This window comes from Zalophus californianus, chromosome 4 (assembly GCF_009762305.2).
Source record: "Zalophus californianus isolate mZalCal1 chromosome 4, mZalCal1.pri.v2, whole genome shotgun sequence".
NCBI classification, from domain to species: domain Eukaryota; kingdom Metazoa; phylum Chordata; class Mammalia; order Carnivora; family Otariidae; genus Zalophus; species Zalophus californianus.
In genome coordinates this window covers 86,269,468-86,341,556 of record NC_045598.1, presented here as the reverse complement: position 1 = coordinate 86,341,556, position 72,089 = coordinate 86,269,468, and positions in this window count along the sequence as shown.

Sequence of the window (72,089 nt, the reverse complement as noted above, 5' to 3'; positions counted from 1 at the left end):
GAAAGGGGGAGTGAAGTTACACTTTTTGACTACTACATAAAAATAAAGGCACAAGATACATTATACTTAATTCTCACAATAACCATGAGAAGTTGGTATAATTATTTATAGCTAATAGAATTGAAAACATGATTTAATTATAGATCTTTATTTTAAATTATTCTTTTTCTATCATTCCATGATTACCAGTAACTGAACCACTTTTATTACAGCGTATTGTCTCCTTTTAAGTGGCCTTTGTAACAGGCACTGAAAATGTCAGTTTTGTGGAAGTATATATTCAACCCCCCACTACTACTTCTTCTCTTCCTCCTCCTCCTCCTCCTTTTTCTTTTTTAGGAATATAAACCCATGTTTAATTTTTTAAAAACAGTAAAAAGATTATTTGAGAAAAAATCTTTCTCTTAATCTCTTGTGAAAGAAAGGAATTATGAAGAGGGCAGAAATTATTAGTGACATTCTCCCCATGTAATTCACCTTCAGGATTGAAAAATCTTCCTGTTCCCATTCATTTTAGACCAAGTGAGATCCTGAAGACTTTTATGTCAGCTTTGAAAGGACTGGTCAATCTCTCCATGAAGTGACCACTGGTAGTTTTAACACTGTGAACAAAATGTCACTAATAGTGACATCAAACTCAGCTGTCAGTTTTAATGGCTTCTTCAATACCATTTGGTTTTGTGAATGCTTCTCGAGGTCAGAGGACACTGTTCTTCATTTCTCTCCTGCCGGAGAGATAAAGACACCCCGAAAGATGCAATGCTCTGCTTCTAACCAAAAAACATGGGGATTTTCCTCTCTGGCTGCAGAACAATCCTGTTGTCCATCCACAGGACTGAGCTTTTCCACCCAGGTTCTAATCGCCTTTCATGAAGCTGAAGGGAAAGGAAAAGCTACCTCAGATGCTTCCTGTGTCTTCCTAGAGTTTGTTTAAAATATGGATCACATAAAGCTCTCTATGTCTGATGGCCGTTTTGGAATTTTAAAATTCAGTGGCTCAGTTGGTTAAGTGACAGACTCTTGATGTCGGTTCAGGTCATGACCTCAGGGTTCTGAGGTTAAGTCTTGTGAGGGGCTCGTGCAGCACAGTCGGCTTGAGATTCTCTCCCTTTCCCTCTGCCCCTCCCCCTCCACCCCTAAAATAAGTGAAGAAATCTTTTAAAAAATTGTCTTAACATAAAAATATTTCTTTTCCAAAAATACCCCAGGCTTTTTCTAAGTGTTTATTTTTCTCCTGTAAAAAGACCCCCTGCCCTGCCTTCTTACATAAAGCACTGATTATGTGCTTAAAAGTGCCCTTGAGACCTAAGACCTGAAGGAACTATGAGAAAGGGACAGATAGAGAGTGGGCAAGAGGTGATGGGGGAGAGGAAGAGGAAGGCAGTAGGGAAGAGAGAGGGGCAAGAAAGCTGTCCATCAAAGATTTTGTCACGGTGTCCATGAGACTGCATCTTCTGAGGGTGTACGGCAAATCAAGACCACACCAAAAGAAGGAGAAAGGTGGAGGGGGCAGACAATGGGAAAGAAGCAACAAACCAAAAACAGTTTCCATCTCAGACTGTGGGTCCCAGGACAACAGGATTCCAGTCAATAGAAAAAACACTGACAAAGAAGCTTCTAGAGAATAGCAAGTGTTGGGATTACAAAGTTCCGCATTTCATCTGTACAAACTGGTCTTTGAACACCCTTTGTGAGAGCAACTATAGTGATCACATTGTTAAGGGAGAAAACAAACCCATCACATGGAGAAGAGTCCCCTCCCTTCTTTGGTTTATCATAGGATTTTTTTTTCTTTTTTTTCTTTTTTCACACAGGTTCCCCCCACCCACCCACCCCCGCCTTTTGTTTTGTTTTGTTTCCCTTCTTTTCTCTTCTCAGCCATCAGAGTCTGTCCTGGATGGAAACCAAACCATGCACCATCTAGCTGGTGGCTTCATGCTTCCCAGTCTGAATGTTCTGGATGGAAACCATTCTTTCCCCCTTTGATATGACTGTGTGTTTGACCTTCAGGCTCATATCAAAGAGTCAAATACCATAAAGTGGAGTCCCACCAGGCCAGCGACCAGCAACCCAAATTCCAACATCATGCTAGCAAGTGCTTCCTTTGATTCTACAGTTGACTGTGAGTTGTGAAGCAAGGCGTTTGCATCCACATGCTAACCAGACATCAGGAACTTGTCTACAGCATTGCTTTTAACCCCAATTGGAGATATTTGGCCAGTGGCTCCTTTGACAAGTGCGTGCATATCTGGAATACTCAAGAGTGGAAGTCTCATCCACACCTACCGAAGCACTGGCAGCAGCTTCGAGGTATGCTGGAATGTCCAAGGGGACAAAGTGGGTATCAGTGCATCCAATGACTCTGTGTGTGTTTTAGATCTTGGAAAGTAAACACAAAATTATAGGAAAGAACTCTAATAGACCAGCAGAGAATGTCTGGAGTTGCAGCACTGGTCAGACACAGTTCTATACACTCCAAAACTTGCATTAGAGTGTACTTGGAAATCAAGTCATCCCTGGCCACAGGAAGTCTCATTTTTTTTTTTGTAATCTTGAACCCCCTACTTCTTACTATTTGGAAGGAAAAATGTGCAGGCTATTCTGCATGTCCATTACTCACACACGCAGTTATGAAGCAGCTTTTCTATTTCATGAATATCATTATAATTAGATTCTCTCTCAAATTATGAGAAAATATTGGACCTTTCACTAATTGTCCCAGTTTATTCTTTGCTTATTACTGATTTGAAAGGGTTAGGATGTACAATGTCAGTTGGGTGTGCAGTATATTAAGGTTCTTTCTTGAGCTGACCACTGAAAGAATTTTTAGCAGAACAATAAAGTTGTTAATTTCCTTGATTAGACTCTCTGAGGATATGAGGTTTTAACACAACAGGTCTTTAAAAAAAATCTTCATATGATCCTCATCACAGGTCACACAGTCTGACCAGGTCAATGAACTTTGTATCTATACAATGATTTCATTGCGAATATGCTTATGTGTGAGAAAGCAAGGTGGGGGTGAAGAACAACTGATGAAGAGAGAGCAGATTCTCTGTGTGGTAGTGGAAGTAACCGTAAAGACTAAATAGTTAAATAATGTAAGTTTACTACAATATAATTACGTTAATTTAGAGGTCATTTGGTTCAAAATATTTTGTAATTTCTTTTACCCAATTAAAATTTGTGTCTGCTGCTAAATTTCAACTATTTGAGCATGATTGGTCATCTTATCTGCAGATTTCTAATGAAATTCTATTGTACTTGGAGAACATACTCAGTATTCTTTTAATATATAAAAATTGGTTTAGACTTTTTAAAAGTGAAGCTTATAGTCTTCCTTTGTAAACATACCATATGCATTTGAAAAACATGTATTTTGCCATTTTTGAGGTAGTGTTCTATATATATCAGTTAAGTCAAGGTAGTTCATACTGTTCTGTGTCTTTGCTTATTTTTTTTTCCAGTTGTTTTATCAATTGCTGAGAAAGGTGTTTAAATCTCAATGATGGTTGTGGTATTGTCCATTATTTCTTTTTAATTTTGTAAATTATCGCTTTATGGATTTTGAAGCTCTACTTTTCTACATCTCTGTTTTTTGTTCCTCCTACTTCTGTCTTTATACTTCATTTGAGAGTTTTAGAATTCCTTTGTAATTTTTCTGTTGGTGCTACGATTTTTGCCATAGGGATTAAAATTCAAATGTTTTGGCATCCACACTCTACTTATAAGAAATAAAGTCAAACTTCATGTAAAATATAGACATCTAGTAAATTTATAGTTCCCATATATTCATTCATCCTTTACATCATAGTTATATGTGTTATATCTAAATATGGCATAAACCCAAAAGACAGTCTTAAAATTTTAGTTTTAAGCGGTTTTACAAATGAATTAAAAGGGACAAGGCCAAAATATGTAATCTTTTGTTTTTACCCAGATACTATTTCCCATGCTTTTGTGTTCTCTTCTGAGGATATCTTTGTTTCCATTTGATATAATTTCCCTTTAGCCTGAAAAAATTTATTTAGCATTTTGTATAGCACAGGTCTTCTGGCTGCAAATTCTCCTACTTTTCTTTTCCTAAAAATGCTATATTTCATCTTTCATCTTGGATTATATTTTTTGCTGGAGATAGAATAATCTGAGTTAACCTTTTTTCACTTGTTGTTGTTTGTTTGTCTCTATCATTTTTAAAATGTTCCACTATCCTCTGACTTCCTCGGTATCTGATGAAAGGCCAGTCTTTGGTCATAACCTTGTTTCTCTATATGTAATGTGTCATTTTTCTCTTTCTTCTTCCAATATTTTTTCATCTTTGGTTTGATTCTGATATGCCTCGGCATGAATGTCTTTGTGTTTATTCTGCTTGATGTTCATATGTCATCTCATATATGGGATTCCCCAGTGTTCTTGGAATCTCTCACCCTCTCCCATTCAAAATTATTTAATAGGGATTGGGGCTCTGTCCACTGTTTACAAAAATTAATTTCTCTTCTTCTGACTTCAACTTCAGTTACCCTTGCCTCAGTCATGTCCATTAAGCTTTTAAGTCCATTCAGGTTTTGTGTGTGTGCATTTTTTTTTAACATTGTATTTTTCAACTTTAGAACTTCTATTTGGTTCTGCTGACACTTCCAATTACTCTGCTAAGGTTTTGTGCATAGAAAACACATTTCATTTTACTTCATTGAGGATAGATATAATATCCACTTTAACTTTTTTTAAATTAGTTTCAACATCTGATTCATCTCTTGATCAAACTCCTTTGATTTTCTTTTCTCTTGAAAGTATAATCCATTTTCTTGGTTCTTGGTTTATTGGCTAAATATTTTATTGCATCCTGAACTCTGTGAAAGTTAGGTTGTGGACAGTCAGGATTCTGTGTCTTTTCTGTGACAAATATTGTTTTGTTTTGTTCATTTTAGCAAATATTTTTCTTGGGTGAGCTTCAACAGCACAGTCTTTGCTGCTCTGGTCTTAGGTCAGATCTTTCCTCTTTATCTGTAATGCCTAAGTCAGTTCTGCACACATGTAGTTCAAGAGTCAGTTGATCAAAGGGTGCAAACTTCCAGTTATAAGATGAGTAAATTCTGGTATACAGCATGGTGACTGTAGTTAATAGTGTTATGTTATATACTTGAAAGTTGCTGTATGTTCTTACCACACACACACACACACGCAATAGGTAATTATGTGAGCTAGTGGAGGTGTTGGCCAACCTTATTATGGTAATCATTTCACAGTGTATGTGTGTATCAAATCATCATGTTATACACTCTAAACTTATACCATGTTGTATGTCAATTATATATCAGTAAAGCTGGAAAAATTTTTTAAAGGTGTATTTATTTATTTGAGAGAGCGCATGCACAAGTCGGGGGCTGAGGCAGAGTGAGAGGGAGAAGCAGGCTTCCCACTGAGCAGAGAGCCTGAGGCGCCCCTGGAAAAATTTTTTAAAAAGAAGGAGAAAACCATCACCAGGCAAAAACAAAAAAAAAGTTAGGAATAGAACAAATTATAAATCTACAATGAGTAGAAAGAAGGGTATGATAAAGAAGATATATTAATGAAAAAGAGAAAGAACAACAAAAGCAAAAGCTCTTCTATTGAAAAGATTAATAAACTCATTCTGTAGCATGGCTTTAAGAAAAAGAGAAGAAACAAACATAACTAAGAAGTTTTTAAAAGCAAATAGATACAGACATAGAACATATTTTAAAGTATAAAGTAATATTTTAAATAGCATAGTGCCAATGCAATAAATTTGAAAAAAAAAGGATAGTCTAGACACACAAATTACTACAATTGACTAAAGAAAAACTAGATACATGAGATTTATTTATTAAAATTTATTTATTAAATTGAACCTACATTCAAAATTTTCTTGTTATAAAAAAGAACCAGACAACAAATTTTACTGAGGAGATCTATATGACCTTCCAGGAACAGACAATTGTGCTGTATCAACTGTTAACTGAAAACAGCAGAAGGAGGAAAGCTCCCTATATCATTTCATGAGGCTAATAACATCTTGATAGCAAAAGCAAACAAGCTAGTATTAGAAAGAAAATTTAAAAGGCACATCTTTCTTTTTTTTTTTTTAAAGATTTTATTTATTTATTTGTCAGAGAGAGAGAAAGCACAAGCAGGGCGAGCAGCAGGCAGAGGGAGAAACCCAGAACTCAGGGATCACGATCTGAGCCAAAGGCAGACACTTAACGGACTGAACCATCCAGGAGTCCCAAGGGCACAACTCACTCTGGAGTATACATTAAAAAATCATAAATAAAATACCAGTAAATCAAAACGCCTTCCCCCCCAAAAAAGCGTCAGCAATGTGGGACACAGATTTGGGGGATTCCCCTCTCTGACTTCTGGGATTCCCTCACTGTCTTCAGTGTTCACTATTTCCCAGCTTCTCTCTTCTCATTCCCCAGGCCAGCAAACCTGTTCCCATATGTGCTCTCAACAACCTTACCACTGCTGCTTACCCTCAGACCAAAAGCCAGACCAATGGGAACTTAGCTGTAGGGCTCCTATCTCTTCTTCACCAAATAAGAGGGCACCGCCCCACCCCAGTTTTTCTGCTTCTGTAATGCCCAGTATCAACATGGTAACAGATCATAGCTCTATTCAGATTATTTGTCTTTGAGATGCTTAGAGATTTTTGGTGCATGCGTGTTTGCAGGATAAATCAGAGGTGTAAGCATACCGGACTAAAACAAATTCTCTTGGCTTTTTTCTCTTTGTGGATTCCCCCCACCTTCTTGGACATCGATCAGTCCTGACTTCACTTTTTTGGTTCCCTGAGCCAGAGAGATGAAATGGTTTGTTACATGCCCAGCCTTCTTGAGTGAGTGTTAACTTCCCATCAGAGTCTGAGTCTGTCTCAGTTCACTCTTCTTTATATTTACGTAGTTGCTTTTTATATGATGGTTGAAAAGCTTTTTCCCCAGGCAGAGGATATATAGTAGGGTCATATTCTGTCAAACTCAGATTGATGCTTTATCTTTGAAATCCTTCAAAAAAAATTTTTTTTACTTTTTTTTTTAAATCAGTTTTTTCCTGGACCATAAAATTCCACATGAATCAGGAAATGAATCTAATTTGCTTCTTATTTTTAAAACTTTAATGAGATATCGTTCACATATCATGAAATTAACCAATTTAAAATTTATGATATGGGGTTATTTGTACATTCAAAGAATTGTGCAACCATCATCACAATTTAATTTTAGGATGCTTTCAACACCTCTAAAAGAAACCCCATACACATTAACAGTCATTTCCCATATCTACTCCTTGTCCTTCACCCCAGGCACAAGCAGCCACTAATCTAGTTTCTATCTGTATGAATTTTTCTACATGGACATTTCATATAAATGACATTATACAATATGTGCCCTTTGTTAAAGGTTTCTTTCGCTGATAAAAAGCACAAAGACTGATCCAAATTATATTTTGTATCAGTATTTCATTCTTTTATATTGCCAAATAATAACTCATTGTGTAGATACGTAGATTTTATTTATCCATCTATTAGTTGATGGATAATATGATTATTTCCACCTTTTTGCCCTTATGAATAATGTTGTAATGGTATACAAGATTTTGTTTGGACTTATATTTTCATTTCTTTTGAGTATATGCTGAAAACTGGAATTGGTATACTGTATGGTAACTCAAAGTTTAGCATTTTGAGGAACTACCAAACTACGTTTTCCAAAGTAGCTGCACCATTTTATATTATTCCTATCAGCATTGTGTGAACATCCTAATTTCTCTACATCTTTACCTTCACTTGCTCGTGTCTTGATTTTAGCCATTCTGATGGGTATGAAGTGGCACCACTTTGTGGTTTTGATTTGCATTTCCCTAGTAACTAAAGATATGGGCATCTTTTCACTTTCTTGTTGTCCATTACAGAAATGCTATTCAAATTATTTGTCCCCATCTTTTTTTTAGTTGAGTTATTTGATTCTTATCAAGTTGTAAGCGTTCTTTAAATTCTGTAAGTCCCTTCTCAGATACGTGATCTGCAAATATTTTGTCCCATTCTGTGGGTTTTTCACTTTCTTTTCACTTTCTTCATGGTGTCCTTTGAAGCCCAAAAGTTTTTATTCTGATGAAGTCTAATATACATAGTTTTTCCTGTCGTTTGTACTTTTGGGGCCACATCTAAACAACCATTGCCTAATCCAGGTTCCAAAGATAAATTCCAATGTTTTCTTTTAGGAGTTTTATAGTTGTAGTTCTTGCATTTAGACCTATGATCCACTTCAGCTGATTTTTGTAGATGATATCAAATAGGTATCCAAATTCAATCTTTTAATGTAGATATTATGTTGTCCTAGTACCATTTGTTCAAAGGATTATTTTTCTCTCTCATTGCATTGTCTAAACAACATTGTTGAAATTGACTCAATCAAAGTGACTCAATAAATCAGTTTATTTCTGGATTCTTAATTCTATTACATCTATGTCTATCCTTCTTTTAGTCTCACACTTTTAATTATTATAGCTTACAGTTGGTTTTTAAAATCTTCAAGTGTAACACCTCTAACTTTTTTTTTTCTAAGACTGTTTTGTCTATTGGATTCCTTAAATTTCCATAAGCATTATAGAAAACATCTTTGATGTAGGAAACAGTTGGGGTTAGGAGCTGATTGGCTAAGAAAGAATTCTTGAGACATCTTGGATGTCAATGGTGGTTTTATGAAAGCATAGAGACAGGATGCATGGGCAGAAAGAGCAGCATTGGGGTCATTAGGACTGGCCCATTATATACTTTCAAGTTGGGAGGGGGTTAGGGATAGCCTAAGTCTCTAAGGAATTATGGAAGCAAAGTTTCCAGGATGTTGAGGGGGCTAGCTATTTTTAGGAAAAGGTCATTATTACTATCTAGTAAAACGCTAGTCATGAGACCCTTCAGATATATATCATTGGGCCATATACTTGGGGGATGATTGCCAACATGTATCTTGGGGGGTGGAGGCAGGTAACGTAGACTTACAGGATGCTGGGGGTTCTGGATAATTTTAAGCTAAGATTGCCTTTTGACCCTAGAAAAGTATTAACATCAAGGCAGCTAGGTTCCCAGAGGAACGTCACCCTGTCTGTTTCAAGGACTTGTCAATAAGCTGTAAGTAGTAAGAAAATGAATTTTTCTCCTTTTGCCTTTGTTTCCTACATCAATCTTGTTATTTTTTTTAAGCCAACAAACAATAAACAAAAATCAGCTGTGATTTGTATGGGAAATACATTGAATAATATGTACATTAATTGGGGAGAAGCACAATATTAACAATGTTAAGTCTTCTGATCTATGGCAATGGGATATCTTTCCATTCATTTAGATCTTTTAAACTCCTTGGCACAATGTTTGTAGTTTTCATTGTTAATATTTTGCAATTAAAAAAATGACTCCTATGTATTTTATTCTTTCTACCTGTTATAAATGGGCTAATTCTCTTAATTTCATTTTCAGATTGTTCAATATTAGCATATAAAAATACAATTAATTTTTTGATATTGAACATGTATCCTACAAGTTTGCTAAACTCATTTATTTTAATTTATTCTAATTGATCATTAGTACATTTCTTTTCTATATGCAAGGGTATATCATCTGCATAATTTCACTGACTATTATATTATGCTGAATAGAAATGGTGAAAACAGACATTTTTGTCTTGTTTCTGATCTCAGGAGGAAACCGTTTAGTCTTTCCCTATTAAATATGATGGTAGCTGTGGGATTTTCAAAGGTATCCTTCAATCAGGTCAAGAAAATTATTTGCTATTCTTAATTTGTTGACTTTTTTATCATGAAAGAGTGTTGAATTTTACCAAATATCTTTGGCAAATATCCAGTATCTCTTTATTGTTCCAATCTCTCTTGATTTTGCTTTTTTATTTATTTGTTTGAGAGAGAGAGAGAGAGAGAGAACGAGCAGGGAGGAGAGGCAGAGGGAGAGGGAGAAGCAGACTCCCTGCTGAGCAGAGAGCCTGAGGCAGGGGGAGGGGAGTGATCACAGGACCCTGGGATCCTGACAGGAGCCCAAGGCAGACATTTAACTGACTGAGCCACCCAGGTGCCCCAATTTTGCCTTTTTTTTCCTAAATATTCCTCAGGCCTTGCAGCTATTCCCTCTGTTTGACATACTCTTAGCCCTTTGGTATGTATGAACCGCTATGGTTATCTAGATTATGATGATCAATAACTAACCACATTTATAGATGAATCTGTCCCAAATTTACTTAGATCATTGCTTAAAACTTAGTCATTTTCATTATCTACTCATCTCAAGTTACTGCCTAAAGGCTTTTTTTTTTTTTTTTTTACAGAGAACTGCCAATCTCCTTTGAATCACAATGCAGCAACCACAGCTTGCAAACTCTCTTCCAGAAGCTTAAGAAAGTTTTCACCCAATCAGAATACTGTCAGAGATTTTAACATATCCAGTTTAACAGGGTACACATTCAATTTATTTAGAAAACCTTTGTTAAGCGCCGCCTGGGAGGCTCAGTTGGTTAAGGGTCTGCCTTCAGCTCCAGTCATGATCTCAGGGTCCTGGGATCAGTCCCAGCGTTTGGATCCCTGCTCAACAGGGACACTGCTTCTCCTTCTCCCTCTATCCCTCCTCACCACTCATGCTCTCTTTCTCTCTCTCTTGCTTCTCTCTTTCTCAAATAAATAAATAAAATCTTAAAAAAATAAATTAAAAAGAAAACCTTTATTAAGACTGTTCTTATTGGTTTCACAGTTCAAACACCCTCTCCACTAATGACTTTTAATTCCCTAATATTTCATTTTTTACCAACTAATTTCTTTTTTTAAATTTTTTTATTGTTATGATAATCACCATACATTATTACATTATTAGTTCTTGATGTAGTGTTCCATGATTCATTGTTTGTGCGTAACACCCAGTGCTCCATGCAGAACGTGCCCGCCTTAATACCCATCGTGGGCTAACCCATCCCCGCCACCCCCTCCCCTCTAGAACCCTCAGTTTGTTTTTCAGAGTCCATCATCTCTCATGGTTCCTCTCCCCCTCCGACTTACTCCCCCTTCATTCTTCCCCTCCTGCTATCTTCTTTTTCTTTTTTCTTAACATATCTTGCATTATTTGTTTCAGAAGTACAGATCTGTGATTCAACATTCTTGCACAATTCAGCACTCACCATAGCACATACCCTCCCCAATGTCTATCACCCAGCCACACCATCCCTCCAACCCCCCACCACTCACCAACACTCAGTTTGTTTCCTGAGATTAAGAATTCCTCATATCAGTGAGGTCATATGATACATGTCTTTCTCTGAGTGACTTATTTTGCTTCGCATAATACCCTCCAGTTCCATCCACGTCGTTGCAAATGGCAAGATCTCATTCCTTTCGATGGCTGCATAATATTCCATTGTGTATATATACCACATCTTTATCAATTCATCTGTCGATGGACATCTTGGCTCTTTCCACAGTTTGGCTATTGTGGACATTGCTGCTATAAACATTGGGGTGCACGTACCCCTTCGGGTCCCTACATTTGTATCTTTGTGATAAATACCCAGTAGTGCAATTGCTGGATCGTATGGTAGCTCTATTTTCAACTGTTTGAGGAAACTCCATACTGTTTTCCAGAGTGGCTGCAACAGCTTGCATTCCCACCAACAGTGTAGGAGGGTTCCCCTTTCTCCACATCCCCACTAACATCTGTCGTTTCCTGCCTTGTTAATTTAAGCCATTCTGAAGGTGTGAGGTGGTATCTCATTGAGGTTTTGATTTGGATTTCCCTGATGCTGAGCAATGTTGAGCACTTTTTCATGTGTCTGTTGGCCATTTGGATGTCTTCTTTGGAAAAATGTCTGTTCATGTCTTCTGCCCATTTCTTGATTGGATTATTTGTTCTTTGGGTTTTGAGTTTGATAAGTTCGTTATAGATTTTGGATACTAGCCCTTTATCTGCTATGTCATTTGCAAATATTTTCTCCCATTCTGTCGGTTGTCTTTTGGTTTTGTGGACTGTTTCTTTTGCTGTGCAAAAGCTTTTTATCTTCATAAAATCCCAATAGTTCATTTTTGTCCTGGCCTCCCTTGCTTTTGGTGATGTTTCTAGGAAGAAGTTGCTGCGGCTGAATCGAAGAGGTTGCTACCTGTGTTCTCCTTTAGGATTTTGATGGACTCCTGTCTCACGTTTAGGTGTTTCAACCATTGGAGTCTATTTTTGTGTGTAAGGAAATGGTCCAGTTTCATTCTTCTGCATGTGGCTGTCCAATTTTCCCAACACCATTTGTTGAAGAGACTGTCTTTTTTCCATTGGACATTCTTTCCTGCTTTGTCAAAGATGAGGTGACCATAGAATTGAGGGTCCATTTCTGGGCTCTCTATTCTGTTCCATTGATCTATGTGTCTGTTTTTGTGCTAGTACCATACTGTCTTGATGATGATAGCTTTGTAATAAAGCTGGAAGTCTGGAATTGTGATGCCACCAGCTTTGCTTTTCTTTTTCAAGATTCCTCTGGCTATTCGGGGTCTCTTCTCGTTCCATTTCTTTGAAAAAAGTGGATGGTATTTTGATGGGGATTGCATTGAATGTGTAGATTGCTCTAGGTAGCATTCACATCTTCCAATGTTTGTTCTTCCAATCCATGAGCATGGAACGTTTTTCCATTTCTTTGTGTCTTCTTCAATTTCTTTCACGAGTATTTTATAGTTTTCTGAGTACAGATCTTTTGCCTCTTTGGTTAAATTTATTCCTTAGATATCTTATGGTTTTGGGTGCAATTGTAAATGGGATCGACTCCTTAATTTCTCTCTCTTCTGTCTTGTTGTTGGTGTATAGAAATGCCACTGATTTCTGTGTATTGATTTTATAGCCTGCTACTTGACTGAATTCTAGCAGTTTTGGGGTGGAGTCTTTTGGGTTTTCCACATACAGTATCATATCATCTGCAAAGAGTGAGAGTTTGACTCCCTCTTTGCCGATTTGGATGCCTTTGACTTCTTTTTGTTGTCTGATTGCTGTGGCTAGGACTTCTAATATTATGTTGAATAGCAGTGGTGATAGTGGACATCCCTGACGCGTTCCTGACCTTAGGGGAAAAGCTCTCAGCTTTTCCCCACTGAGAATGATATTGGCTGTAGGTTTTTCATAGATGGCTTTTATGATAGTGAGGTATGTACCCTCTATCCCTATACTTTGAAGAGTTTTGATCAAGAAAGGATGCTGTACTTTGTCAAATGCTTTTTCTGCATCTATTGAGAGGATCATATGATTCTTGTTCTTTCTTTTGTTAATGTATTGTATCACGGGGCGCCTGGGTGGCTCAGTTGGTTAAGCGACTGCTTTCGGCTCAGGTCATGATCCTGGAGTCCCGGGATCGAGTCCCGCATCGGGCTCCCTGCGCAGCGGGGAGTCTGCTTCTCCCTCTGACCCTCTCCCCTCTCATGCTCTCTCTCTATCTCATTCTCTCTCTCTCAAATAAATAAATAAATAAAATCTTTAAAAAAAAAATGTATTGTATCACGTTGATTGATTTGCGGATGTTTAACCAGGCTTGCAGCCCAGGGATAAATCCCACTTGGTCATGGTGAATAATCCTTTTTATGTACTGTTGGACCCTATTGGCTAGTATTTTGGTGAGAATTTTTGCATCCATGTTCATCAAGGATATTGGCCTGTAGTTCTCCTTTTTGATGGGGTTTTTGTCTGGTTTTGGAATCAAGGTAATGGTGGCCTCATAAAATGAGTTTGGAAGTTTTCCTTCCATTTCTATTTTTTGGAACAGTTTCAGGAGAATAGGTATTAATTCTTCTTTAAATGTTTGGTAGAATTCCCCTGGGAAGCCATCTGGCCCTGGGCTTTTGTTTCTTGGGAGATTTTTGATGACTGCTTCAATTTCCTTAGTGGTTATAGGTCTGTTCAGGTTTTCTATTTCTTCCTGGTTCAATTTTGGTAGTGGATACATCTCTAGGAATGCACCCATTTCTTCCAGGTTATCTAATTTGCTGGCATAAAGTTGCTCATAAAATGTTCTTATAATTGTTTGTATTTCTTTGGTGTTGGTGGTGATCTCTCCTCTTTCATGCATGATTTTATTGATTTGGGTCATTTCTCTTTTCTTTTTGATAAGTCTGGCCAGGGGTTTATCAATCTTGTTAATTCTTTCAAAGAACCAGCTCCTAGTTTCGTTGATCTGTTCTACTCTTCTTTTGGTTTCTAGTTCATTGATTTCTGCTCTGACCTTTATTATTTCTCTTCTCCTGCTGGGTTTAGGCTTTATTTGCTGTTCTTTCTGCAGCTCCTTTAGGTGTAGGGTTAGGTTGCGTATTTGAGATCTTTCTTGTTTCTTGAGAAAGGCTTGTATTGCTCTCAGGACTGCCTTTGCTGTATCCCAAAGATTTTGAACACTTGTGTTTTCATTTTCATTGGTTTCCATGAATTTTTTTAATTCTTCTTTAATTTCCTGGTTGACCCATTCATTCCTTAGTAAGTTGCTCTTTAGCCTCCATGTTTTTGAGTTCTTTCCAACTTCCCTCTTGTGATTGAGTTCTAATTTCAAAGCATTGTGGTCTGAAAATATGCAGGGAATAATCCCAATCTTTTGGTACCGGTTGAGACCTGATTTGTGACCTAGGATGGGGTCAATTCTGGAGAATGTTCCATGGGCACTAGAGAAGAATGTGTATTCCGTTGTTCTGGGATGGAATTTTCTGAATATGTCTGTGAAGTCCATTTGGTCCAGTGTGTCATTTAAAGTCTTTATTTCCTTGTTGATCTTTTGTTTAGATGATCTGTCCATTTCAGTCAGGGGGGTGTTAAAGTCCCCCACTATTATTGTATTGTTGTCAATGTGTTTCTTCACTTTTGTTATTAATTGCCTTATATAATTGGCTGTTCCCATGTTTGGGGCATAGATATTTACAATTGTTAGATCTTCTTGTTGGATAGACCCTTTAAGTAGGATATAGTGTCCTTCCTCATCTCTTATTACAGTCTTTGGTTTAAAATCTAATTTGTCTGATATAAGGATTGCCACCCTAGCTTTCTTTTGGTGTCCATTAGCATGGTAAATTGTTTTCCACCCCCTCACTTTCAATGTGGGGGTGTCTTTGGGTCTAAAATGAGTCTCTTGCAGACAGCATATTGATGGGTCTTGTTTTTTAATCCAATCTGATAGCCTGTGTCTTTTGATTGGGGCATTTAGCCCATTTACATTCAGGGTAACTATTGAAAGGTATGAATTTAGTGCCATTGTATTGCCTGTAAGGTGACTGTTACTGTATATTGTCTCTATTTCTTTCTGATCTGTGCTGCTTTTTGTCTCTCTTTTGCTTAGAGGACCCCTTTCAATATTTCTTGGAGGGCTGGTTTCGTGTTTGCAAATTCCTTTAGTTTTTGTTTGTCCTGGAAGCTTTTTATCTCTCCTTCTATTTTCAATGACAGCCTAGCTGGATATAGTATTCTTGGCTGCATATTTTTCTCATTTAGTGCTCTGAAGATATCATGCCAGTCCTTTCTGGCCTGCCAGGTCTCTCTGGATAGGTCTGTTGCCAGTCTAACATTTCTACCATTGTAGGTTACATATCTCTTCTCCCGAGCTGCTTTCAGGATTTTCTCTTTGTCTCTGAGACTCGTAAGTTTTACTATTAGATGTCCCGGTGTTGACCTATTTTTATTGATTTTGAGAGGGGTTCTCTGTGGCTCCTGGATTTTGATGCCTGTTTCCTTCCTCACATTAGGGAAGTTCTCTGCTATTATTTGCTCCAATATACCTTCTGCCCCTCTCTCTCTTTCTTCTTCTCCTGGGATCCCAATTATTCTAATGTTGTTTCATCTTATCGTATCATTTATCTCTCGAATTCTGCCCTCGTGATCCTGTAGTTGTTTCTCTCTCTTTTTCTCAGCCTCTTTATTTTCCATCATTTGGTCTTTTATATCGCTGATTCTCTCTTCTGCCTCATTTATCCTAGCAGTTAGTGCCCCCATTTTTGATTGCACCTCATCAATAGCCTTTTTGATTTCGACCTGGTTAGATTTTAGTTCTTTTATTTCTCCAGAAAGGGTTTCTCTAATAACTTCCATGTTTTTTTCAAGCCCAGCTAGTATCTTTAAAGTCATGATTCTGAACTCTAGGTCTGACATCGTACTAATGTCCATATTGAGTATATCCCTGGCTGGCGGTACTATCTCTTGTTCTTTTTGATGAGGTGATTTTTTTCATCTTGTCATTTTGTCCAGAGGAGAATAGATGAATGAGAGAACAAAATGCTAACAGGTTAACAACGTCCCCAGCAAATATACTCTATACGAATCAGAAAAGACCTGAAACCAGGGGAAAAGAAAGGGAAAGAAAGAAAAAAGAAAGAGAAAAGAAAGAAAGAAAAAAAAAGAAAAAGATTAAAAACAAAAACAGAACAATACAAAAAAACCCGAATATGATCAAATATGATCAGGCTAAGTGCATAGGTTAGTGCCACACACTAGATTTTGGGTGTATTTTGGTCTGTTAGAAAAAAGTGCCTCCTAAAATTTTAAAGGAAGAAAGACATATATGTACAAAATAAGGGTTGATAAAATGAAGGGATGGAAGATGACTGTAAAGATGAAAATTATAAAAGATTTTATAAAAAGAATTGATACAATAAGAAGTTGTTTGAAAAAAGAAAGAAGAAGATTTAAAAAAAAAAGGGGGAGAAAATGTGATCAGGCAGGAGACTAGAACAAAGCCATACACTAGTGATTTAGGGTATATTTTGATCTGTTAGAAGAAACTGTATCTCAAAATTTTAAAGAGAGAATAACATATATATATATATATATATATATATATATGCCAAAAATAAGGGTAACTAGTATGAAGGGATAAAATATGACTCTAAAAATGAAAAATAAAAAATGTTTTTTTAAAAAAAGGGATTGATAAGATGTTGGTTGAAAAAGGGAAAAAGAGAAATTAAAAAAACAGTTAAAAAATTAACTTTGATGAACTAATGAATCATGGTAAAAACAAGCCATGAATTCTATGTGCAGTATTCCCCTAGCGCTGGAGTTCTTCTGTTTTCCTTGATCAGTAAACTTGGTCTTGGCTTGCTGGCTGTTCGTGCTGATCTTCTGGGGGAGGGGCCTGTTGCCGTGGTTCCCAAATGTCTTTGCCGGAGGCGGAATTGCCCCGCCCTTGCTGGTCCTGGCTAAGCAAGCTGCTCGGGTTTGCTCTCGGGAGCTTTTGTTCCCTGCAAGCTTTCCGTACAGCTTTGGAGGATGACAGTGAAGATGGCAGCCTCCCAATCTCCTCCCCAGAGGAGGCAAGAACTCGGGGCTCTGCTCCTCAGTGCGCCCCCAGAGAAAAGCAGTCAGTCACTCCCGTCTCCCCGGTCTCTGGCCGCACTCCGTGCTCACCCAGCCTGTGACCGAGCATTTCTATCTCTGGCACCCGACCCCGTGTGGAGTCTCTAAACCCAGCAGATCCCTGCGGTGCACTCCCGCGCCGCTCCTCCGGGGGGAGAAAGGGGAGTCTCCCCGGATCTGCCGTTTGTTGGGTCCCTGCTGGAGGAACAGTGGCCCGACTGGGCCGCGGATCATGGTTTATGGCAACCCCAAGCTGAGAACCCATGCCTCGGCTCTGTCTCTGCAGCCGGCTTCCCCGCTCTGAGACCTGGGAGCTCTGCCACACTCAGGCACCCCCGGTCTTTCTGTGACCCCGAGGGTCCTGAGACCACACTGTCTCGCGAGTGTTCCACCCCCCGCTTAGCCACTGGAGCGACGTCCCTCAGCGGAGCCAACTTCTAAAAGGTCCGATTTTGTGCTCCGCGGCTCTAGCACTTGCCAGAAGCGGCCGACGGAGGCCCCCTCCCCCGCCGTCTATCCTCCCGAATATCGCCTTGGATTCACTTCTCTGCACGTCCTACCTTCCAGAAAGTGGTCGCTTTTCTGTTCAGAGTGTTGTTACTATTCTTATCTTCGATCTCCTGTTGAGTTCGTAGGTGTTCAGAATGGTTTAATCCCTATTCAGCTGAATTCCTGAGACCAGACGAAATCCACGTCTCCTACTCCTCCGCCATCTTGTTCCACCCCTCTACCAACTAATTTCTATTTTTCCTTTAGTTCTCAGATTAAATGCCACTTCCTTAAATAGGCAATCTTCAAACAGTCTGGGTATCTACACATAAAAATGGCACATTAACAGGTACCTTCTCTCAGCCACTCTTCTTTAGTCATTCTGTGAAATTATCTTTCTAAATTATTGGCTTACCCATGGCTGCTTCATACTTTTGATGACAATGCTCTAGGGAAATAGTCATTTCAGGTAAGGGACATCTATCCTGAGAGGTGGTTATTATGCCCCCATGTCCTCCTTCAATTTGTTCCACATTTCACTGTATCATGGCAGAGATAGTCTTCGCACCTTGTGTTTTGGGAGTTGTACCCATAACCTAATTTCACTGAAGTTGGAGTTTTCTACTTCTTTGATACTTCTTTGTGAGATTCAGGGAGAGAAGTATGATTTAAATTAATAGAATTCAGTATCATTTTCATAGGTCCCACATTTCCAATTGGATTTTAATGCCCTTACATTTCAACCAATAACATTTGTGTAGAGCTATGTCTTTCATAAATAACCACTAAATAATATTTTAATGTCTTAAGGTACATATTAAAAGCAATAGCATATAAAATCCATGTGCTAATTTTAAATTCCGTGAAAAGCAAATTTATAACTTGAACATTTTTATAATATTTTTTGATATAAGTTAAAAAATGGTTGCTTTATTAAATATATCATAGTGATGAATAACAGTTTCTTCTACTTTTACATTTAAGAATAAAAGTGTTTCTATGCCTTCAAAGTAATGGAGTTCAAAAAAAATGACCTTACAAAACTCCACTTAACACTTAGCAAAGAATGTGGTCATAAACCACTTTGAAAGTAATCTCCATTATCCATTTGAGCTAGTTTAAGTGTTTTGGATAAGATGCCTAGAGTTTTTGAAGCTTTCAGCTTATTCATCATCCTGTCATGTGGAACTTTATCAAAGATTTCTTTCCAGGAAGTCAAAAGGACTTATTCTATGTGCTCCTTGATAATACATTTCATTTCCCATCTCAGTGAGAAAAAGTTGACAAGTCAGCAGTTAAAAGAGATTGTATATTAATCTATGACAATTATATTATACAGTTAATAAATTGGTATTTTTCTCATTCAATTTATTTGTAATACATTCATGTATATGTATGTATGTCATATATATTTATTAAAAATTAAAATAATTCAATGACATTTCTAATTCAAGTTATTAAACATAATCCAACTGAGTATTTATGGCAAACTGTGGTCTCAAAAGTAATGACAAATGTTCCCCCTTTGGTTATATTCATCTAGAAGGTATTTTTAATATTTACGGAACAAATGTATGTGATATTCACAACAGTGAGAAAATTTCATCAAAATTGATGTATTTGAGATATGCTGATCACACAGAACACTCATATAAAGGTGTTTTTTTAAACAGTTTGTGTCGCACATTGTATTTCTATGTATTTTAGATTTGTGTCATATTATCCTGGTTTATGTATATAAATAATTTCTTTAATGTTGTATGAAACATTACTTAGAATGCAATCTTTCTGTGTGGTTGATTTCCCCCTTTGCACATTAAACTCCATGATTAGGATCTAAGTAAAATATTTCCATTAAAGACTGAATATAAAAGACACGGAAAACCTGCTACAATATCATAGGTTATTTGAAAGACCTAGTATCAAGCTCTTTATTGAAGCCTGAGGGAGCCATAATTTCCAGGCAGATATGATTCCTCAGAATAATTATGTACCTGGGCCCTGGAGACAGGCAGCCTGGACTTGATCCTCTTTGCCGTGTAAGGAATGTACAACCTTGACCCTGGCATCAGCTTCTCAGAAGCTTGGACTCCCCATCTGTGAATGGAAGTAGTAATAACTATTTTCTAATAATGTTTTGCAGTTTTTTAAAGTTACAGTAAATTATTACAAACTGAAAATACCCACGTAACCAGCACTTAGATCATCAAACAGAATAGTTCTTGGCTCCAGAAATCCTCCTTGTGTTCCTTTCCTGTCACTATGTTCCAAGGCAACCACAATCCTGATGTCTAAAAGCATAGACTAGCCTTGTCTACTTTGTGCCTCATGTCAATGGAATGAATCATACGTAATGTACTATTTTGTATCTGGCATCTTTTTCTTAACATTCTTTTCTGAGATTCATGTGTTGCATGTAATTGGAAATATTGCATGATTTCCTGAAGAAACTCTGGAAGATGCAGAAATTGGGAGAATGGAGTGGGGAATCCAGAACTAAGGATGTATCATTCTGAGCCTTACATCTTACACAGACATTGAAGATCAGACTTTGTGTTGAATAATTCTTGATAGGTACTATAATAGGGTTTGGGAGGTAAGAGTGAAGAAAGAAACATATCACAAAGTTTTCCTCTGAGAAAAAGAAAACTGTGAAGGGAAGTCAGTAAGCTTATAGTTCTGAGTCGTTATCAGTTGCCATTGTCAGATCATCCCTCATGGGAAAAAAAAATGCTAAAACTGACTGATTTGATAAATGAAGCTATATTTACATGGGTGTAGTTCAGCCTTATCTGATCAGTGCATAGATTATATTTAATAGTGCTATTAAAGCAGATCTGCTCAGTCACTGATAGAGATGTCCTGAATAGGAGAAATTAATTAGTGTATAAAGAAACAGTCACTACTATAATTTGGAGTTTGTTCAAATATCTTCCTTATAGTCCAAATCTCTCTTCCATTCTGAACATATGTAAACATAAGTACTGTTGTTAAGCTTTACTGGGAAGTTAAAGTTTCTGCAACTATAAAATGCTGAGGTCAGTTCAGGAGAAGACAGAAACATTTACTTAGAATCTTTGCTTTCATCCAGAAGAAAAACAACTATCAGATTCTTACACAGTGAACAGAAGAATGGTCTTTTGCACAGATTAATTTTCTGGTGTTGTGGTTAGGTGTGACGCTCAGGAAATATTAAAGGCAAAGAATAAAGTTTTATGATAATATATAAAGTTTATTTAATCACATTTATGGCAAACTGTGGTCTCAAAAGTAATGACAAATGTTCCCCCTTTGGTTATATTCATCTAGAAGGTATTTTTAATATTTATGGAACAAATGTATGTGATATTCACAACAGTGAGAAAATTTCATCAAAATTAATGTATTTGAGATATGCTGATCATACAGAGCACTCATATAAAGGTGTTTTTATAAACAGTTTGTGTCGCACATTGTATTTCTATATATTTTAGATTTGTGTCATATTATCCTGGTTTATGTATATAAATAATTTCTTTAATGTTGTATGAAACATTACTTAGAATGCAATCTAAGTTTTATGATAATATATAAAGTTTATTTAATCACATTCATTACACAAGCATTTATAAAAACTTCACCATGTTTTAAGCTCTGTGTTAGGCACCAGAGATACAGAGGTAAAAGGCAGATACCAAGAGCCTGCAGTTTAATGGGGATATAAGTAGAGGGAAATGATTATATACAACATAAGTGGTACGACAGAGGTATACTGAAGAAAATAGAGGTGGTACCTCATCTTGACTAGGAATAGGTGATATGGCTAGAGGTGGAGAAATCAGAAGTGCAGAGACTTGAGAAAGGGAGGTCAGAATATTTCAGTCTTACAGAGATATGTTTATGAAGGCCCCAATTTGGCACTCTAAGTGTTTCAGTATGCCTACTCCATGGAGCATGAGTGAGGAGTAGTGAGAAAAGAGGCTGGAGGGACTACGCTGTGATAAGAAATTGGTCTACTTTTCTAAAGGCAGTAAGGATCCTTGGAAACATCCTTAAAGGAGAATGTCAACACTAATTGTGTTGTGTTTAGAAACAGCAATCAGCACAATGTATGGAAAACAGATTAGGAGAGAGCCAAGCTAAATGATAAATATAAATTTACAGCGTATTTAATAGTCTAAGTAAAATAATAGAAGGCCAAATCCAAGCCAGTGGCACTAGATTTAGAACCTAGACAAGACTAGTGAGGTCAAAGAAGTCATTTCAACTGAACTCTTTTACCAGTGCAGGTTGACGAACAGCATGAAGGGCAGTGAGTCAATGGAAATCTAAAATTGTACTTTTAGAAAACTGGTAATGATATTCTTCATTAAGATATACAATTCAATAAACAACAAAAAAGAGCAGATTTGTGGAGTGTACGAGGAGATGAGTTTGCTTTGAAGGATGAATATGGACAAACTGACATTGAAGTACATGCAGGGAATCCAAGTAGAGATGACCCTCAGGGATTATTGTTGATTTACTCATTCAATTTTATTCCATGGTCCTTCTATTGGAGAAGTTAGAAGACTGAATGGTACATTCCTAAAAATTCCTTGAGGTTAGAGTTTGAGGTAGAAATTCAGTTTTACCAACTAGATGTACTCACGAAAAATTTGAAAGGCAGAAAAGAATTCAGAGTCACTTTCCTGACCTCTTTGTCTATTTCTGCAGATAATCAGTCATGAAAACGTAAGGTTTCCCTTCAGTCATTTTCCAGAGTCCACTTCCACCTGGATTGTGTGTCTAGAAACAGTTGTGGTTGCCGCAGCATCTTATCCATGTTTATAATCCTGGCATTGCAGCTGTGAATTTCCATTCTCCTTATCATTGGGTATCAAGAAGTAGTGCGGTGGGTCCTGGATTCTTACTTGACTTCAGGGCAGCCTCACAGTGGTTGTTTCCTTGCTGTGTCAGTACTTTATAGCTCTGGGGGTTATTTAGAGGCTTCATAGAGAACACTCATCACTACTCCCAAAGGTTTGTAAGCACTGTCTCTCTTTTAATAAATCACTCCCTGCATAAAACACCTATAGTAAATAGACATACAAATCCAAATGTTCTCTTTTTCCCCTAAAACCTTTAGTAAGAGGTAACATTTATGGAAGGCTTACAATGCAAGGTACTATTCTAAGTGTTCTATATATGCTAATACATATAATCCTCCAAACAACAGTGGTAATGAGGTCTTGTTTCACCTCAAATTTTGACAGTGAGAAAATTTAAACACAAGTAAGTTAAGAAACCTGTCTAACCACAGACAGCAAAAAAATGGCAAAGTCTGAAATTATACTCAGGCAGTTTCGCTCTTATCTACTGTGGTATACTCCTGGGAGATACAATTTTTAATAAATATATTAAACGTATTGCAGGGTAATTCTTGAGTGGAAAACATTGATAACTTGTGTCATCGGTATACACAAGGTAATTCAAACCATATGAAAGGAATTAGGTCATCCAAGAGGACTATAAGTGGAAAAGTAAAAAAGGCTGAAGAGGAGCTCCCTATAGAATACAAATGTTTAAGGAATGAGCGGATGGGGAACATGGAGAGAAGTTGGAGAAAGAGTGGCCCAGTAGAAGGTATTAAAGAAACCAAAGGAAGAGTAAGTCAAGAAGTTAACTACACTAATGCTAGAGTTAAGTAAGATAAAATAGTTTCCATTAATGGAAAGCCATTAATGACTTTTGCAATGATGGTTTCGACGAAGAGGGGAAGAAAAACAACAGGGGCCCCTAGGTGGCTCAGTCATTAAGTGTCTGCCTTCGACTCAGGTCATGATCCCAGGGTCCTGGGATCGAGCCCCACATCAGGTTCCCTGCTCTGCGGGAAGCCCGCTTTTCCCTCTCCCACTCCGCCTGCTTGTGTTCCCTCTCTCGCTGTGTCTCTCTCTGTCAAATAAATAAATAAATAAAATCTTTAAAAAAAAGAAAAAAGAAAAACAACATCAAAGTGTTTAATGCTTAAGTTGAAAAACAAAGAGGGAGAATTTGGAGAAAATTAAAGCAAAGACTCCTTTTCGAAGAGTAGTGGGATTGGAAACAAGCACAATGGAAAATTAGTTAAAAGAATATGTAAAAGAAATACTGAGCATGAAACTACCACATGATAGGGAAGGTGAATGATTTTGCAAAAATATTCCAAAGAAAAGAAAGAGAAGTTGAAAATCCAGAAAGAGGAGAAAACAAAATAATGGATTGAGGTCTCAGAGGAGATTAGAGCAAATGCAAACCAGAATATGTGAAAAGGTATTTATCTTTATGTGTTAGGGAGGATTCAAATCTCCCACGGAAACTGGTTAAGAGTGAGGGTGAGAACAATCTGATCACAGACTAGACTAATGAGGAAAATGGTAGATCAGGGAGCCAGCAAATGTCATCAAAGCTCTGATGAAGCTGCTTCAGGAACGAGAGAAGCTAACCAAGGACACATAGAAAGATTTCCAATTAATAATAAGATCTTATTTAGCCTGGAGACCACATTTGTGAATGGACTAAACTGCTAATTTGGATGATTTCCACCTAAACATTGAATGAATGACCCATGTATAGGAACTGAGCATATAAACATGTACTGCTCATCCACGGTATATTTATTGGATTGATACAAGGAAAAAACAAGGGGCAAGATTGGTATTAGGTGGTGAATGGAATAAAGGGTAGATATGAAAATTAAGCTGGTGAGGAATGTTACTGAATCCAAGAAGCATCTAATGCAGTTGACAAAAAAGGGGGGCAGTGCATAAGGGACTGAAAATACTGATAAAGACAAGAGAAGATAATTTGACTGGAAAAGAGAGTAAATTTAGAAGATAGGATGTATGGTCACAGATAAGATGGTGATTATAACAAGGGCATAGTGATGGTAATTTGTGGTAAAAGAAGGCTAGAGATAAAAAGCTGCAATATGAAAACAAATAATTGTATGTGGTTCATGCATCGGCCGTTCATCTATATGGAGACGTATGTGAGAGGAGGCCAGAAGAGATTCTAATCATTAAGGTTTCTTGAGGATACATTGGAAGACTGGTAGCTGAGGGTATGAAGAGCGACACAGGCTACACTGGCAAGAAACCATGTGCTTTTAAAGATGGAAGACATTTATATAAGATGAAAACAAGAGTGGATATTTATGGAAAATTCAACCTTGATTTATTATTCTCAAACTACATAGAGAATGGTAGATTGAGCACTCAAGAAGAATGCAGGGACAAACTAATATTAAAAGAAAATTCAGATTCCAGTTAAAGACAAAAGATTGCTGGAGAATATTTTTGAGGATGTATGGGTGGAGGGTGGGGGGGGTTGCCCATGGAATGGGGGTTCTGTAGAGAATAGTGGGGAAAATGATAGAAGGAATTTGGCTGGGCCTAGGAAGAGAAAGAAAACACCAAAACATGGAATTTAGACTAAATCAGGGATCAATAACCCCAGACTGGATGTAACTCCGTTGTACTTTGGGCTGCCACCAAGAAACTAACTAGATGCAAACTATAATACATGGTGGAATTTATTAGTTTAAATTTCTCAATGAGTGATAGTAATTTTTTTCAAGTACCAGTGGAGACATCGACTTGGGGTTTTTAGATAACTGGCACAGCACACATTTTGAAGACTTTACTGAGGACAGAAAAAAAAAAAAAAATGTTGTTAAGAAAGTGTTATGATCTTCCAAAGAAGATCCCAGCTCTCTTGAGCAAAGTTAGTTACTTGCTTGAAGTTCACCTGAATGAGAAATAACAGTTGCTCCAGGGCGGCAGTGGAATATCTGTCTTTCTGTAGGGAGTTGACTAGAGCAAGGTTTGAGTCCACTGTAAATGAGGGTAAGCATTCTATTGAGAGAACTAGAAGCATCTTAAAAATGAGAGAGACAGAAATCAGGCTTGTAGCCCTTTCTTACATTGTCTTAAACTCCTAAAAAAAAAAAAAAAAGGCTACTGAGAATCAAACAACTTTTCACCCACAAGCAATGAGATAGGAGTTGGTTAAGGGAAAATTTGTTGGAAGATCTGACTATGAGTTTGATGCCCAATTTTTTTCCTAGAAATGGCTGAAAGTATCACATTTAGACAACTGTCTAATAGAGAAAACAGTCTATGGTTTATTATACAAAAGATTCCTGACTTAACGATTGTTTGACTTCCAATTTTTTTAACTTCATCATGGTTGAAAGTGATATGCATTTAGTAGAAAATGTATTTGTATTTGGATCTTTTCCCAGGCTTGGGGAATGTGGTAGGAGACTCTCTCATGATGCTGGGCATCGGCAGATACAGCTACAGCTCCCGATCAGCCACACAGCCAAGAGGGTAAACAATCATTACATGATCAACAGAAGAAACACAACCATTCTGTACCCATACAACTATTATTTCTCACTTTCAGTACAGTATTCCATAAATTACATGAGATATTCACCACTTTATTATAAAACAGGCTTAGTGTGGGATGACTGTGCCCAACTGCCGGCTAATGTAAGTGTTCTGAGCATGTTTAAGGTAGGCTCGGCTAAACTATGAGGTTCTATAGGTTAGGTGTATTAAATGCATTTTTGACTTATGATATTTTAATCTTATGATGGGTTTATCTGACTATAACCCCATTGTAAATTGAGGACGATCTGTACTGGAAATAATAGAGGCTTTGGAATAAGGCAAACCTGGATTAAACCTCACAAACATGACATATTTGCTCACTGATATAGGAACGTTTATGTTGCATCTTGGATTTTTCAGTTACATGTAAAATGTGGGTAAATTAATCAGATAAGTGCCTAGCAGTTTACCTGCAGTATTATGGGACACAGTGTATTTTAAATACCTTCATCGACAGATGAATGGATAAAGAAGATGTGGTATATATATATACAATGGAATATTATGCAGCCATCAAAAGAATGAAATCTTGCCATTTGCAACAACACGGATGGAACTGGAGGGTGTTATGCTGAGCGAAATAAGTCAATCAGAGAAAGACATGTATCATATGACCTCACTGATATGAGGAATTCTTAATCTCGGGAAACAAACTGAGGGTTGCTGGAGTGGTGGGGGGTGGGAGGGATGGGGTGGCTGGGGGATAGACATTGGGGAGGGTATGTGCTATGGTGAGCGCTGTGAATTGCGTAAGACTGTTGAATCACAGACCTGTACCTCTGAAACAAATAATACATTATATGTTAAAAAAAAAGAAGAAGAAGATAGCAGGAGGGGAAGAATGAAGGGGGGGGAAATCAGAGAGGGAGCCGAACCATGAGAGGTGATGGACTTTGAAAAACAAACTGAGGGTTCTAGAGGGGAGGGGGGTGGGAGGAAGGGTTAGCCTGGTGATGGGTATTAAAGAGGGCACGTTCTGCATGGAGCACTGGGTGTTATACGCAAACAATAAATCATGGAACACTACATCAAAAAATTAATTAATTAATTAATTAAAATAAGTATAAATAAATAAATAAATACCTTCTAAAATTGGATTCCAAAACAGCCAATAATATAGAGTTTGATTTAACATGTTACAATGCCACAATACACTATACAACATTCATACCACATTAGTATATAGCTCTTAATTTTTCGGGTGTGATAAATGGAAAGTTGAAAAGCCACTTTCATGATTATCTTCTTCTTTAGAAGGACTTCCTTCAGGAAGATTTTGATAAGGTTCTCTAATGACATTTTTGAGGAGTTGATGAATTAGAGATGCTTATATTTTTCACCCACTTAAGAACATAATTTGGAAATAATTATGGATTCACGGGAAGTTGCAAAGATAGCATAAGGAGGTTCTGTGTACCTTTCACTCAGGTTCCTCCAATGGTTACATCTTACCTATCAATACAATATCAAAACCCAGGAAATTGACATTGATGCAATGTGTGTAATATAGTTCTGTGTCACTTATCTTATGTGTAGATTTATGTAGCCACCACTGCAGTCAAGATATAAAAGCATTGCATCAGCACAAAGAACTCACTATGTTACTTCTTTATCAGCCACATCCCCACCCTCACTATCCCTACCCTCTGGGAACCACTAACATGTTTTCCATCCCTATAATGTTGTCATTTTGAGAATGCCATCTCAATGGAATCACGCAGTTTGTAACCTTTTTGAGATTGGCTTTTTTCACTCAGCATCATAGCTTTGAGATCCATCCAACTCGTTGTGCATACCAATGATCCATTCCTCTTTATTGATGTGTAGTATTCCATGGTATGCCTTCACTGTTTAACCTATCGAGAGACATTTTCTTTGTTTCTAGTTTCTAGCTATTACAAATAAAGCTCCTGTAAACAATTGTGTACAGGTTTTTGTGGGGGCATAAGTTTCTGATATTCCAGATAAATACCAAGGAGTGCAACTGATGGATGGTCAGGCAAGGGTATATTTCAGTTTTTTTTAAAGAAATTGATGAACTATTTCCCAGAGCAGCCACTTCATCTTACATTCTTATAAGCAATGTATAAGAGATCCAGTTTTAGTTCATCCTTGCCAGCATTTGATATTGTTGCTATTTTATTTCTATTTATAGCCATTCTGATGGGCATATTGTCATATATTTTCAAGGTTTTAGTTTACATTTTTCTAATGGCTAATGCTGTTTAACATTTTTTCATCTGCTTATTTCCAATTCATACCTCTTTGGTGAAATGCCTCTTTATGTCCTTTGACCATTTTCTAATTGGATAGTTTATTTTTTAGCTCTTGATATTTGAATGTTCTTTATATATTCTAGATATAAATCTTTTGTCAGATAAGGGGTTGGAAAATATTTCTCTCAGCCTCTAGTATGGTTTTTTCCTCTCAATAGGACCTTACACAGAGCAAAAGTTTTTAATTTTGATGAGGTCCAATTTATCAATAGTATTTTTTTTCCTTTATGGATTGTGGAATTAGTGACATTCACTTTCTGTTTTTCATTATACACTTTTATGTAATGAGTTCATCAGTTCTTAAGGTCTTAATCATTTGATACAGTTCCATCTCCATAAAATTTGCTGAACGGTGCAACTTTATTTTATCATTATTTGTAAAAGTATACTTTTGCTTCAAGTTCAAATTGTCACCATCATAATAATAACAATAACGATAAAAGCTCATATTTTTGACCATCAACCACATGACAGGCCAGTAATTTAGGATAACACATACAGTATCACATTTGATATTTATAGCAATCCTATGGATTATATACTATTATTTACTCCCAATTTCAATAACTAAAGCTTAGAAGGGTTAAGAAGGATTTTAATCACAATACTGGATGTTAGTTCAGGTTTTGACCTGGTTTGTGTATACATAGTCTATGACAAGATAAACTTTTCCAATTGCTCTGTTGCCTTTTCATTTTATTTGTATCCTACATGCCCTGAAAAACCCTTCTGTTTTATAACAACTCAGAGTTTCAAAGATTTTTGTCCTACGAATTTATCTGATTCCACTGGTGCAATCATTCAAAACAGTTAGGTTTTAGAAAGGAATAATTTGATTACAGAGAAAGTTATGATTGAGTTTGGGTTCATTTCTCTTTGAAAAAATGAATAGAATGGCTTGGAACACAGTTGAATAGAGATGATTAAAATCAAGCACATGAATTAAAAATATTCAACTTTCTTCCTAGCATGTTGTTAAGGCTATTGTTTTGAATTTTTTAAGAAAAGTTTTCTAAATTATTTTTTCATAAAAGAAATAATCTATCAATAAGATAATCATAATAATTAGTGACATGATTAATTTGTTCCTCAATAAACTCAGTATAGCTCACTCTATTTAATTTGTTATGTGTTTTAACACAAAAAGAAAAAAATTAATACTATAGTTATTTTCTGTTTATTTTTCTAGTTGACTTGTACAAGCAAAATAAAAGCAACAAAATCCTACTCATAGAGATATAAAAGGAGATACCCTCATCACATACTTTTCCCAAAACTGGATGTAATTTATAAATGACTAAATATTTTTATTTTTTTAATGCCTATGTAAGTCTACTTCAGATTCAATTGCACATTAACTAACCAATTATATGTTAATTGTACATTAGAAAATGTTTACAGCTTTCTTTCAACTCCACTGAACTTCCCACAAGTAGAGTTCCAGTTTCATCTAGAAACAATTTCAGATTCCTGAGTGAGATCTGCAACACTGAGGAGGCTGGTTGAATGCAAAGTCTCAACTTTTGGTGTGAATCCATGCCTGATTTGTGACTGTATTTGACAAGGAAAAGAAAACCTTTATATATTTTTTATTACTATCTCTTAAAGCCTTGAAAGTAAAACTTTAAGTAGTTACTCTACTCAATACTTTCTTGGGTCTCCTCTGGGGAAATGTTCAATTGGTAAAGATACACTTTTGACTTTCCCAAATCTTATCTTTTGCTATGTCTTTCCGTATGATTTTTCACTACCACCTCTTCCCAATCTGTCCTCTAGAAATTAGTCATTCTCCTGTAGTCTGTAGTTGCCTATATTTATTGGACAATTTACCAAGATGAATTTTATTCATTTGAGGGACTCTAAATTTTTGTTTGCATTTTAACATTTATTGAAAACCTATCACAGTAAGCAGTTTGCTTCAAAAACAAACACACATTTACTTCAAAAACAAACACTCATAGTAAGGTATGTGATTTAATCTGTATAATGACATCTAAGGTATCTACAAGTCTTGTCATTTTATAGATGAAAAAGCTGTTTAAGAGATTAAGTGCTGGGGTGCCTGGGTGGCTCAGGTAGTTGAGCATCTGCCTTCGACTCAGGTCATGATCCTAGGGTCCTAGGATTGAGCCCCATGTCAGGCTCCCTGCTCAGTAGGGAGCCTGCATCTCCCTCTCCCTCTGCCGCTCCCACTGCTCGGGCTCACTCTCTCTCTCTGTCAAATAAATAAATAAAATCTTTAAAAAAAAGAGAGAGAGATTAAGTGCCTTGATATAAGGAAGCAGGGACAATATGGAATTCCAACTTTGGTCCGTCTGACTCAAAGCCTATTGTCCTTTCACTCCACCACATTGCCTGGATTATACTTTTTTTTTTTTTTTTTGAGAGAAAGAGAGAGGGTGTTCGTGCAGGGTTGGGGGGCAGAGGGAGAGAGAGGGAAAGACTCTTAAGCAGACTCCCCGCTGAGCACGGAGACCCACGTGGGGCTTGATCTCAGGACCCTGAGATCATGACCTGAGCCAAAATCAAGAGTCTGACACTTAACCACTTAATTGCTACCTGACTGAGCCACCGGGGTGGCCCTGGGTTAGATAAATCACAGATTTACCTTGACTAGATAAATTATAGAACAATATTTGTGGTATTGTAGCCTCCCCTAATGATGTCTATCTTATTGAGTGTGAGTTGGACTTTATGGATACTTTTCTAAAAATGGAGTATGGAAGAAGAGATGGGCTGTCATTTCTAAAATTAGGTTATGAAAAAGACTGTGGCTTTTGTCCTAGATGTTTGTTCTCACTTTCTTTTGGAAGAAAACAGCTGCATGTCATGAGACAGCCCAATGGAGATACCTTCATGAGTCAATTTAGAAGGATATTTGAGACCTGTCAATAAACAAGTGAGTGAGGCTGGAAGCAGAACTTCTCCTACTTAAGCCTTGAAATGACTGCAGTACCAGCCAATATCTTCACTGAGGCCTCTAGGGAGATCCTGAGTCAGAAGCATCCAAGTAAATGAACTCAGAACTTTCAGCTTCTAAGTTCGAGATTAATTTGTATGTAGCAATAAGTAATACAATACTTGACTCAAAAATACACACTGAATGGATGGATGAATGAATGAATGATTATCAGGGCTTTATTTGAGTGCTATATTTAATTCTGACACTTTTATAGGAGAAAAAAGAAATAATTCATCAGTAACTACGAAATAGTATTATCTAATCTTTATGATTTGGTTGTCTACAAATATAATAAAAGTAATTGCACAGAGACTGGGATTAGGTTTAAAAACAAGAAAAGATTTTAAACAGAAATGATTATAAATACGTTTCTCAAGGAAGCGTTTCAAATTCAGACAGCCTCTCATCTACCCAGGATGGCTTAAACCTGATGCCTGAGGGCTAGATTAGATGAGATGTCTCTCACCCTTTGATATTATGATAATTAGCACTTATTGAGTACCCATGGGGTATATGTCCCATCCTAGGTGCTACTTGAAAGCTAGTTTAGACATGATCCTTTGATTTGATACAATCTTCCACACATACTAATTTTTAAAAAATCTTTCCAACTCATTCAATTTGTGACCTCTTGCTTTTCTGAGCAAATTGTCTGCACAACTCATGTGGCAATCACTTGTGTACTGGCTTCTGTCATTTCTTGAATTGTTGTTTGATTGATATTTAATTCTTCATGTAAGGAAATGTTCCTGATTCATTATTTCTTAATGTGCATCTCTGCATTTTTAACCACATAAGCCATGAGGTCAAAGTTACAGGCAGTGAATCTTAACTATCTTTGGTATAATAACCTTAGAAATATCCATCTTGTTATCATACTTTAGCTTGAGTGTACATCTATCAAAATGCTTTTGAAGCCCAGGTCTCAGATTTGTACTTGCCCCTAATCCTTCTGTTGCCCTCACCTACAGACTCCTAGGTCACTCTTCACTCCCAGAAGATTTTGGATTATGGTTCATTGCCATGACTCTCCGTGGCCTAAATATTCATGCTGTTGGGAAAACATAATTTAAAAACAATATCTTCTCCCAACCCAGAAAAATTCTTTACAAAGGTAGTAGAATAAAACAGTTTTATTACTGAATAAGTGTTCAACCAGAATGTGATGAACATCAGCAGCAATCTGCGAAAAGATTGCAAGAACAAAAAGAAAGCTCTCCCTTTTATATAACCCAATACAGAACATGTTTTCAAGATAAACGCTAACTAGTCCTCCAGTAAGAAGACTAGCACTACTTGTCACACATAGCTTATTCTAAATTCACCTGGTAATTGGGGTGACCATCTGTGTTAGCTAATTGACTTTATCCAGAGGAAAAACAAACTTCTCATATCTTTATGACAGGAGATACTTTTACAACTTGGAGCAGAAAGACATCCATTGAAGTTAGGTTCTTAACCTCCCACAGATGTTTATATTTCAAAGAGATGAGTCCTGTGTCCTCGGGAAAGACATTCCTGGGTCATAAAACTGGCAAGAGGCTTGCGTAGTTTCTAAAAAGATTTATATACATGCCAAAGAGACACAGAAAAAAATTACAATTACCAGTTTTCTAAAGTAAAGGCTCTAAGAAAAGGGAGAGGGACATCTCTTCCCTTATTTTCAATAGGGAGAATTAAGCATCTTATTCTTAATTTTTATTTGTACTAGCAGTACAGATAATCTTTCCAGTACCTATGATTCTCTCAGTATGCCCAACTACCTCAGCTCTCCATTCCTGGACTGCTAGCTTAAATCTCTTATTTACCTAACTGCAAACCCCACATGATCTTGACATCAAGCATTCCTTTCTTAGCAATCACCTTCAATTTTCAAACTCCCTCCCTCAGAGTACTCCAGCTGCAAACATCTCTAGCTCCCCCAGGACCTAGCTCCATCCCCATTAGACTCTCCCATTCCTCATTATCAAGCTTCGATTCCATGGTTTTTAATAAAACTATTTCAATGCTATAGTCTTAACTCCTTGGCTTTTCATTAAAACTATTCCAATGCATATATTTTTAACTACTTTATCCTCCTTTTTCTCTAGAGACAGACACCGACACAGCAGAAACCAGACCCTCTGTTCTCTTCCTCATCTATAATCGTGAAAGTTGAATGTGGCAGGAGGGAAACACACAACCATCCTGACTGGTCTCACTTTAAATTCATGAGCACCTCTAAAGGAGATGTGGTATTGCCTAGTGATTCTACTACATGTGTCTAATCCATTCCATCTCCTTCATTCCAAGGCAAGCATTTCATACTTTTCTCTCCTTCAATCACTTTCCCATCTTTAATTTTTTCCTGTTTCACTCAGGAAATGGAAATGATCATCAGAAAACTGCCACATGTTCCCACATTTACTAACCAATCTGCATCTGAATATCCTCTGGTTCCTATAAAAGAGACTTCAGTGTTCCTTTCTAAAGCTGTCGTCACAATTTGTCCCATAAATCCATCTCCTCTTGCCTACTCAACACCAACCTGGTGATTTCCCACTCTCTTTTCTATATTTATGTCAGCATTTAAACTTGCTATAATAAATGCTTACCTTTAAAATTAGAGCAATTTACAAAAAAAAAAACCCTCTCTTTAAGCTCTCTTGAGCTACTTACCTATTTTTTGATCTTCAGTAAGTTAAACTGAGTTATCTACTCTTGTTGTTTCCTGTTCCTCTTGTCTTTTTCTTACCCAAATATATAGAAATTAGGTGTTTTATTTTTCCCCTCACCATTCTAAAAAGTACTTGTCAAGGTAATTAATGATTTCACTTTGCAAAATCTCCCCGTTAGCAAGTCTCCAGAATGATCTCCTTGTGGTCATCCTTTTGATTACAATCCACCAATATCCTGCCATCTCATTCACAATAAAAGCAAAATACTTCACAATGACTTACAAGGCTCTACATAATATACTTTGTCCCAGACTTCTCACATACATACATAGCAGCCAGTATGCTGCCACTTTTCTCTCTGCCTTCATCCTCTACTTCTCTCTCATTCATTCTAATCTAGCCACAATGATTTTCTTGATTTTTCCCCCCACACACATTGAGCAAGCTCCTCTATCAGGGCTTCTGCATTTTGTATCCTTTCTATTTAGAATATAGTTCTTCTACATATCTATAGTATTCATTACCATACTTCCTTAAGGCCTCTGCTTAAATTTGATCTTAACATCTTCCTAAGTATTCTAAATAAAAACAGCCACAGCAATCTTCTCTTTCCCTTCCCTGGTACACCTGCTCCTCTTCATTCTGATATCAAGTGTATCATGATATACTTGTGTGTCTCCTGCTGTGTGCCATCCCCCCCAACATTGGAATGGAGGTACTATTGGGCAGAGACCTTGCTTCCCCACCTCCCTCCCCCTGCCCTGTTCTGTCTTCCTCGAACATTCCTTGGCAGAGTGTTCATATACAATAATTGTGTGATAAATTAATTCATATTAAAACATTTATAATAAGACCTTGCACTCTCTGTGTTATTTAGTTATTTTTCTTCCTCTAACACTCAAATAGTACAAAACTATTATTTCTAGGACTCTCTAGGCTTTTTCACATTAGTAGAGGTACTTATTTATCAACCATTCACTTAGAGTATATAAGGCACAGTCATTATTATTACTGAAGTCACAGTCATTACCTGGTATTTTTCATTACGTCTCATATTATCTGTCATGAGGTTTTTACTCAATGTGCTCAATAGGATGTGGTAATTTTGACGTTAATTGTTTAATTAGTTTCTTTTATTAATTTAGTGAGAACCTACCTAGAAAATTAGATCATTCCTTAAAACACCATTTGCTATATTTCCAAGTCAAGTACTGTAATGGCTCTATTAAGATATTTTTGTCCTGATTACTATCTTCCCCAATTGGTCCTACTCTTTTATCTTCAAAGCTATCTCTCGTTGTTTTTCAACGCTCTTCTTGCAATCTAGGCAAATTACCTTCCTCTGTGTCCTCCATATACCATGCCTGCCAACTCCATCGCCCCACATATTCTCATAGCTCCAGAACTAACACTTCCCTTAACAGGCCCATGTCCTCTGCAACCTTAAAGTGCAGGCTAATGTTTCTGTGACTTCACCAGTCTACACCCGTCCATCCTTCTTCAAATACTAATTACTCTTACAGTTAGTGTGTCTACAGCAGTAATACTTGTCTTTGTTTTTTCTGTAATTGTAGTGTTATATATATAAATATTGGTTCTCCCTCTGGAGAGTCACCTGTTGTACTTTTCCACTGAACCTAATACCAAGTTAAAACATTGTAAAAGCTTAATCATTTGACTAAATTATCACTAAAATGTAGCTAAATTATAGTAATTACCTGAATGATAATTTAAAGTGAATCTTATTCTATCAATGTATAAAATAATTTTGATTGAGGTTTTTCATGTTGATTCTAATTTTCAGCTAGAGCAACAAATGAGAAAAATGGGAACAGAATTTCTTCTTCCAAATTAAGTCAGATACTCCCCCAGCACCCCTAGAATTGGCAAACTTGTCATGTGACATTTACTTGATAATCCAACCCAGTTTATGTAAGCAAATGGTTATGCAAAAAAAAATAAGTAAGGATTACTGAATTTTTGGTCTTATAAAGAATGCTGTAGAATTTCTGTACCTTCCCTCATGAAAGAAGAAAGGACTAATCCTTTTGAAGTCTAGCTGTTGAGAAACTAAAGGAATATATAAAATGGGGAGACAAGTATTTCAACCAAATCTCACAGGTCTGGTGTGGTCATGAGAGTAAAGCATTTATAAGAGTGTTTATAAGAGCTTAATATTTGAATTCTGGAACTTGTGGATATATATAAACATAACAAGTAGTGTGTTTTTCTTGCCTGAAGGATTCTGAAATTGGGAGACAGTACAGAGCCCCTACTGATGGGTGGTTGGGGAAAAAGGGAATGGGGAAAGTCTATACTCCTAGTTTTTAGCATGGCAAGGAGAGATGAGGTCCCCATGGCCAGATGGACACAGTGGACATTAGGTAGGGTTGGGCGCTATAGAAGTGATAAGAGTCAGGTTCAAGGAAACTTGTAGGTAGTTAGATAAAGAACACAGAACTCATGTCAGGGACTTTTGCCGTGTGTAAGTCCTCATGAGGACTTTTGAAGACTGCTACCTAAGCCTCATGAGAAAAAAACAAACAAACAAACATTTAAATGAATACTACAAAGGAGCATTGGAAGCCAGCCATTGATATCCAAGTGGTAGCTTCATAAGAGGAGGAACTAAGAAAACATTATTTGAGTAAGTAGTTTTCATTTACTGAAACTCTAAAAAATAATTTTAATATATCTGCAAGTCTACTTGGTACAAAGTAATTTTTAACACAGCATGAAAGCAGTCAGAGTCAACATTTTTTTCATTTTAGAAAAGATTGATGCTAAGACTAATATGCTTAAGAAGCTAAGAGAATATTCTATAAGTATTTGAAAGTAGATTAATGACTGCTTATTTGACTTTTATATATTTGTATATTTATTTCTAAGAGGGAAAGATATGTACTAAATTCTTTTTTTTTAAAGATTTTATTTATTTATTCATGAGAGAGAGAGAGAGAGGGAGGGAGGTAGAGGGAGAAGCAGGCTCCCCACTGAGCAGGGAGCCCAATGCGGGACTCGATCCCAGGACCCTGGGATCATGACCTGAGCCGAAGGCAGACGCTTAACCATCTGAGCCACCCAGGCGCCCTGTACTAAATTCTTATTAAAGGAATAGCAACAACAAAAATGCAAAAGGATGATTCTCTTAGTAATATTTATAACTTTATAGTAACTATAGAAATCCAAAAATAGTAATATACAGTGATTTTATAATAAAATATAATAAAACATGATGACATCTAAACTGATGTTTAATCTAACAGTTGGCTTGCTACTCTCTCAAATATAAATTGTCTATGTGGGTTTGGTTAATTTAAGAGAGATATCCTTGACATCAATCTAAATTGGATAGATTCTAGCCAAGATTTTACCAGGGATGGGGGAAAGTAAGTTCCAAGAAAAAAATGAATAGAAGCGATCCATTGCCCCTATCATTATATACTGACTCATAAGAAAACCAGTCCTCTGGAAGTTACTCTTTCACCTAACAATAAGCAATGAAGCCCACTAGTTATATTATTACCTATTCTTAAATGTTTTCACCTTGATAATTTCACTTTATTTGCTAAAACCAAACTTTGCAGAAAAGTATAACATTTTCTGTGGCTGCCATTCTTTCAAGACTGATTAAATCTATAGTTGACTGCTTCAGGATGAGTTTCATTATTACTTTTAAGCAATTAATTGATTTCTTGATGCCTACTCTTCTTTCACAATACAAAGAAGATTTCACTTTTTGTCACATCTTCCCACTGAAGGGGTGATACACGTCTCAGAAATGTTTTGTGTGCAGGAAGATGCATTGTCGCCTGGCTATTTTCCCAGTCTTCCCATACATAAGTATGACGATCACACTACTGCTTCTGAAATACTTAGATCTAAAGTGGTCCTGGCTGTCTTTTATGCTAGAAAGTCAGCCAAATACTGTGCTGATAGTGCTATCATGGTCTGTCATAGCCTTGTTCAATATTAGATCAAAGCCTGCTGAAGTACCTAAATTAGATTAGCTATTTTGCCTTTGTCATCAAAACCATTTGGCTTCAAGCAGTTTTGTGGAATATAGTAATTTAAATCTCTCTCTCTTTCTATCTCTCTGTCTCTTCTCTTTCATTACAGCTTATGACTACAAAGATTCTATGTATTATATAGGCCATATGTGTCTTCCTGTGTGGTCTCCATCAGGGCTCAAACATAGTTTTCAGGAGAAAAGCTTATTATCTTATCTTACATTTTCATAAGGGATATGGGCAGTTTGACAGCCGTCATGGCCAACACCATGTTTGTTTGTTTGTTTGTTTTTTTACAAGAACAAAGCAACATGCATAGTTCAAGATGAAGAGACTGCTGGCTGACTATTTGAAAGAATTTAAAATGTCCAAATGTTTTTGTTTTTTGTTTTTGTTTTGTTTTGTTTTTTTGAGAAGCTTCTCTTTGCCTGGGTAAAAAATAATAATAATAATAATAATATGACAGCACACAAGGATGGTTGCACAAGACTGAATGAGGCCAGAACAGAGTGGTCATACTGATTTGGAAAATGATTCTGACAAGTTTCCATCAGTATTAAAACAATCAGGTGGTCCCTGGAGGTCTCTGGGCAAGCACAGCACTGTCAAAAGTGCTTAGCTGTTTCAGAAAGTATGGGAAGGGTTCTTTATGATGGTTTCTCCCTATCAGTGCTTAGTGTTCAATTCCCCTAGTGGAAACTTACTTATATATCCACAGACTTAGACTTCCTTTCTCTCAAATGCACCAGGAAGCAAAAGTTTATGATTTGGAAAAAAGGACGAGGAAGTTAAAATCTGTGATTTAATTTTGGATGCAGCCTCTTAGAGGGATTAGTGGGTGGGTGGGAAGACCTGCAACAGGCTGTGGGGAAAAAGAACACTTTTAGAACCACTTTTCCCAAGTACACTAGCTCCATATGGGGAACCTGGAAGCTGGATTAAATTAGAAATTGTTCGAGAAGATGGATAGTACAGCACTTCTACCTTTCCGATCTGATGTTTATAACAGGCTAAAGCCTCCTGGCCCCAGTAGTAAACAAAGAGCAGAATAGCCGAGTGCTTTTGACCTTTCTGAATTAGTGCACTGGTGCTGCCCCAATTTATACTGTTCACCCTCACCTGTCTTCTGCTCCTAGATTCTAGAAAAGATGCAATCTTGCAAGTACTTCAGAGTGTGGTCTGAGGTACGAGATGCCAGGAAACCACATCTTGTTCACTTCTGCATCCCAGTGCCTAGCACAAAGAAGATACTCAGAAAATGTCTCACAGAATAAAAAGAACTATTTCCCAGCCAATTTTCAAGTCTGTTAACAACTTCAATAAGATTCAGCTTTCCTTTCATGTAGACTGAAAATATTCGTGGTCATATTTTGGGGAGTCATTTCAAGAGGTAAGTGGAAAAAAGCATATCAGCATATTTTAATTCTTAGGCTTGAAAGATACATAAAGGGTTATATATTTGAAAGATGTATTCAGGTGCTAAATATTTTGAAAATTACTATTGATTTTTCTTGAAGTATCCTGTATGCCAAATGATTTCTTAAAATTGATTGAAGTTTAATATTTGCTTGGTTGTTTTCTTTACAACAAATTAACCAGAAGAGAGATATTTGCAAGAACTTCTAATTGAAAATCAAGGACTCTCATTTTATAACTGAAAGTTTAACGATCCTGTCATATCTGGATATTTATTAATTATTAAATTTCTACATCTTCATCATCATGCCTTTTTTCTCCCCAACCAAACATGGTCAAGTATTAAGATCATTGAAAACTGACTTATTTACATGAGATACCTCCCAATGGTGAGTCAGGGCTATCAATCATTTATCATGTACCACTGAAGAAAAACTTTGAAATATGACAAACTAGGGTTAGACTTAAGGAATTAAGTTAGGTCAATCAATCTTGGGGGAGATGGATTACTTAGTGAAATAGCTCTTAATAGTAGCAGATCTTCTTACTAAACATGTTTATGCAGGCAAGGGAAACAAAAGCAAAAATGAACTATTGGGATTTCATTAAAACAACAAGCTTCTGCACAATGAAGGAAACAATCAACAAAACTAAAAGGCAACCTATGTAATAAGAGAAGATATTTGCAAATGGCATATCTGATAGAGGATTAGTATCCAAAATCTACAAAGAACTCATCATACTCAACACCCCCAGAGCAAATAATCCAGTTAAGAAATGGGCAGAAGACATGAATAGACATCTTTCCAAAGAAGACATCCAATGGCCAACAGATACATGAAAAGATGCTCAACATCCCTCATCATCAGGGAAATACAAATCAAAACCTCAATGAGATACCACCTCAAACCTGTCAGAATGGCTAAAATTAACAACTCAGAAAAAAACAGATGCTGGTAAGGATCTGAGAAAGGGGAACCCTCTTACACTGTTGGTGGGAAGGCAAACTGGTGCAGCCACTCTGGAAAACAGTATGAAGATTCCTTGAAAAGTTAAAAATAGAGCTAGCTACCCTATGAGCTAGCAATTGCACTACTCTTTATTTACCCAAAGGATACAAAAATACTGATTTGAAGGGACACATGCACCCCAGGATTTATAGCAGCATTATCAACAAGAGCCAAATTATGGAAAAAACCCAAATGTCCATGGACTGATGAATGATAAAGAAGATATGGTGTATACATACAATGGAATATTATGCAGTGATAAAAAAGAATGAAATGTGGATGGAGCTAGAGTATATTATGCTAAGCGAGACAAGTCAATCAGAGAAAGACAAATATCATATGATATCATTCATATGTGGAATTTAAGAAACAAAATAGGTGAACATAGGGGAAAGGAAAAAGGAAACAAAGAGAGAGAGGCAAACCATAAGAGAACCTTAACTATAGAGAACAAATTGAGAGTTGCCTGAGGGGAGGTGAGGGAGGGGATGGGCTGGATGGATAATGGGTGTTAAGGAGGGCACTTGTTGTGATGAGCCCTGGGTGTTGTATGTAAGTGATGAATCACTAAATTCTACTCCTGAGACTAATATTACACTATATGTTAACTAACTGAAATTTAACTAAAAACTTGAAAAAAACATAAAAAAATAGTAAGATCTAAAATTAGAATATAAAATTAATGATCACAGTTATTTCCTCAAAATCCATGTTAAATTCCTGATCGTTGGATTTGGTTGCAGGTGAGGAACAAGAAGCAGGAACATTTTTCATTAGTGACATGCCAGCATTTAAGCTTGCATTGCTTGTCCTTTAGAAGCACCGCTCTCATGTCAAACGTGGAATTCTTCTCTTGCCTAAATTTAGGTGAGGGGAAACAGAAGAGGGCATAGTTTAAATTTGCTCTTCATTATCCTTTCAAATACATTGACTATGTCATGATACCTTTTTTCTTATTCAAGAACTTCGTCTTTCTCAAGCCAAAGCTTAATGGGGGAGGGGGCATTTGTCCCCCTCTGCTTTCTGCTAATAAACCCCCCCTTTTAAAAGAAAAAATGTTAAATAGCTTCGTTTCCTCATGAATAAGAAGAAGCCCAATTTAAACAGGAAATACTGAAAAAGTTAATATTTCTAAAATATTATCCAACTATACCTGAAACTGAAATTGGGAAAAAAATCTGGCAAAGTTTTATCCTCAAGAAATGCTTACTGAATTGAATTAAAGTATGTATGAAATATATTTTAGAATAAAATTTATTTAAAAGATCCTTGCTGGTTGATATCACATTGTATTGATGTGCTCTCTCTTCTAAACGTATCAAGTAAGAGTGAATATAAAGGTTCCTGTACTAAGTATGGATTTTGCTCACTGAATAATGAAGTCAGTAAGGAACGCATAAATTGCTGAGTATAAATTACCACTGCTGAATGCTTCCATTGCCTAATATTTTTCCTTTAAGGAAGATTTAATTCTACTTACTGAACATAAGTATTTCATGCATAAGAACTTGGAAAGTACTTTCCTCAAATTTTTGAATATTTTCATTGTCATTTGTTTATAATTACTCCCTTCTGTGAAAAATGAGAATCACAAATATGCAGAGATTAAGGCATAAGGATTTTTTTTGCATTCCTTATATCACAAAAATGTAAGCTATATCAGAGCAAATATATATTTTTTCTGAGATTTTCATTCAGATTTCAAAGTTATTTTCCAAATTACCATTGTATCTGTATGGAAAATGCTGAATGTATATATTTGTGCATTGAAGTAAATTTACCATTGCAGTTTGAAACTATTCCCTCACTTAATGCATTGTGGTTTCCTGTAACAAGTACCACAAACTGGGTGTCTTGAACAACAGAAATTTATTGTCACAGTTCTAGAGCCTTCAAAACTGAGTTGTTGGCAGGCTGGGATTTGTTCCATGCCTCTCTCCTTGGTTTGTTGGTAGCTTCTTCTCCCTGTGCCTCTTTACATGTGCATCTATCTCTGTGTTCAAATTTCTCCTTTTATGTGGACATCAGTCATTTTGGATTACAGCTTATTCTAATGACCTCATATTATCTATTTATATCTGCAATGATCCTCTTTCCAAATAAGATCACATACTCAGCTACTGGGAGTGAAGATATCAACAATGAATTTTGGAGGGGAGTACAAAATTGAACCCAGAGTTCTCATGTAGCTTTTGGCAGGAGGCCCCAGATCCTCACTGGTTGTTGGCAGAAAGCCTTAATTCCTTACAACATGGGCCTTTCCATAGATATAGCTGACAACTCATTATAATTTTACAATGCTTTAAAAATACAGCAAATTGCAAAATCTATATTCCAAAATATGTTATCCTGTGCACATCACTAAAAATCCCATACAATGTTTCTAGAATTTATAAACTGTTTTCATAGGATTGATTTAGCTTCAGTAGTATCATTAGGCATTATTCTCTCTATTATAGCAGCAAAATTATTTAAAAAAATAATTAAAATTATTTAAGCATGATGATTAATATTATCCAAATTCAGTTAAGTGCCTAAAACTAGAGAGGCTTTGGAAATAACAAATGTGAGGAGGAAAAAGGGAAAAAAAAAGATGAGAGTAAAATTCAAGAATATCTGATAATAGAGCAATGTCTCACAATTTAGAAAATGTTTTTACTAATCCTAATTTATCCCAACATAAAAATAATCATTTCAGAAGAGCAAAACCCAGATTTTGTGAGATTTTCTTGGACGGTAACTAATTATGTAGTTTCAGTATTTTACTTCCAGTGAAAAATCCCTATAATTAGTTTTGAGGTAGAACAGAATCCCATTCAAGAAACTGCTATAGTTTTGATAAATTTAAGATTATTTTAGAATTTAATTGTCAAGTAGAAATGAATTATTTGTAAATCCTCTCACCAGGGAAAATTTCAACTTCTAGTGTCTCTAAAGATAAGAGGGTTAAGTATAGATATCTCTTACAATAACACTTACAGCAGAGCCAAATGTCTTCTTTACCTCTAAGATTTAAACCTGGAAACATAGTACAGTTTTAAGGGCTCAGCAGAAAAATCCCATGGTGTATGTATTTATGCCTCTATTTCTTTATTATGAGTTTTGAAATGATAAACTTTAACTTGATATCCTCCCCTAAGAAACAGAGATATTTGCAACCAGAAATAAGCCATTACTAATAACCATAAAGCCCTGGAATTAAAACTTAAATTATGATTTAGAGTGCATAAAAGCAATTTTAAAATGTAAAGTATTAATATTGATTTATATATTCTCATTTGATATCAAACCAAATTAAACCAAAACAAATTCGGTGACTGACAAATTACTTTAAAAAACTATTTGACAATAAAATAGAACAGTATACTTATAAAGAATTTATAAGCATATATTTAAATTCTGGATTACAAAAAAGGAAAATGTACTTAAAAATTTAATGTTAGGGCACCTGGTTGGCCCAGCCAGTTGAACATCAGACTCTTGGTTTTGGCTCAGGTCATGATCTCAGGGTTGTAGCATTAGAGCCCTGACTCGGGCTACATGCTCACTGGGGAGTCTGCTTGAGAATTCTCTCCCACTACTCGACTCATGGTATCTCTCTCTCAAATAAATAAAATAAATAAAACCTTTAAAAAACTTTAATGTTAAACTGAAAGTCAATCAACATTTTTGAGTTTACAATAGTGAAAAATGGCAAATATACAATATTAAACATACATAAAATATAATCTTCTAATGTTACCTAATAATTTTCCTATATTAATACAGTTAATATTATCTCCTTATCCTTTCAAAAGAATTGAACTTTCTATGAGGATTAATGTAGCATGTGGAAGACATTATTACTTTGAGCTCCTGGAATTCCCAGTGGCAAAGGGTATTAAATCATAATACCCACACACTGCCTTTTCAATTCTCCTGACATGTTAACCTTTCAGGCTCCCTAAATTCAGCAGTGACATTATGATGCGACTTTGTGTCCAAAATTTGATTGGTATTGTAGCGTATTTGTATTTCAGGAAACATATAACTGCTATATGAAAATTATTGCAATTTTATTAACATTGCATGACAAGATTTCCATGGGAACATCTAAACATCATTTTAAAAGTCATGAAGAAATGCACTGAACTTTACATTTCCTATTTTTATGTATCCTTTATATTCTTCAATCTCCTTTATAATTTATATGCTCATCTGTGAACTAAAAAAATTAGTATTTATTAGTTAATACTACTTAGACTTAATTCTTAATAGTACATCCGATTCATGTATGAGTCAAAATGTATATAGTTCATACAGGCTTTGTATCTTCTAGGCGAAGTAATTCTCAAAGTGATACCTCATTGTAACTTTTGGCTCTGCTTTAACTGACAACACTACTCAAAAAAGCCAATAAATGTTTTTTCTCCAAAGATCCCAGATGTTTACTCTACTATGTGTGTGTTTGTGTTTTCTTTTTTCTCTTTTTCAGTTTCCTATAACATCTTGAGAGTGGGAACCAAAACGTAGGAGTGAAAAGCCAGAAAAGAATTTGAGATGTGTCATGCGATGGGGAAAGAGCCATATGTTCAGAGGTTGGAGAGAACTTTCAAACAGTAAAATTTAGGATATGACTTTAAGTTTCATAATTTTTATTCCACTTATTTATTTTTTAGCTTCTTGGTTTATAAGAGGAAACCTCATAATGACTCTTAACTACTTAGATATAGGTACTCTTCTTTATGGTACCAGAGGGATAGGAAAAAAAAAAAGTGAAAAAAATTTAAATGGACTTAAAAGATCATGGATGTCCTGTTGAGGTCACCCTAACAAGATATCTCATCCTTTCATTGTTTTTGAGATATTTTACAAACTCTGTAAGTGTAGACACTGATAACAAGGCAAATGACTCTTCTCTATAGAAATTAATTTTACCAGCAAAATTTATTTGATTGCTTCCCTAAAGACAAACCCATTTTACATTTATTTATAAATTTACCTCATTTGCACACATGTGCAATTCTTTTAATTTCCCTTTGAACCAGCTGTAATGGCTTACTGGTTTCCTTATTCATAAGCTAAGTGAAATCTTTGATATGTATTTATTTTTTAAAATTATTGCATATTATTTCTGGAAATTATCCACCAAGATGTCTGATGAATTCACTTGATATGAAGCAGTGTTAGAGAAATATTTCTCAGGAGAAGTTTGATCCCAGGCATTTATTTTCTTGGTTTGTAGGAGTGAAATCTAAGTGATAAGTAAATTTTAATTTTGATATTTCTCTAAGTTTTGTTTATTTCTTTTCTTTCCTTTCCTTTTCCCCTCTTTGCTAATATTGTGTTTTCCTTTAGAATATGGTTTGTTCACACCTGATGTTATACCCGATTGTGGCAACAATAAAGGGGAATTTGGTTTTATGTTCTGACCATTTGATGATCGACAACTGATGCAATGGATTTAATGGTTATAGATATTTATGAGCTATTGGTAGGGAGCCAAAAGAGAATCGTTTTTTAGTCTTTTTGTTTGTTGTTTATATATTTGATAAATTTGAAGTCAAACCAATTAAGAATTTCATGCCTATCAGAAAGGAAAACAGCACTTTGATATCTGGACTGATGGCTTTTTGTGTTCTTGTGGTTTTAAGGAATTACAGAACTGAACCTATAAGCTCTCTTTGCATCTATAGGTCTATGTATCTAAAAATCACTAAGGCCTTTACCTCTTGAATGTGAGTATGAAATACTTTCCCATATCTACATAGTATTAATAATTTGGGTTAATAGAGTCTCTTAAAGGAAAGTGGTTTTGATTGGTTTATAAACATAAGTGCTTATATAGATTGAATATTGCTAAAATTCCCAGAAAATAAGGAATATTAAATTTCTTATTATAGAAGCTAACTCAGAAACATTTTAAGAATCCAGGTCCATGTGGGGCACCTGGGTGGCTGAGTCGGTTAAGCATCTGACTCTTGATTTGGGCTCAGGTCATGATCTCAGGGTTGTGAGACTGAGCCCCATGTTGGGCTCCACCTGGGTGTGGAATCTGCTTAGGATTCCCTTCTATAAAAGGGAATCCTTTCTATAAGGATTATAGAATCCTTTCTTTCTCTTTTTCTCTCTTTCTCCTTCTATAAAAAAAAAAAAGAATGTAAGTCCACATAATTAATTGAATTATTGACAGATGAGAATATATTAAATAATTTAGGTTTAAAAGGAAATAACTATTTTCTGTTGGTTACCAGTTTTAAATATAATAGTCATATATTCCTTGATTGTGTTTTTCATAAACTTATATGAGTTTAATAACCAAAATAAGCTAATGCTACTCCATTGTGTTTAATATTATGAAATGATAAATTTCCTAATTTATAAAGTGTCATTATTCTTAAAACTTTTTGTTTCAATAGTACTCATCTCAGCCAAAGATCCTTTTTTTAAAAGGTTTATTTATTTGTTTCAGAGAGAAAGAGAGCACATGGAGGGAGGGACAGAGGGAGAAGGAGAGAGAGAGAGAGAGAGAATCTCAAGCAGACTCCATACTGAATGTGGAGCCCAACGTGGGGCTCAATCTCACAACCTCGAGATCCCGACCTGAGCTTAAACCGAGAGGTGGAGGCTTAACCAACTGAGCCACCACCCAGGTGCCTGTAAAGATAATTTTCTGATCTTTAAATAACTTAAAGTCATAACCTGAAATGTCATTTAATAGGAATGATAAGTTAAATTAATTAATTGATAATTTTTGGATATGTAGAAGTATGATAGGATATCAAAACATCGATTAGAGAGCATAATTTTAAGTTTATATAATTTTGCTTCTTTTTAAATATGCTATAGAGAGGCTATTGCTTTGGGTTGTAATAATGGATGTGTTCAATTTTTCATTTTGAGAGGTTGCATAAGGGATATGTATGATTATGGAAAGTTGTATTTTGTATATTATTAAGCTCCACTAGTGTGCTAAAATTCTCACGTGTGATAGTTCTTAATTATCTACCTCCCATTCTTTTCTCTATGAAATAGAAGATATTACCTTGATGAAGGAGAATATTCTATATGGGCAGGGCCAAATACTGGGAAGGCCCTTACTACCATGTGCTGAAGAAGGGACAGTAAAGGGAAAGGTGGTTATTTCAGGAGGATTGAGAAGCTACAGCAAAAGAGGATTAAAGAGTCAACCATGTAGCTGAATAAAGGGCAAATTCATAACGTCCAGGAGTGCAAGAATCCTAGAAGCAGTGCCAACATTCCACTAGCATGGGATCCTACCAAGTAAAGACAACTAATACATAATCAGAATTGGGAGACTGCAGTGGAACCAGAACAGGAACAGGAATCAGAATCCTGTGTTTGGTAACGGTTTTTCCCCCCTGTAGATGTGTTCTGACTTACAACCTTGAGCAGTGTTTGTCATTTGATGTTAGATTTCGATGAAATGGTATTTCAAAAAAGACAGTTGTAAATTTTTTTAAAAAGTGCTTTAAAAATGTAAATATTTCACCTGTTCATTGCTCTCCCAATATTTGCATTTTGTAAGTGTAAAATATAGAGAATGGCTATGTTTTTTAATGTCAGCCTGTGAACTTTTTGTTTTCATTTTTTATTTTACATTAGGAATATAGGGCTGAGTTAACTTTATTTCTACTCAAGCAGCATTAAAATATGAATCACATTATCCTGCTTATACAAAGGCATGATGTATCTTTACCTCCTCAGATTTTGCATCTCATTCTTGTATTAAAAAAAAAACAAAAAACAAACACTTATTGTATATGACCAGTGCTATAGTTTATCTAATCTGTTAACTATTAATTCTTCCCTTTCATTTTCAAAATATGTGACATAATATCTGGAATAAATTTTGGAACAGAACAAATTATTTTTATATGCCATTCACAACAGAGAAAGACTTAAAGTAAGTTTTATAGCATATCAGATTTCTGGAATTTCTTCAGTTTTACTAGAAGATGTATATATTTTCTTCATCATGTATTATTTCTCAAATATGATTGTGCTGCTGAGGCAAAATATAGATATAAATGCTCAGAATAATACATACCTAGTTTCTGCTAGAGTAAGTGAAATTATTCAGTGATAAAATGCCACCAAATGCAAAGATAAATTTCTTTTTTGTATGTGTCATGCATAAATGTTAAAGCAGTTACTCTTCTGAATTTAGCTATAAATATAAAAGGACTATAGGGATGTCCAGTTTTTAAAACATTTTTTAGAGTTTTTAAAACATTTACACACTCTGTTCTCTAATACAACCCTGAAGGATTTTTATTGATTCAGTACTTTGGCCTGATTCAGGAATAACACGCATTTTGGATTTTTCACAGGCCAATGAATACTAAGAATTCAACATTTAAGACACATTTAAAATGTGAAAGGCAATCTTCTTTCCTTGACAAATCTAAATTCTATCCTTCTCCATGGTGATACCAGGAGAGTCAGAAATCTGAAAGTCATCCTTCAAACCACTTTTTTAAAAAAACCATTTCTAATCAAACAGGTCATGTGGCCATATAAATTTTCCTACATTAATATGTAGGAAATTGGCCTATTGTTTTAAAATTCCCACTGCCATTGCTAAATATAGTTCCTCATTATCTCTCTCTTTTTTAAAAATAAAGATTTTATTTATTTGACAGAGAGAGAGAGCATGCACAAGCAGGGGGAGAGGCAGAGGGAGAGGGAGAAGCAGGCTCCCCGCTGAATAAGGAGCCCTACATGGGGCTCATTCCCAGGACCTTGGGATCATGACTTGAGCCGGAAGCAGGTGCTTAACCAGCTGAGCCACCCAGGTGGCCCTCTCTTTTTTTTTTATTAACATATAATGTATTATTTGTTTCAGGGGTACAGGTCTGTGATTCATCAGTCTTACACAATTCACAGCGCCCACCATAGTTGCCTATATACTTTAGCAGGTAGAATTGGCCAAACTGTCAAATACCACTGTACCCTGTCTATGCTTTTATGGTAAGGATACAAGATGCTATAGCACTTATTAATTCCATACTTGTGGCTTCCCTACAATATACACTTTTCCAAGATAAATGATATTTATTCAATTTTGAGTCTGATGATACTGGTATGGGATCTTCTAAAATACTGTCAATAAATGAATGATTTATTATTCATATAAATGGATGAAAGAACTCTCTGGGACACTTTTCATTCACTCTGGGAAGCTGTTCCAATTTTGTAGTTATTAAGTTAGTGCAAAACACATGATCAAAATACATGATCAAAACACATGGCAGACTGACCAAGGGCCATACCTGTGCCTTCAAGCTGCTAAATTAACATTTGTTTAGAACATCATAGCTCCAGGATGCCATAGGACTATGTGATGAAAAAGAAAGTAAGCACAAAAGAGAACTGACTTTCAGAAAATTTTAGAGACTACTCCTGAAGATACACCATGTTTATATGTATATTAGTGTCCTTATCTATAAAATAGAGAAATCTATCTTAACCCATCTTATATAAGGAAACTTGTGTCAATTTTTAAAATTTGGAGTGAGACAGGGTAGGCTGTAAGAAGTCATGAAAGTACTTAAACATTGTACCCAATGCATGTGAAATTTCTTGATATAAGCTAGATCTGTGTGAATAATTTACATTTGTTCTGCTGGTTATTAGTCTTCTCCACCCTCCCCCACCCACCAAGTATCTTGTGGGAAATAAGTTTTTTTTAAAAAGTGTATATTAGGGGACACGTGGCTGGCTCAGCCAGAAAAGCATGTGACTCTTGATCTTAGAGTTTGAGCCCCACCTTGGGTGTAGAGATTACCAAAAAATAAAATAAAAAAAAAGCATATATTAGTATCTGAAGTTATACATATATGCCTTCTCCCTAAGGCAGGCTGGATGAAACAGATGGGTAGATTGGAGATAATGGAGATAGAGATATACAGATCCTGTCTTATAAGACAGGAATATTTAGGGGAATGAGCACTTCCTTTAAGATAAAAATAGAATATCCTCCTTTCACACATAGCTACCACATAGTGCTAGTTATAAATTAGTGTTCTGAAAACCTATTTAAAGCCTCTAACAAATTTTAAAAAGTTAGACATAATATAACACCACCCCTTCATCTTCAACACAATTTTAATATAAGCTATTTGCTTAAAATAATTGTTTATATTTATGGGTTTCAAACTAAATATTAAGCTAAATACACTACCGAATTCATGGTTGTTTAAAATGCGCCTGATGTTAATATTCTACATCCAGAATGAAGGCTACTGTATTTTTTTTTAAAGATCTATTCATAATGCCAGTGAAAAAGATGGTTATATGATGAACTTGTGGAATTATTATGATTTAGAATCAGCATTTTAGGAATGAAATAGAACTTTGATATCAACTAGTCTTATTTTCTTTATGTATGGAAGAGTAAGAACCACAGAAATTAAATATACTGTCCAAAAATGTTGATTTAAAAATATGGCAAAGAGTGGACCTATAGTCCTCTAACTTTCATTACCCAGAACTGAAATTTATCTCTGATCTCTCATGCATGCAGTATTTTTACTGGGTATTTATTTCCGATAAGCGTGTTTAAGGTTAATAGTTTAGCAAGTTTTAAATGTAATGGGATTGTCTTAGTCAGGTTCCATCAGGGGATAGACATTGGTCAACAATTTGGACAGGGAAAGTTCAATATAAAGAATTAACCAAGGAATGGAATGACAGGGTATCGGTTAATGACAAAGAAAATTCTAAAGAATACAGGAATAGTTGAAATAAGGGGTAACCAGTTCTCTAAAGAGGACAAAGCCCAGGATTCAGAGCTCCCTGGAACTGGCACTGTCTTGGTTTACTGGGTAGGAAGTCTATTAAGTGCCTCACTTTAGCTATTTTTGCACAAATTTTGGTATTTTGATATCTTATATTCTCATTTTCATGTTTTGTGTTTTTATTTTCTAATTTCTATTGTGGTTACTTCTTTGGAGCATGGGTTATTTAGAAGTATGGTACTTAATTTCCAAATATTTAGGAATTTTCCAGATTTTTCAAGTAAATGAGTTATGGTTTCGTAGCATTATAATTGTTTGTGTTGTTATGACTAGTACCTATGCGATAGGTAATAAATTGTTAATATTTTTGGCTTAAACTTTCAATTATCTTTTAAAGTGGTTTCAAAATTAAGGAAAATGTCTGCTATACTTATCCATATAATCACCATTTCCATTGCTCTTTTCTTTTATAGAAATTCAAATTTCTATCTTCTAACATGTGCCTTATAACTTCTATAATATCCTGAAAAACTTTTATGTTATAAGTCTGGGGCAGTTGGCAAAGAATCCCTTCAAATTTGGGGGAGTGTGGGGGTGTTCTTAAACCTCCTTACTTATTTTCATTTTGAAATACAATATTTCTGGACATAGATTCTAGGCTGCTTTTTTGTTTGTTTGTTTTGGCACTTAGACATGCCCTATCTCTGCCCTGCAGAGCTATTGACAAGAAGTTTGCTCCCATTTTTATCTTTTTTTATTTTTAAGATTTTTATTTATTTATTTGACAGAGAGAGACACAGCGAGAGGGGGAACACAAGCAGGGGGAGTGGGAGAGGGAGAAGCAGGCTTCCCGCCAAGCAGGGAGCCTGATGTGGGGCTCGAACCCAGGACCCTGGGATCATGACCTGGGCTGAAGGTAGACACTTAACAACTGAGCCACCCAGGCGCCCCCCCCATTTTTATCTTTGTTCCTCTGGACAGTGTGTACTTCTTCTCTGCTTACTTTTAGGACTTTCTCTTTATTACTACTCTTCAACAATTAGAATACAATGTGTCATGGTGGGTTTGTTTGTTTCTCCTGCTTCCCCTTCATTGAACCTTTTGGATTTGTGGATTTGTGGACTTGTGGATTTTTATAACCACTTCAGTTATTATTTCCCTGTACACTTTTTTCCTTTTTTTCCTGCTCATCCCTTCTCCTTTTCTGGAACTCCAATTATATGTACGTTGAACATTTGATATTTCTCATCCCTTTCTCTTAGTGTTTTTTTTCTCTTTGTTTTATATTGGATAGTTTCCTTGCAATGGATTTGAGCTTATTAATCTTTATTATTTTTTAATTTTCTTTAACCCCATCCCATGTAATTTTTATTGTAAATTATGTATTATTCATCAATAGAAGTTTCACTTGGGTTTCTTAGAAATCTTTCTTTTTTTTTCTTTTTTATCTTTTTTAATTTTTTTTTTAAAGATTTTATTTATTTATTTGAGAGAGAGAGAGAGAGAGAAACAGCATGAGAGGGGAGAAGGTCAGAGGGGAGCCCGATGCGGGACTCGATCCCGGGACTCCGGGATCATGACCTGAGCCGAAGGCAGTTGCTTAACCAACTGAGCCACCCAGGCGCCCATCTTAGAAATCTTTCTTATATTCCTTCCTTACTATGTTCATACTTTACATGCAGGAACATGGTTATGTTTAATTGGTACTTAAGGTCCTTGTCCTAATTTGAGTATTTTTGTCATTTCTGTGTCAACCAAACCTGTTAATTGATTTTTTCCCCTCCTCAAAATGAGCACATTTCCTTGTCTCTTCTTCTGGTTAGTCATTTTTGAGTAGATGAATGACTCCGAACTCTACATTTTTTAATGGTACGTGCATTTGCATGACTTTTTGAAATGCTGAGTTTTTGTTTTGTCAATAGTTGCTTGTGGATCAGCTTCATCTTTTAAAAAGTTGCTTTTAAATTTTACAGTGATGACTCCAGAGCAACTTCTACTCTGGGACTAAATTGCTAAGGTATGACTGTTCAGAGGATTCTTCCTCATACCAATGTGACTAGGTGTTTCCATTTCTCACTGCTGGAAATACAGAGTATGAAGGAGTGCTCATTATTGTTATAACCTAATGCTGTTAGTGGATCTTTGCCTAGTCGTGGGTGATTTCTTCTAATCTATGTACACATCAATATTTACACAAATGTCTTAAAGGGTTCCTTCTGCAGATTTCCAAAATATTCTCTCTGGTGCAGCTCCCTCCTTTCTGTTATTCTGCCCCACAAAATATAGTCATCTGTGCCTTCTTTAAATTTGATCTTCCTCCTCCATCTGAGAGCATAGCGTTGTGTGTCTGATTCTATTCTGTCTGGTGATACCCGGTAAGTACCTTTAAGCCACAAGCTGGGGAAACTCTAAGACTGACTTCATTTATTTCCCTTATTCTAGGGATCACTGTTCTATGCTACCTGTTATTTGTGGCCTAAAAATAATTGTTTCTCATACTTTTCTAATTTTTTAATTATTTACAGAAGGAAGGCAATTCCTATAAGATGAAAGGAGAACTCTTCCATTTTTTTCCTTTTTGTTTTTAAATATAATGAGTCTATTCTTTCTCTTTTAATTTCAAAAACAGTATGAGAGTGGCTCTTGAGTCATACACATATGCACAAACACACAATTATATATATATTTATTTTGCTTGATTTTTTTCCTAAGTCCATGAGATATTTCCATTTTGTTTTTATTTCTCAAATCTAATTTAATCAATTACCTGATAAACTCATATATTCAGTTGTCAACTTACACAACCCATTGTGCATATTGGTGAGTAATTTGTGCCTCAAGATTTGCATTACGAGCCTAATTTCCATGGCCTGAACATCCAATAAGTAATTAGGAAATAAATAAACACAGATTAAATTTCTAATTGATGTTTGGACACACATCAATTTGGACTGATGGGAGAAGTGGCAATGTAGTTGTAAGAACTTCTTAAAAGATAATCTGAGAAGGAAATTTTCATAATGCTGAAGACAAGGTGATGAAATAATCAGACTCATCAAATTTAACTAAAGTAACCTTTAAGTAGCCTACTTTTCGTTAAACTATCTTCGATAAGGAGAATAAAGGAAAATATATGACATATGAAAGATAAAAGATATGTAAAATATACATAACTTCTCCCCTTAAATCTTACATCCACCCATATATATGGTCAATTGTTCAATTAAAGTAGGAGTTGAAGAATAATAGCAACAATAAAAATAACAACTGAGAGAAAGGAGAGAGATATTTCATTGGGAAACATGAAGAAAGAAAATTGCAGATTTGGTAACTGAGCATGAAAGGACAAATATAGATAGAAAAGTTTTGTGTGGGTGTATTCAAAGAAAGAATTCAAAAAGTAATTTGGATTTTTACACCAATGTTCATAGCAGCTTTATTCACAATTGCCAAGAGGCCAAAATAATCCAAATGACTATCAACAGAGGAATGGATAAAAAATGTGGTGTTTACACACAATGGAATATTATTCAGTTGTAAGAAAAGAACGAAATTCTAATAAATGCTACCACATGGATAAACCTTGAAAACTTTATGCTAAGTGAAATAAAGCAGATGAAAAAGAAAAAAAATGTCATATAATCCCATTTATAGGAGTTACCTAGAATAATCAAATTCATAGAGATGGAAATAGTACAGTGGTTACCAGGGGGTGGAAGGAGGAAATAATGGTGAGTACTGTTTAATGGGTACAGTTTCAGTTTTGGATGATGAAAAAGTTCCGAAGATAAATAGTGGGATGCTTGCATAACCATGTGAATGAATTTAATGTCAGTGAACTGTGTACTTAAAGATGCTTAAAATAGTACATTATATGTTACGGTTATTTCGTGATAATAAGAAACACTTTAAAAAAGTAATTTGAGGGGAACCTGGGTGGCTCAGTCCCTTAAGCCTCTGCCTTCAGCTCAGGTCACGATCCCAGGGTCCTGGATGGTATAGGGCTCCCTGCTCAGCTTCTTCCTCTCCCTCTACCCCTCCCTCCTGCTTGTGCTTGTAAATAAATAATAAAAAAGTAATTTGAGAATGGGTTATGGAAGTTATTGAATATATTTGTAAAGGAACTTAAGTTTTTCATATATATATATATATATATATATCAGTGATATTCAAATTGAGATGCAGCATCACTGCGGTCCATGAAAACTTCCCCAGAGGTATACAGAGACCTAACTGTCATGTCCTTAGCTTCCCAGAGGGTCTCCACTTTCACCTAGCTTCACAATTGCTTTTCTCCCACATTACAAAAGAAAGGCATACTCTCAGCTCTTTAGGATCTTACTTTGATATACTGCTCTTGAGTATAAAAATCTTCTGGGTATCGAACAAACAGATCATTCTAGGAAATTTGCTTTAAAGGCCTTTCTTCTTCCACCTCGATCAAAGAATACATCATTTGAAGGGAGAGCACCAGGAAAGCAAAGCAAAAGGATTCATAAGAAATAGTGAGTCTATTCAGCCTTACTGTGCCCAGACAACAAACTACAGCAAGGTTGCAGATCTTCTTGATCTATCTTTCTTCGAATTAAATGTCAGTTATATTATGCTTCCTACAGAGTGTGTGTTATTGTGTATTCATGAGCTGAAAAACTGTTAGATATTGTCTTAGTATTTTCTGACTAATTGGTATGGCACTATAGATTGTCTCGACCAAAGAGTTTGTGTGCTGAATAATTTTCGTTAAACTGATGAGATATATATATATATAGTTCCATATTTTTGGCAAAAATAAATCAAATGGTAATTAAAAGTATTGTAAAGTAAATTCTATATAAACAAAGGTATAATATAATAATGCATATCATTTCCACTTTTGTAGGTCTTTTTAAATTAAGTTTAAAATTATCTCTAAGAAAAAATTAAGTATCGTTACTAATCATATTGGTAAACTTTTGGACTATTTTTCCCAGGGTCACATAATTTTCTGAGGCAGGTAGCTTCAAACTATCTTCTTTCTACTATTTATAAATAGAAATTAAGACTAGTTTTGTATTATATTCAGCATATAATCTAAAATATGTTTTAGAAATGGATACATTTTTATAAAAATTTCCTACAAATCCCATTCATTTATTTTTGTAAAGAGTATTTTCTCAGGGTTAACATCTTCAATAATTTGAAAAAATTAGGAACTGAATCGATCCCATTGTCTCATTTTAGCCATAATTTATTTGTCCCCCAAATACATGCACTGATTTAAAAGCAAAGCAAACAAACAAAACAATTCCAGTCATCTCATTCAGAAAAGCACTTCAGATATAACTTTGCTTTTCAATGATTATCAAATTCAATAGCATACAGATTTTATTGAATTTTGCACTAATAATAATTATAGTAACATTTGTATCCAGAAAAGAAATGATCAGCACCAAGCCTTGTAGTTACAGAAAATATTTTTTTTAAATTCAATTTATTTTCATGTTTTTGTCATAGAGAAACATGATTAAAATGCTCAGTAATAAATTTCTAGAATTAAAATGTGGTATAATAATACTTTGTTGGGCAAACAGAAAGTGAATATGAGCTCAAAGTATAAAAGGAACAATATAGAATTTCTTTTAATTCATTAGTTCATGTGTTTTTTTTTAAATGAAGAATGGTGGGAATCAATTTCTTATGATATTTATATTTTATTACATATCTTTCAAAGTAGATATAACAGTTTTAATTTCTTGTAATGCACAAAATGTATGTATTACTTTGTTTTATTTTTTAAGTGTGATGAAAATAGCTGACAAATATGTGAGATGACATATAGATTTCAACTTTATTTTAAGGGGCACAAATAAAGATATTTGAACAGATGTTCATGTAAAGGATTAAGTTGACTTGATGATAGATAGTAATTGATAAAGGATTAAATTGAATTGGTGATCTACTTAGGTTATCTATCTGCTCAAAGTAAATTGCTGAAAATAATATTTTAAATATAAGTAATGTTCAAAATATAAAATTAATATTTAACACTTGAAAAATATATTGTTATTAATTATAAGCAAAAATCTGTATGTTCATTGAAATATTAGTTTACATTTATCATCCTGATTCAAAGGAAAGGATTTCGATAGATTTGTATAAATTCCTATATTATATCTCTACCATTTGCATACACTTGAGCATAAAGGTATCTATTAGTATTAAATTGTTAGGATAATTAGGGAAAATATATGTGAAGCACATTACAGTATATCTGTAGATGATGCATATTGTTTTATTATTTTTTGACTATTATTGAAACTAATGCTCCATGACAGTTATGATTATGTTAGGCAAGTTCAGCTACAAAATATTTCTCTTCTTAAAAGTATTTTAAAATATGGCTATATAATAATTTATCCTTTTTAACAGTTTGATAATTACTTTAAATAATTGTATTCACAGTATGCTTGGGTTGGCCTTATTACTTTCATAGAATGTCAAGATTCTAAGAAGCATATTAAACTGTGTCTAACTTCATAGAATGAGGAAACCTCTCAAATTTTAGCCGGAGATTCACTGATTAATCACAGTAAAAGAGAAAGAGAGAGAGAGAAAAGCTTATTCCACGTTTACCTAATGCTTAGGCAAGTTTAAAAAAAAAATCTTGTACCTCATGAATTTTACTATTATAATTGATAAAAAACCTGCAATACAAATTATACTTCAATTCCACGGGCAATTTTCTCACCACCGAGAAATTACTGGGCAGAAAAATCACATGAAATATTATGCCAGGTATAAATTCCTTCCAGGTAAGCGAATGAAGTATAAATGGCCTGTTCACCCAAATGCTTTCTATTTCTAAGCTATTCCCTGGTTATAAATTAGGCGCCTCTGAAAAATCTAAGAACTACTTTAGTATCTCACTAAATAGCACCCTCGAGTCCCCCCAAAACTAATTTTACTACTAGAGACGTTCCATTTGCACAAAATCAGAAACGCTAGACACTCCTTTTTTATTTTTATGTTGGCTAACTTTGAGTCTTTCTGAGTTAATCCCAAAATAAATCATGTTGACCAATACAAAGCACATCAACATGAAGAGGAAAGCAACAACAACAAAATACCAAAATTAAATTTAAAAAAATGCGCATACATTTAAGGGGAGAAACTCTGAAATGAATTCTGCTTCGTATACTGCAGGCACACACTGTTGATTATAGCAGCCACCTGTTAGAAAATATTTTGTATGCTTAAACAGTCCTGGATAAAGAAAAAAATAAACAAACCTGTATTTTCACAATGCAAACATATTGAGCTACTGAAAAAATAAACTGGGTTGGATGGCATTAAAAAAATAACCAAAGGGAAGACTTTTCACCAGTTTTCTAAACATTTTTGCAATCATATACAAACCCACTCTTCTAATGCTAAACCTGGTTGTTAACCAGTCATTGGAAAAAAAGGAAACATTTAAAAGTATGGTTAAAATAAAATACCCACTTCAAGAACAAAGTAATTTAGAATTTCATTAACCTGAAATGAAATTAACACTCAGATTATTTTAAAAATTGATCATCTTAAATCTCTATAGATGACAGGTATTTTTGATCTAGATTGAAAATAATGCATTTAATATAATAGTCACCTAGATTAATCACCCCCAAATGTTACAGACTAAGTTTAGAAAAAAATGTATAATATTTTTGTGAAGCATAATTAGAATCTAACAGATGAATTTTATTCTCACCAAGCTAAGAATTTTTCGGGACGTTAAAAAACAGACAAAAACTAGAATAAACTCTTCAGAACAACAATATTTAAAATCTAATTTTTGGCTCTCAAATAAATTTTATAAACCACCATATCTTTTGAATATATTTAAATAAAATCTTGGAAAATTCAGTATTGTTCACTGCTTAGTTATTTGGATTTCTAACCTCTGACCCCAAGTAAGGAAACTCGCCACAGACTACCTTTAAAACAAACACTGATTTTTTGAAAGGCCCTGTGGCTATCGTTTTTCCTTTCACAAGGTGATACATATTGTTTGTTCTATTTTGTTTTTCTGGAGGAAAGAGACAAAATTTTTAAAAAAAAATATCAGATTTCTAAATTTTCAATATAGTTTTAAAATGTCCAATGATGTAAAAAAAAAAAAAATCCAGAATCAGTGTTTGAAACTGTTTTTTCAAATAGAAAGATCTATTTTTAAACTTGAAGTTCATTGCACCTTTCACTGCAGATCTGTCTGTGACTAACAGAGTTGCCTGGCTTATTATCTTCAGACACAGACACTCAGGATGAACCACTGGGCTCATTAGAACACACAACGCAGGGAGTATCTTTCAACAATTCATACCAACAAATTACTGAGACTCCAGAAAACTTGCTGTCTACAAATTTAGGCGAAATAAAGCGTGATCACAAGGCATGAAATAATCAGAGCAAAGCCATGGTTTAACAGATGTTGGACTTCTAGAAGTCAGGTAACTGTCAAAAGGAAAGATAGTAAGCTACTAATTTTTCTCCCTGTCAAAGTGAAAATGAAAAGAAATGTTAGAGTGACAGAAAGAAAAATGTGGGACAGAGGAAAATTAGAAGATATCTTCAATGATTGTGTGTGTGGGTGGGTGGGTGGGTGTGGGTGTGTGTGTGTGTGTGCGTGTGTGTGAGAGAGAGACAAAGAAAGAGACAGAGACAAAAAGACAAAAATAATGAGACCCTTGAAAGACCCTTGATTTCTTGTGAAGTAAACATGGACTAAAATGGCATTTACCATCATTTCCTTTGTTACTTTGTCTTTTGAAAATGGAAGATTCTTTTAAAATCAGAACAAGGTCATGTGAAGATATAACCACATTTTCCTCCTATATTCCATTCAGTAGGTGTTATTTAACTATTCTATCCTTAATATTTTAAATTATTTTTCGTGTGTGTGTGTATGTGTGTGTGTGTGTGTGTGTGTTTATGTTTCTCTGAAGGAGAAAAATTAGGGTTTTTTTCAGAAGTCATCATTTCTTTAAGTATATTATCTTACTATCACTTAAAACAACAGAACGTTTTGTCTATCACCAAACACTTCATGGGCTAATCTGTGCACCATCTATAAGAGTTCTCAGAGGTCACTCCAAAAAAAATGATGTAACCATAGTCATGATCAAGATTCAGACCTGTCAGGCAAAACTGTGGAAAACATGCTACCAAGTAGCTTTCAAACATCTTTTAAACTAACACATATAGTTTAATGATTTCTTTGATTAAATTTAACCCAAGCCCATATGAAATAATTTTCACCAAAAATGTACATCTTAAGTGATATTTTGGTGTCTTTTATCGATTTTTTGAGAGGTAATATCCTCTAAAGGAAAGATTAATGGGCTTATGATTAGTAGGTGAGGATTCCAGTCATAATTCTGCCACTTACTTTTCCAATACATTTTTAGATGTATTGATGTATCCAGGGTATAAACCATCCTCTCTTAAGATAAAATAATTTAAATGACTTTAAAATAATGTATTATTAAAAACTAATCACTGACTAAGATATTAGTAAAATAGACTAAAATAACATATCTGAATGACTTTAGACATATTACAAAACTTCCTAGATCCTTAATTTCTTTCTTTAATTTTTTTATTTAAAAGATTTTATTTATTTATTTGACAGAGAGAGAGAGAGAGAGAGAGAGCACAAGCAGGGGGGCGTGGCAGGCAGAGGGAGAGGGAGAAGCAGGGAGCCTGATGTGCAATGTGCAATGTGCGGCTCAATCCCAGGACCCTGAGATCATGACCTGAGCTGAAGGCAGACGCTTAACTGATTGAGCCACCCAGGTGCCCCGAACCTTAATTTCTTCTTCCAAAATATAATGCTGGGACAATGATCACTAACATTTCCTCCTACTCAAGCACACTGGAAAACTCTGGAACAATCTGGTAATTACCAATACTCACTGAGGCTAGATTCTTCAACCACTCTTTGAAGGAGAAAGAGGACAATCAGAATGGGAAGATACAGGATGGCCATTTGTGATCTATGTATTTATTCACATTCATTAATTCATTTGCCGATGTATAATTTACGGGAAATAGAATATGCCATCCTTAGTTCAGTTATGTGATTTTTGACAACTGTAGACATCTATGTAACAAATACACAAATTAAGATAGAGAAAATCTCAATCATTCCAGAAAGTTAACTTATGCTTCCTTTCTGGTTACTTCCTTACCATATAGGCAACCCATTTTCTGACTTCTCTGACCATGGATTAGTTTTTCCTATTCAGGAACTTAATATTAATGGATTATCATGATTTATGTTCTACTTTACATCCAACTTCTTTCTCTCAGAATAGTATATATATGAATCTTCCATGTTGTCCATATTAGTAGTTTGATTGATATTATTGCCTCATAGTATACTGTTATATGAATAGGTCATGATCTGACTAATAATTTCCAGTTGATGGATATTTAGATGATTCACAGATTGGGAATATTATGAACAAAGTTGCTCTAAACTGTCATACACATCTTTATGCAGATGTAAACTATGCTTCTTCCTTTCAAATCATTATGCATTTTATTTATTTTTCCTGCTGTATTGCATTGAGTCAGACCTCCAGTGCACAGATGACTAGAAATGCAAGAGTGTGCATCCTAACCTTATTTCCGATCTCGTTGGTGGCAATGCTTCACTAGTAAGTATATTTCAATGTATCGCTATTAAGTATCTTTAGGATTTTAGTAGTGCTTTTTATCAGAATGAAGAAATTCCAGTCAATCCTTACATTAATGAAATAATGATTTTTGTTATGAAAGTTTCCTGAATTTTATCAGTTTTACTTGATTTATTGAAATGTTCATATTTTTATTCCCTTTTCTCTATTGTTTTGATCAATTACCATGATTTATTTGTTAATGTCAAATCAAAGTTGCATCCCTGGAACAAAGTCAACTTGTTTATGATACAGTTGACCCTTGAACAATGTGAGGATTGGGGCACCAACCCCTCCATGGTCAAAAATCCATGCATAACTTTTTTTTAAGATTTTATTTATTTATTTGAGAGAGAGAGAATGAGAGATAGCACGAGAGGGAAGAGGGTCAGAGGGAGAAGCAGACTCCCTGCTGAGCAGGGAGCCCGATGTGGGACTCGATCCCGGGACTCCAGGATCATGACCTGAGCCGAAGGCAGTCGCTTAATCAACTGAGCCACCCAGGCGCCCTCTATGCATAACTTTTAACTCCGCAAAAGCTTAACTACTAATAGCCTACTGTTGACTGAAAACTTTACCAGTAACATAAACAGTCTAATAACACATATTTTGTATATGTATTATATACTGTATTTTTAAAATAAAATAAGCTAGAGAAGAAAATCATAAGGAAAATACATTTACAGTACTGTAAAAAATCTTTGTGTAAGTGGAACCACACAGTTTAAACCTGTGTTATTCAAGGGTCAACTCTATTATTCTTTCTATATTTTGCTGAATTCTATTTGGTAAGATTTATTTCAGGATTTTTTTTTGTCTGTGTTCGTGGGATGTTATGGCCCATAATTTTCCTTCCTGATAATGTCATCACCTGATTTTGTTATTAGGCTTACGATTCCTTATAAAATGAATAGAGAACTGTTGCCTCCTTCTTTCTTTTCTGAAATAGTTTGTTTAGTTTTAGCAGTATTTCTTCTCTAAATGTTTACACTGTTTTATGGTTGAATTATTATTCTTTTAGAGGGGTTAGGGGAAGAGGGAGAGAGAGAGAGAGAATCTTAAGCAGGTTCCATGCCCAGCACAGAGCCCCACATGGGACTCGATCTCACAACTCTGAGATCATGACCTGAGCTGAAATCAAGAGTTGAACACTTAACCAACTAAGCCATCCAGACGCCCCTATGGTTGCATTATTATGGTGGGTTGAAATGTGTCCCCATAAAGCTCATATATGGAAGTCTTAATCCAGAGTATGTCAGAAGGTGACCTTACTTGGAAAAAGGACATTGCAGATGTAATCCATTAACTTAGGATGAAGTCATACTGGAATAGGGCGAACACTGACTTCCTTCAATATGACTGGTACTCTTATAAAAAGGGGACATTTGGATACAGCTACACAGACACATAAATAACGCCATATGGAGATAACAGCAGGGATTGAGATGATGCTTCCTCAAGCCAAGGAGCACCAAATATTGTCAAAACATGACCAAAAGCTAGGTGAGGGACATGGAATAGACGCTTCCCTCGTAGCTCTAGGTGCAAACCAACTGTGCTGACACCTTGATCTTGGACTTTTATTTTCCAGAAACGAGAGACAATAAATTTCTGTTATTTAAGCTTGTAGTTTGTAGTGCTTTTGGCAGTCCTGGGAAACTAAAACACCACACTGTATCTTTGGTTTTACCTCAGACTATCCTTTACATCATTCACTTTGTTATAACTACACTGACTTCCTTGTTGCTCCAAGAACAAAGAAAGCATGTTCCTATCTCATAGTGTTTGCATGTACTTCATCTCTGTCCACACCATTCTTTTCACATATACATAAATAGTACACTTCTTCACCATTCCAGGGTCTTTACTCAAATATCCCATTCTCACTGAAGACTTACCTGACCACTCAAATGCAAACTCCATGTCTAATATCTTCATCAATAATACAACTGGTTTAACCATCTTGGATTAAAATAGTATGTTTAATTCTACTAATAGAAAGATCTAGGAAATTCAAACTAACATACAGAAATAGAAAGGTCAGTGGTTATGTGGAGACGGAGAAAAATGGAAGGTTGGGAGATGTGGTTTGTAGTCATGAGGCAACTTTTGAGAGTGATGGATATGTTCATTATCTTAATTACAGTGATAATTTCACAAGTGTATGCCTATGTCAAAATTTATCAGACTTTATACTTTAACCACATACAGTTTAGTGTATGCCTGTTACATCTCAAAAATATGTTATAAAGATGTAGCAGGAAGGTCAAGGATGGAGAAGAAAATAATTGGGCTCAGTTGATCACTGATAGTTTGTGAGACACTGTGGTTTCTGAAAAGCATCTAGATGAAAATCAGAGGGAAAGTATCAAAAAGAAACTAGAAGATAATGTTAAACTTTTAAAACATTTTTAAAAATAAGTAATTACTGCCTCTCCAACTCTAACCACCTCTCATTTTACACTCCATACTCATAAGAAGTTTATACATGTAAATTTTTTAATCTACTCAGTAATAAAGAAACAAAACATATTTTCATTTTAGGTTTATCTTCCTATACAAAATACAACATTTTTGAAAACTAAAGAAAAAAAGGGAACTGGATAAATTTAGAGGTTTTTTTTAGTTTTTAAGAGAGGCAATTCATAATAATCTTCAATAGGTTAGAATGTGCTGTGGTGCAGGGTTTCTGTGCAAGAATCAAGGATTTAAATATGATGCTCTTCATCATCTCTCCTCAAAAATGAATTGAAAAGGCCTAGGCTGCAAATTGCTGAAAGAAATATTAAATAAAAGGAAAAAGTTACTATACAGGACAGTACTGTCTATAAGCTCGGAAAACCTCTATCTCTAACCTTGATTATATACTCTGACTTATAATTTATTAAGAAATTTAGAACAAGGGGCGCCTGGGTGGTTCAGCTGTTAAGCGTCTGCCTTTGGCTCAGATCATGATCCCAGGGTCCTGGGATTGAGCCCTACATCGGACTCCCTGCTCGGCGGGAAGCCTGCTTCTCCCTCTCCCATTCCCCCTGCTTGTGTTCCCTCTCTCGCTGTGTATCTCTCCATCAAATAAATAAATAAAATCTTAAAAAAAAAGAAATTTAAGGCAAATTGTCAAAATTTACTAAGCAATATGATCTTATTTGTTGAGTTTGTTTCGTTTTAAGTTCACAGTATCACTTTCAAGGAGAATTGAAAGTTAAAAAATAGATTTACACTCTTTTTTATCGTTTCTATTTTGAGAGTTTATATGACTTTTCAAACTACCAAGAGGACCTTCCCTGTGCATTTTTACCAAAGAACAACTGTATCCCTTTGGAATTATTAGGCCCTGACAGCTATACATAAAGTTGAAATAATGGGATTTGGCATCTGAGACCTCCTTAATCTTCTTTCATCAATATAGCTATAATAATTGAAAATGTCAAGTTAAAATGATTGCAAGCTGCAGACATCTGTCACTTATAATCATAAAAATTTAGCTATGATTGCTAAATGTATGCATCAATCCCAAGCCTATTACAGAAAGCATAAATATTTACAAAGCTTAGAAAAGTGTGCATCACTTTGTAGTGACTATGCATAAAGAATAAACTATGACCCTAACTTATAAAGGGAATTTAAGATGCTCCTCAAATAGCTGAAAATGTGTGGTACTCACTTACTGATAGTCAAAAATACGTTATGGTACTTGAATAATTTGGGGAGCTGGATAACAAAATGAATCACAAGATCTTCTCTTTGTTCCTGATCTCCAGTCACACAAATAAGAAAACAAAACAAAACTTTGACTTCTAAAAATTCATGAATCCAAGTGAGGGCTTTTGAGAATGTGTTAACATAATTTTATAATTTTTTCCAGTTACTTTGTTTTTCTGGTACTGTAGTGTATATCTTTTTGGAATTTTATATTCTAATTTTGTATCATTAGTGTTAAAATGTGATTTACTGGGCGCCTGGGTGGCTCAGTTGGTTAAGCGACTGCCTTCAGCTCAGGTCATGATCCTGGAGTCCTGGGATCGAGTCCCGCATCGGGCTCCCTGCTCAGCAGGGAGTCTGCTTCTCCCTCTGACCCTCTTCCCTCTCGTGCTCTCTATTTCTCATTCTCTCTCCCTCAAATAAATAAATAAAATCTTAAAAAAAATGTGATTTACTGTTATATACTAAAGTTTTTATATCCAGCAAATTTTTTAAAATTTTTAAATCTAACAGTTTGTTCTTAGATAGTTTTCGGTTTCGGGACATCTGGGTGGCTGTCGGTTAAGCGTCTACCTTAGACTCAGGTCATGATCTCAGGGTCCTAAGATCAAGCCCCAAGTGGGGCTCCCTGCTCAGTGGGGAGCCTGCTTCTCCCTCCCCTGCTCCCCCTGCTTGTGCTTTCTCTCTCTCTCTGTCAAATGAATAAATTTAAAAAAATCTAAAAATAAAAAAGATAGTTTTCAGTTTCTATGTAAGTCATCATATTATATGAGAATAACATCAGTTTTATTTCTGCATTTCCAGTTTTAAATCTTGTACTACTGTCTACTTTTATCTTGCTAATTTAGACATCCAATACTAGTTTAATTAGGGAAAAAAAGTGCTAGTGGTCATCTTTGTTTTATTTATTTATTTCTAATATAAAGGCACTGCTTCTAATAATTCTCAATCAAATGGCATATGTTTAATAAATATTTTGAAACCTCAATGTTAGGTTAAGTATGTTGCTCTCTATTTTTAGTTTAAGATATTTATTAATATTATTATTATTATTGTTATTATTAATATGATTTCTGCCAAGAACCTGAATGAACTTGAAAGCAGATGTGTCCCCAGTAAAGGCTCAGATAAAAGCACAGCCCTGACTGACTTCCTGACTGTTCCATTATGAGACCCTAAAAAGAGGGGCCAGCTAAACCTGTGCTTGGACTTCTGACCCACAAAAACTGTGAGATCATAAATTCCTATTGTTTAAGTTCCTTGCCCATTTAAAATATTGGTAATTAGCAAAGGTAAGTAATCTTGAGTAAACTCTGGCAGTTGTCACTTTGAAGCAACTTCTCTGTTTCATCTAAGTTGTCAGATTTAAAGGCTTAGAATTGTGCATACTATGTATTGCCTTACTGTATGTATGATGTCTGAAGGACCTTTAATGAGATTCCTAGTTTTATCTGTGCTACTTGTAATTTGCATGTTTTTTTAATTTTTTTTTTATTTTTGGGCATTCTGCAGAATGTTTTATCAATTTTGTCAATTTCAAAGAAACAGCTTCCATTTTCATTGATTTCATCTATTGATTTTATTTTCTTAATTTTTTTACATTTTGATATATAGAAATTGTGTATTTAAGGTGTACAACTTAAGGTTGTGATACACGTTTACAATGTGAAATAATGACTAGAATTCAGCTAATTAACATATCAATTGCCTCCGTACTTAACTGTGTGTGTGTTGAGAAGATTTAATTTACAGGGCGCCTGGGTGGCTCAGTTGGTTAAGCACCTGCCTTCAGCCCAGGTCATGATCCTGGGATCCTGGGATCCAGCCTAGTCGGGCTCCCAGCTCAGCGGGGAGTCTGCTTCTCCCTCTGCCCCTCCCCTTCTCCTGTGTGCTCTCTCTCACTAACTCTCTCTCTCTCTCAAATAAATAAACAAAATCTTAAAAAAAAAAGATTGAATTTGCAATCTATCCTCTTAGCAGATTCTAAGTACACAGCACAGTGTTATTGACTATGGTCACCATGTTGTACATTAGACCTCCAGAACTTACTCATCTTGCATAACTGAAAACTTTTATGCTTTGACCAACATTACCCCATTTCTCCCTCTCCTCATTCCCTGGTAACCACCATGTTTCTGAGTCTATGGGTTTGACTATTTTAGACCACTTATAAATGAGATCATGTAGTATTTCTCTTCCCGTGTCTTATTTTGCCTATTAGCATAATGTCCTTTAGCTCCATCAATATCACAAATGACAGGATTGTCTTCTTTTTTTAGGGCTAAGAAATATTCCAATGTGTGTGTATGTTTTTTTCTTTATTCAACTATCATAAGACATTTAGATTGCTGCTGTAAATGTGGGAGTCTGCATCTATTTTTATTATAATCTTACTTCCATAAAATTTTAATTTGCTATGTTAAATTATTTTTTATTTTCTTAAGGTGGAAGCTTACACCAATGAATTGAGACATATCTTCTTTTCTAACATAAGCATTTAATGAAATAAATACCCTTCTAAGCACTGCTTTAGCTGCATCCCACATAATTTGATGTGTGTTTTCATTTGTGGTTTCCTCTGTGACTAATGTACTATTCAGAAGTGTGTTTCATGCTAAAATATTTACGGAGTTTACAGACCTCTCTCTGTTACTGATTTCAGGTTCAATTTGTAATGTCTCCCAAATATGCATGGTATAATTTCAATTCTGTCACATTTGTTAAAGTTCATTTTATGGCACACAATACTTTTCAATTTTTATTTTCAGTTCTATGAGGTATTTATTCTTCATGTATTTTTAGCATTTTATTTTCAGGTGCATGAACATTTATAATCCTTAGGTTGTCCTGCAGATGGATCCTGTATCATCATGGAATGGCCCTCTTTATCAATGGTAGCAATTCCTTCCTCTGAAGTCTACTTTGACTGATTTTACTATAGCTACTGTAGCTTTGTTTTGATTAGTATTGGCCTGATACATACATTGTTTTCCCTGTAAACTAACTTTGTCTTTATATTTACAATAAATTTCTTGAATAAAGCACAGTTTTGGTGTTTAGTATTTGTAAGCCTTTTAACTGGAGGGAGCAGAGGATGCAGGCAAGCTCCACTGGACTTACTAAGCTTCACTTCTCAGCCAACACTATCTCAGGGTAGGATCCTCATGATCTCCCACAATATAAGTCTGCATCCAGGATGTATTTCTGTCGCTCCCCCAGGAATGGAAAAATCTTTTGTTCCCTTTTTCCAGCTGCCATAGGATTTCACCAGGGTCCTGGGTTGACGGTATTTGCCGCCCTCCACTTAGTAACTTCTGGCTTTTGATCCATGAGAAATGTAAAGGAGAAGGATGAGGCAAGCCTTAATGTTTTCCCCATGGTGGCCACTGTTCCCCTCCCTGAAGTCTACACTATGAATTAGGCTTTCTCAAGACTCTTGCTTTCCCTGATCTTTTTTTGTTATCACTTGGAAATGTCTGTGAAGAGGTTTTGTCTGTTGAGTAGGTTTTTTCTGTTGCTCCAGGGGCTTCTCTATATTCTCTCAATAGCCTGTATTCAATTTTGAGAAATTTGTTAAAAGTTTCTGCTGAATTTTTTGATCTGCCCAATAGTATGTGCTGTAGGAAATAAAGTACTTGCATTTTGTCTCTTTTGGAAGCAGCTGTCTTTCTTCAAATCTCAGGACAGTTAGTTACCCTGTAAGCCCAGTTTTCTGATGGGTTCAAGAAAAGTTTTGCATGTGCAGATTTGGGGGTGGGGTAGAATGATGAAATTAATCCTACTTCCATCCCTCTTCATCCTAAACAGAACATGAATGTGATCATCTACTGAGGATCATGTTATTTTCCAAATCTAGTCCTTTTCACAGTATTCTGCTCCTTGCTCATACTTCCAATGACTTCTTTTATTATCTTTACACATATTAAATATGAATATTTATAACCTCAGATCATTTTAATGTTTTCCTTGTATTATTTGTAGGCTAATATTGCTGTTTATTAGTCTATCACTTCAGTCTTGATATTTTTGTTCATATGGAGGGAGCAACTCTCTTAGATCATCAGCATTGCCTTTGAGAACTAAGGTAGAGCTGAATCAGAAAGGGGTGTGTGGGTAGAAAATATTCATGTGGGAAAAGAGACTGTGGATTTCCTTTCTATGAACACCCCATCTGCACATGCACTGAGGAATACCCCAGTGTTCAAGGAATAAATGGATAAATAATTCAACTAACCCAGTAAAGACTAGAAAGATACAGCACACAACCAAATGCCTCTCACTTAAAGCCATGAGGTTCACATAAAATTTATTTGAACCCAGAAAGAAAAGAATGAAAGTATAGTGATAAACCCGGAAAGACCATTTACCCAAAGGAACTGAATAAACTAGAAAAAGTTATGATGCCTTTTAGAGTACAAAGTTACATTTCCCCTGCTCACCCATGGGTCTCTTAAATTGGATACAGAAATCCACCTGGATTTCAGATACAGAAAAATGAAGAATACTTCTGTACACATAATTTGTAATTCCAACTTAAATGGAGTATTCTAAAATTTAATTCATCATTGATGGCATAAACTTCGGTGACACTAATTTTTCTTTATCATTTAATTCAATTTCAAGAACACTTTGTGAAATTATACTTACAAAACTATCTTTCTCTTATGGTTTCTTTTTAGTAATAATGTGATATTTAGCATCCATATCAATAATATTAATATTACTCATTTTAAGTCTTTTAATCTTCATTCCTATTCTCTTTCCTTTATATTATTCCTTGGAATCAATTGTTTGGTGATACCTCATTTTTTTTTCTGGTTCAGAAAAAAGAAGTTCTGACATTAATTACAACTTTTTCATTTTTTAATAATGATTATACCTTTCATAAGACCCTCAGTTTATACAGGAGTAGTATTCTAGCTGCAAACTGATATTTTTTTCCTGCCCTTTCTAATTTGTTATTTTCCAAAAACAACATTGAGGAAATAAAGCATATGCTTTCTTGATTAGAGATACATCATGTGTTTTTTTTCTTTCAGATTCCAACTCTTTCTCTATTAATAAATCCCTCAGCAACTTTATATTCAAGATTTATTGCTTTATTTTCATCAAGTTGTCAGAATATAATTTTATATTAACTTTGCCTTCTCTGATTTCATGTACTTAGAAAGACAACTCCGAACTTCTGTCTTTTAATAGAGGTGCAGGAAAATTTCTCTTTATCTTGACAATTCAGAGTTTGCTGCTTTTATAGCTTTGTTTGAATATTATCTTTAGTTGAAGGAATACATTTTTACAAGTAGAAAAATACTGTTATTTTTCTCTGTGTCAATTTATATTGCAGATAGGTTTTTAAAGATTGTTCCCCATATTAAGAATTAAAGGAAGGGGCGGAGCAAGATGGCGGAGGAGTAGGAGACCTAGATTTCGACTGGTCTCAGGAATTCAGCTGAATAGGGATCAAACCATTCTGAACACTAACGAACTCAACAGGAGATCGAAGAAGAGAGTAGCAACAACTCTCTGAACAGAGAAGCGACCACTTACTGGAAGGGAGGATGTGTGGAGAAGTGAATCCGAGGCGATATTCGGGAGGATAGACGGCGGGGGAGGGGCCTCCACCGGCCGCTTCTGGCAAGTGATAGAGCCCCGGAGCACAAAATCAGAGCTTTTAGAAGTCGGTTCCGCTGAGGGACGTCGCTGCAGTGGCTAAGCGGGGGGTGGAATCCTCCCGGGACAGTGTGGTCTCAGGACCCTTGGGGTCACAGAAAGACCAGGGGTGCCTGAGTGCGCCAGAGCTCCCAGGTATCGGAGCGGGGAAGCCGGCTGCAGAGACGGAGCCGAGGCGCGGGCTCTCAGCTCGGGGTGGCCATAAACTGTGATCCGCGGCCCAGTCGGGCCACTGCTCCTCCAGCAGGGACCCAACAAGCGGAGAGCCGGGGAGACTCCCCTTCCTTCCCGGGGAGGAGCCGCGCGGGAACGCACCGCAGGGATCTGCTGGGTTTGGAGACTCCACACGGGGTCGGGTGCCAGAGATAGCAACGCTTGGTCACAGGCCGGGTGAGCACGGAGTGCTGCCAGAGACCGGGGACATGGGAGTGACTGCTTTTCTCTGGAGGGCGCACTGAGGAGCGGGGCCCCGACTTCTCAGCTCCCTGGGGTGGAGATTGGGAGGCCACCATTTTTGCCCTGGTCGTCCAGGGCTGTACCGAGAGCTTGCAGGGAACAAAAGCTCCTGAGATCAAACCCGAGCAGCTTCCTTAGCCCGGACCGACAAGGGCGGGGCAATTCAGCCTCCGGCAAAGACATTTGGGAACCACAGCAACAGGCCCCTCCCCCAGAAGATCAGCATGAACAGCCAGCAAGCCAAGACCAA